The sequence below is a fragment of the Blennius ocellaris genome, assembly GCF_963422515.1.
Source record: "Blennius ocellaris genome assembly, chromosome: 7".
Classification (NCBI taxonomy): Eukaryota; Metazoa; Chordata; class Actinopteri; order Blenniiformes; family Blenniidae; genus Blennius; species Blennius ocellaris.
In genome coordinates, this window is record NC_137656.1 from 2,866,775 (window position 1) to 2,938,863 (window position 72,089).

General features: G+C 43.1%; 1 protein-coding gene across 1 annotated transcript; it reads right to left on the reverse strand.

Moving 5' to 3' along the window:
• Window positions 1-5,720: 5,720 nt before the first annotated feature.
• nsmfb (NMDA receptor synaptonuclear signaling and neuronal migration factor b) lies at window positions 5,721-58,263 on the reverse strand (the record flags this gene model as incomplete). Its single annotated transcript, XM_080499019.1, has 15 exons — window positions 58,155-58,263; window positions 36,692-36,753; window positions 34,512-35,294; window positions 32,985-33,057; window positions 28,310-28,378; window positions 23,954-24,006; window positions 22,745-22,834; window positions 21,552-21,679; window positions 21,388-21,471; window positions 18,372-18,405; window positions 17,926-17,996; window positions 15,899-15,978; window positions 14,447-14,549; window positions 10,430-10,505; window positions 5,721-5,818 (listed from the first exon to the last, which is right to left on the reverse strand). Exons 1-15 carry the CDS (start codon window positions 58,223-58,225, stop codon window positions 5,721-5,723), a joined length of 1,875 nt encoding a protein of 624 aa, XP_080355145.1. The 5' UTR covers window positions 58,226-58,263.
• Between the last annotated feature and the right edge of the window lie 13,826 nt (window positions 58,264-72,089).

Genomic DNA, 72,089 nt, shown 5'->3' on the forward strand with positions numbered 1-72,089 from the left:
ACAGAAGGTTTCGGTCACCAAGGTGAGGACGTTATGGGACTGCAAGAGGTATTGTGGTACCTTCATGACGAAGGGACTCGGAAAGTTTCTGCTTGGGAAGTTTTCAGTTGAATGTTGGGGACTTTTAACATGAAAGGTAGTTGTCATCACCAATATGAGCCAACATGAGGGAACGATGCTTGTTCGGCACTTTGCTTCTGCTAACCTCTGAGTCCAGCTATTTGAATGGCTTTAAGCTACGTGAGATAGGCTAATTTAAAGGAGTCACATTATCTGGCTTTCCAACACTTTCACAAGGTGACTCAATGGTCCAAAAACATTGTATTCAAATTTTATAACCCCAAATGCAGCTTTTCCTTGATTTTCCCTCCATTAGAATATTGGATCATAGGAGCTGCATTCAGAATCTGCTGTGTCCGTGTGAGCTGGACTGGCTCCGCCCACACATGCCCATCTTGGGAAGAGGAGGACGTTCTTCCTCTCGTGGTGCCATGTGTCAGAGCGGAGCTGCATGATTGTGGGAGGAGTCAAAGGGGGAGGAGCAAATGGTTTGATTCCTGATTGGCTGGTTGGACTTTTTTAAAAACTGAAACTAGCCGGGCAGAGAGAGGACAGACTCTCCTCACTTCTGGGGCGTCGTTCCAGGTGTGGAGACGATTCTTACTTTGGAAAACCATTAGAAAGTGAATTTTGCACAATATGACCCCTTTAAAGTAAACTAAATGTAGATGTGCAAAATGCTGCTGTTAAAAATAGTCGCAGTAACTTTTCTCCCCAGTCGGAAGTCCCAAGTTTAACAGATTTTCCACACTCGAAAACCATTAAACAATAATTTGACATGAAAAATAAAACTGCTCACAGCACAGGCTGTCACTCGTTTGGCTTCGGCTCCTCGTTCATGTCAGGCGATGTTTCTGTTCCAGACAGCGACGAACGGTAATCGTCTCATCTAATCGCAGCCTCGGGGAGAATCTGCAGGAATCTGCGGCTGATAACGATCCGTCAGTGCAGTCGGGAAGGTCTCTTGTTTGCTGCCGTGATCACAATGCTAGTTGTAAATCCGTCGAGTTTACAACCAAGTCCAAACTGCAGAAAGTTTCCACCTCTGACTCTGTTTCTGCAGGTTTCTCCCTATTAAATTGAGGTTTTTTTTTCTATTCCAGCATCACATCTGCTTACTCGTGTGAGTTTTGTCTTGTTGTGTCTATATGATTAAAATTGAATTTGAATTGAATGAGCAGGAAGTGGGATCGTCTGTCACGCGCAGGGTTAACGTTCCAGCTCCACCTGCACACAGGATTACTCTCACACGGCATATTGCTACAGAAGAAAGAGGTGAAATCGAAACGAACACGTGGAGGAAAACTTTCTCACTCTCATGAATGTCAGATCCACATTTAGCGAAGAGGGCGCGAGAGACGGCAAACACTCTGAAGCAGTCTCATTAAAAATATTACATATAAATGACAACTGGAATTTCAATTTGGGTAGATTATTTTTCTATTGCAATGGTACTTATTGAAAAGAAAAAAAACCTGTCTGATGGGAAAACTGATTAAATGCCCATTTGTCACATTAATGAAACATGCCTTTGTAGGATGAGCATGTGGAAACATTTGCCAAATCTTGTCTTTTAAATGGGAAACAGCCAATAAAATAAAATAATCTACCCAAACCAAAGATTCGTACATTGAACGTTTCAGAACAATAACATTTAGCCAGATTTTACACAGGGTACAAATAGTGTCTGGATCTTAAATAAACACCTGTCCGGGATGAAATGACCACGTTTAGATAACATATATGGATAGATTCAGCATAATGTAAATTTTCACACCAATGTGTGTCACATAGAGGGGCGACACTATGTTAACGTCAACCCCTCATAAACACAGAGAACAATACAAAGCTGCGTAGGAAGTGTGTCCACTTATGCAGATGATGGAGTAGTAAATGTACAATGTATGTAATGTAAATGTCGTTAATGAAAGTTTGCCGAGTTTCCTGAAGAAGTTGTGTAAATGAGGTTGAATGGCTTTTGAATTGCCCATTAGAGACAAATTGAGCCTTTTGAATTAAAAGTGTCGCATCAAAAATAAAAATGCAGTGGCCATAATAGATTTTTTTACATAATGAGAAACCAATTTCAGTTTTGTTTGTTTTAAGTTTGATTTTGAAATTTGGGATTTTTCAGGTAAAAATCACCTAAACTGAACAGATCACATTGTTTTACCGTATGACAGTATCGTCAGATATCATATACTTGGTTCAGTTTTATGAAAAAAGAAAAAAGAAAAAAAAGAAAGCTAATAAATGAGTCCATTTGTATAAGAAGCTGGCCATGTTTTTGTAACATTGCAAGGAAAATGTACATTATGACCCATTGATCACGATAACAAGTAAACCAGCAGGAAGTCTGCAGTCATCATAACCAGCAAAAGCTTTAAATGGAACAACGGAGCGAAGGAAAAACATGATAAAACACTCTCGTGTAAAGTCTTCAGAGGTAATTCGGGGACTCGGACAGTTCTCCAGAGTTTACAGTTGATGGCACAGTCAGTAAAAACATCGTAGTTTCATACAAGTGATCACATGACACATGCTACTTCGTGGCGTTACCATACGACAGTGTGCATGTTTCACCACAGACATGATTTAAAGTAATAACGTGAAGAGAGAAGATTGCATTCACCAAAGAGAAATGTAAAAAAGAAAGAAAGAAAACTACAGTTTTAGGCTTTTTGTCCGAATTGGATAAAATCTAAGCAGCGTTGGGGAAACAATTAGTAACAGGATTAGCATTAGCTAAAAGATATAGCATTAGCAGTGTTATATGAGTGGTTGCCATTTCGCCATTAGTTTCCAAATAATGAGCCATAAAACTGGTGTTTCTTCTTCTCCGTCTTCTTCTTCTGTGAATGCAGTACAACAATTACTCAAACTCATCAGCAAGAGTCACACAATGGAAACCAGATGAGGAAAGTAGACGGCGTCAATGTCACTGAGGAAAAAAAAAAAAAAAAAAAAATCAAAACTCGCCCGAATGTCCTTCGTCCGTTTAAAAGGGCTTCGGTCCAGAAGCCTGCGGCAGCAGTCATTATTGCCCTCGATAAAAAGCAGTTAAAACCATAAAACAGCACTCTGAAGACAGAGCTCACTAATATTTAATGTCTTACATCGTCTGCCGGCATTAAACAGAGATATTTCAAATGCTTCCAACGTCCCCATTTTTGTTTTTTTTGAGGGGGGTGGCGGGGCGAAGCTCTCTGGATGAATCCCCGCTCTGCGTCCGGCCGGATGCATTAAGACGTACAGCGGCGAGTCCTCCGTCTGGAAATCCTGCGCACTTTTAAAAAGCTACACTTTCTTTTCCCCGGCTCAGTGGAGCGGCACGGATCAGGAGGCAGCAGCTGTGATGACACATGACATGTGACATGACGTCGGGAAGGACAAATACGCGGCGACGGGGACTCGGTCCCTGGGTAGAACGTCGGGAAGCATGTGACGTGAGTCTTTGCGTTGCCATGTAGAAAATAGAAGTCCTTCCCCCCCCTGAATCGTTCCTTTGTCTTTTCACCTTAACGGCTAATCCTCGTGCCGGGTTCCAGTCTCTCTATGTCTCTTTGGGGGACATGAGGTCTGCTGAGAGGACGACAAAGAGGGTGCGTAATGGAGGACACGGCCAACCTCAGCACAAAGCGCGAGATGAAAGCGATGTAAATGTCACTCATCCTGTCGGACTCTGCACTTACTCAGCACTTTCGCCCCCCTTTTTTTTTTTTTTTTTTAAATTTGTTCTCTTGTTAGTTTAAAGTTGGTTGTGAGTGTTCCGCAGCCCTACAGTCTGCTGGGATCAGCCCTTGCTCTTAGAAAAATAAAGTTACCGTTCGACAGATGCGGGTTCGGACGATAGCGGATCCTGGATTTCGTTGTAAAATAGGTTAGAAAACGCCTGTCAGGTAAAATTTTTAAACGGGCACTCGAGGGATTCTTTTAGATTTTGCGTTAAAAAGTGGTTTCAGCTGGAACCGGTACGACTTTAGAAACAGTTCTATGATATTTGCTGAGTTTTCCCACTAATAAATGGAGGGCAAACACATTTCATGGCGGCTGATGATGTCATCCTGGCTAGTCTGACTTCCGTGGGAATACACGATTGATCATCAGTAAATAGAAATAAAAATGCAATCCAGTTGCATTGTGGGAAATGTGGTATCGAGCCCTCGGCGTCTCAAACCTTCGACAAAGTGTAAAACTCACAACATTATTAGGTCCATTTTTCAATCTATCTTACATAAATCAAACATCTTCACAATTCTATCCATTGTTTCCACTAAACACTAATTCTAAGCAAAGGATTCTCGCAAAACGACTATAAATGTGTACGGCGAAGACGATATTTGAAAGACATTGAAGCATTATGAAGTTCACTGTAAACGGCACTGGTTCAGTACATCATCAACGAAAAAGTCAAGTAGCTCACTCTGCTGCTACTTCGAGTGATTCAAGTCAAGCGTCGAGTAAGAACCGAAAGAAATGTGAGTAAATCGCTTCATCAAACTCAGTATACAGTTTGTACGTTTGCTTTTAAAATTCACCTACAGAGCGTCTTCGCCGGCGCGACCGGCTAAGCTAGTGGACGCGCACATGCAACACGAAACACACGCCGGGAACAATAAAGGAAAGGAAACCGGCGGCTCGGGGAAATAAGAGCCGAGCGTCGGCCGGCGGGTTCAAACGACGTCATGAAACGCGCGCGAGAGCGTCGGCGTGTTCGGCTACGGGCGAAAGACGCGCCCTTCACAAGCGGGCGAAGACGACGACGACGACATCCCTGACGATCGCGACGGTTCACTGGAGAGGATGAAGGCCTTCGATTCGGGTCTACAGTATGTCGTAGGACAATTCTCAGTAGAAAAAACAAGAGATTTAACCTGAGTTAATACAACAGTCTGTACGAAATACTATAATACATTTATCTGAAATTTAAAAAAAAAAAAAAAAAAAAAAAGCTGTGTTAAATAGACAACTCTAAATTTTTAATGAGTCTAAGTTAGACGTCTATAATCTTCACATGAAAGCGTTGGGGAGAGAGTTGCTGGAAATCTAATCTCTAATACTCCCGGGTTAAGCACTTGTTTATTTACATATGAGCTCTACTTCCACACCTGAAAAAAAAAAAGGGAACGCTCCCCCCCTTCCTTGTGAGCCTCCATCGTTAAAGGGCAGATGGGTCGGCTAAAGGCAAGGCGGAACAGCGACAGCGGAGTGTTCTCACACGTCACTCCTTCGTCTGACGGCGTGTCCGCGCTCGGAAACCTAACTCCTCGTTAGTTTCTTTGACCCAAGCCGGGCTTCGGCGACGGGCAAGCTCCTCCTCCCGGTTCCCGTCTCGGAGAGATGGGCCGAGTGAAAATGGTCGAGGGAGGAGAAGAAGGGACGCCGCCGGCTGAATTGACGCCCGTCGCTTCAGACGGGTTTAAAAAATACAACCCAAAAAAACTCCAGATCCGACCGCCGCTGTTGACGGCGGTCCGACTCTCCCTGCCAAAGCTGCCGGTCCGGGATCGGGACCAGAGAGAGTGAGAGAGAGAGCGAGAGAGAGAGAGAGTGAGAGAGAGAGAGCGAGAGAGAAAAGAGCAGGACTCCCATCTTCAACCCTCCGAAACGCACAAAAGCAAGCTGAGGCTCGCCGTCGCCGGCTCCACAGACGGGCGACGTCACAACAGGTCGTCGTAGTCCAGCAGCTTGGAGTGCTGGCGGCTTTTCCACAGGCGGAAGAGGCGGAAGTCGAAGTACGTCTCGATCATCTCTTTGCCTGCAGCGGGAAGGAGAGCAGAAAAGAAGTGGCGGTGAGCGAGGGACGACCTCCGACAAACAGGTTGACGGTGGGTTGTGGGTTTCTCGTGTGAGCGACGGCGTGCAGACGCCTCTTGGGTTTGACCTCGTGGTCAAAGCTGCTTTGAGTCGTGCAATTCAGTTCAACGGAGGCAAGTCGATAAACCCGAGAAACACTGAAGGATGCCTGCAAACGTCACTGCTTTATTTAGGTGGATATAAATCATTTCAAGCTGCTGGAGCAGCTCTCCGTCGTCTGCAACACTTTATCCAGATGTGGGGTGCAGGAGGCCGGCCCAGCTGACTGTGGCGACACCCTGGGGGATGCCTTCGGGCAATGTACTCTATGGCAACCAATTAGTCAGGTTTTTGGGCCGTGGGAGGAAAAGCGGGGAGGAAATCCACCCAGAGGAGGAAGTAACTCCACACAGGAAGTTTCCCCGACCCAAACCAGAATCGAACTGGGGACGTTTCGGTTAATTAAGAAAAAGTGCTAACCACCACATATTAAAGATGATTAAGATGCCGCAGCGGCAGCAGATGAACTGTTGATACCAGGAAGGATGGATCCAAGTTTTCATGGTTTCTGCAGCAAATTCTGCAGAAATGAAGACGGATTCTGACTCATTCGTTGTATAGGAGTCACATCGTGCTAAATTCACTTCCTCAAGGTTTACCAGCAGTACTAATCGTCACCACATCTGGAACGACGCCCCAGAAGTGTAGAAAGTGTGTCCTCTCTCTCCCCGGCTTGTTTCAGGTTTTAAAAAGTGTGTTGCTCCAACCAGTCAATCAGAAATCAAACCCTATAGAGTGTCATCGGGGGGTTTAGCCAATCACAATCAAGGGAGGCCCCTCCCTCTTTTGACTCCTCCCACAATCAGGCAGCTCTGCTCTGGCACATGGCGCCACGAGAGGAAGGACTTCCTCCATCTTCTCAAGATGGGCGTGTGTGGGCGGAGCCAGTCCAGCTCACACAGACGCAGCAGATTCTGAATGCAGCTTCTATGATCCAACATTGAAATGGATGGAAAATCGAGGAAAATCTCAAAATTTTGAATATAACTTTGAATAAACTCAAACTAATGGTAAAATCAGATTTTCCGATATGGAGTCTTGTGCATTAAGTCAGATTGATGGAAACAAACCTGGTGACCGTATTGAGTATTGATATTGATGGACCATTGGCATGTGGTGGGATGTGCTGACAGTGCAGTGATTGGGGGGTGGGGGAGGGTGGGGGGGTGGGGGGGGTTGTTACTGAGCTGTGCTGATTGACTTTGTGTCAGAGTGTCATTGCTCAGCGGCTTCTTGTAATGAAGACAAAGGTAAGAGGAAAAAAAGAAACTCTGTGTACTCCGCAGTCTGTGCCGTCGTTGGCTTCGCTGTAACGTGCTGCCATTTTTAATCCAGATGTTTTTAAACCCCCCCGATGAAGGGATGAACTGGCATTTTACCGTTTTGTCTCTCGCATCAGTTTTTTTATTTCACTATACATCTACCTTTTCGCTGGTTGCCTGCCTTTGCATTTCTTTCACGTGTGTGATTTTCTGAGGTCCTCTGTGCTAAATTACACACTCATGCAAATGGATTGAGCTTTTATTTTGAAGGTGATTATGATTACGCTTGTGTGCAGGAAACTGGATGAATGTGGGTTTTATAGACCTGTAATTTGCCACGGGACCATTGACTAACCAGATAAAAAAGACCCAAAAGGATATAAAAGGCATTAAAGGAAAAAAAATGACCTGACGGCTGTCTAAAAGACCGTGCTAAATGTCTTGATCGCGCCCTGGTGAGCTGGGATAATGTATAAAGGAAGCTTTGAAGTCATTTTTCCAGAGCTAATGAGGCCAGATAGATATTCAAGCTTTACCTGACTAAAGATTGTGGGAGGCAGGCGAGAAAGGTGAATATTATGGTTAAATGTTTCATTAAATGATGGAAAAATTGTATTACAAAATATTCGACTGGGCGCAATACAAACGTCAAAGGAGGAATCATCATGTCGTTTTATGCAAATTGTTGGTTTTTAACTTTAAATTATAGAATAAATCTGCTTTTTGGGTCAATGTCATGCTTTGAAACCGATTCTATTATATATTAATAGGCATAAAATTGCATCCCAAAATCACAATGGTGATCTAAACCTTTTTATTATTTTATAACGTAAGGTTCAGATAAGGGACGCACTAAGAGTAATGCCAGTATCTTTTTCTTTTTTTTTACTGATGATTGGAGAAGTAGATGACAGATTGTAGAAAACAGAAGACGATAAATGAGTTGGGCAACAGAAATCATACATGAATGTCATAAACTATCTTGATATACGCAATACAGAAACTAATGGTGTGAACTTTTCTCATTCTTTTAGTGTTATTCACATTGAAGCAGTTCAAGTTCAAACCATAAATTCACTCTATGATGTTAAAAGATTATTACAATATGAGAGGAAAAATATTTTGCCTGTCTTATAAGTTAATATTTAAAATTTTCAGCTCTGGGTCTTGATACATTATTGTTTTTATTACATTATATTTTATAACAATTTGGGTCGTCGTTACATATCGGGCTCTTAACAGGACTCACGCAGCAGCGATGCTACGTTCTGAACACGATTATAGTTTTACTGATACGCTCATTAACAGCGATCTTGGTTCCTTGGGGTTAAACTACGAGCCAGTGAAAAATCGTCTCCTGGAGTTTAGCTGCAGTCAATAAGGTGACATGTGACATTGATGAGTCCTGCAAGCTCCTGAGTGTCGGTTCGTTTTTGCGGGAAATTTTAAACCGACTCGACAGAAACGGACTAAAGAAGCTTGTTTAAAAGAGCAGCAAGCAGAAGGTGCACTGGGACTGCTGGCAGGTCCGGATCAACGCCTTTGACGAGCTTTGTACAGAGTTTATGTTCCTTCGGGGAGTCCAGATTGATCCAGACCGGATCAACGCTTCATAGGAGACTCACTCGAATATGTTTGAAGTGAAGATATTAACGCAGATTTTAAAGAACGTATCAAGATTCACCTGAATCTGACCTGAACTGACTGAAATCTCACATTTCAGGTTTTTGCTTCCATTCAATGCTCTATAGTGCTACTTGAATATTGTTCCAACTTAATGAGTACCATTGTTTAAAAAAAATTATAAATGTGCGTAACCTGCTTACATTTTATTTTGCTGTCGTTTCTCTGTGAGGCAAAAAGTCGCGGAGCATCAAGATCCGAAATTGGCGTCTGTTGCATAAAATGGCTTATATGTTATTCTAACTAAGGTTCCTGTTTAATTTGACGAGTCAGATCATGGTATTTTTTTGTTGTTATTATTTTATGGCATTTGTAACAGCGTATGCCCTCTGGGAGACCCTTATTTTGAAAACCATAAATCACTCACTGTTCAACCTTTTCAAGCTTGAAAAACATCTCACTGATCAATTCTGATCAAATACAATCTGACAGATGACCTAGAAAAGAGAAACGCACACATGTTTTCCCTCCATCATTCGGTTGTCATAAACAATTTTTTTCCTCCTCTTACATCTTCTAATGTTCTGTGGATGTGTTGTTATTGCATGCTGTCTATTCCTTTTTTCCCCCCACTCTGGTCTGGTAGGCTTGCCAATAAATCAATAGTATAGGGAAATGTATGTCAGACTCTATGCAAATCTGTTCTGGCACCAGGAAGCAACTGGGATCCATCTAACTGAAGGTGTAAACTGCTCCATCCGACAAAAAAACAAAACAAAACAAGAAACACCCTTTAAAAATGTTATTTTTTTTCAAAAATGGAGTCCGATATGTTAGGGTGATCTAAGCGAAATGCATTTTTAAGTAAGTTCTGGGCGGGTGCCCCGCCCATCTTAGTATACATGATGAAAATGTCTATATTTTCACAAAACCCAAACAATTACGACAAAAAATTACTACGATCTCAACATGACGGCAATTTTAATGAAACTTTCTGGTGCAAAATACAGTGAAATGTCCAGAAAACTTCTCCTTATAGCTGTTGCATTATGGGTTGTTTTTAAAAGCTCACACTGACCGCATGGCTTTGAGGCTAATGCGAGTTTGCGATCTTTCATAGAAGCATGTGTCTCACACTTCGGCCGCGCAGGCCTTATGTTGGACACCCCTAACGCAACGTGTAAGCTCATTTAGCCTATTCGTTATGCAAATACCACTCTGCTTTGCAAAGCTTGTGATGGAAATACCGGATATTTTGAGGCTTGTGTAACATTTCATGCCGTGTGTGTCAGGGAAACACACGCAGGCGGTAACGACATTTTAATAGAAAGATAATTAGCGTGGCGTCGGTGGAATTTTGGCTGATGAGGCGGACGTGCCCAGTTCACACCTGTGTGTTTTTTCGCTCACGCGCCATAAAGCGCTCCCCTTCGCCGCCTCGCGGCGCGCTGGCATTGATTAATGGCCCGCCATTAGCATTCAGCCGGCGTGCCGTCGGGGGGCCCCCCCCCCCCGATAGCGTCAAATCGATACGGACACGGCGTATACTTAAAGTTTTACGCGTGTTTGTGCACGACGGCTCGTCCGTGACCCGGCGGTGGGAGGAGTGGAGCGTCGGCGCCGCTCACCTTGTGCCGACAGCTCCAGCGGGGACTTGAACTCGACCGATGAGGGTCTCATCAGGCGCTTCAGGGTCTGGATGAGCTGCAGGCGGAGGAGGAGGAGTGGGGGGGGGGGGGTGGAAACAGAGAGGGAAGGGCTTGAATTAGAGGGAACACTTTGTTCCACAGCAGCAGGCGTTGTGAAGTGAAAACAATCGAGACGGCGGCGGCGGCGGCGGCGGAGAGATGTGACAGTAGAGCTGCGGGAACGTGAGAAAAAGGTCAATGTGCCACTTGGACTTCAAGAGCGGAATAAAAATGAAAATCACTCGTGGCGATGGTTTCTGTGCGAGGGTGAAATCGTCCACAGTCACCGCTCCAGCTTTTAAATGGCACAACTCTTTAAATTTACAATAATTCATCCCGTTACTATAAAAGCGGCGGCGTCCGGTAAAATGAAATGTGGCAGCCGGCCAAAAAAAGAAGAAAGATCTTGAGAGGAAGTGCCGCTGTGGGCAACTTGTCGGCACCAGAAACCAGAAACGTCTAATCTGTGTCAGATTCAATATTCACTTCACCGTGAATGTATACCGAAACACTCTCCCGGGAGGTATTCATCACCTGACTCCACCTGCGTCGCAGCAGACGCTCCATACAGGAGCGCCATATGGCCGCTGAAGAGTTGCCAGATCTGAAGGTGACAGTCAGATGAAGCATCAGAGGGGCTTTAACGGGAATAAAAAAAAATGGGTCAAATCGTGGCGCTGCTGTGGGAAACTGTTGGGCTTGGCGCATGGAATTACTGTGGATTTCGACACTATTCTGATCTGTCAATGTGAAAATGATTGAGAAAATAAGGGACACATCAAACTGCATCAAAACAATGAGTCTGTCTGAGAACATTGTCGTGTTTCTACGAGATCTATAGAGGCGCTGTAACGTCACCGGACACCAACGACGCACGAGACACACAGATGATGGGAATTATGGAAATACAAGGAAGAAAAGAATGACTGAATTGAAAAAGTGGGATTTTTGCTTTGGATTCAAACTTGATTTTAAAATTTGCAGAGATTGTGAAGATTTGTTGGAAAAGCCAGAACAAGCTCAGTAGATTCTGATTCAAGATTTGTTTTTTGTTTGTTTGTTTTTTTTATGGTGAAAACGATAATACTGATAATACTTTTCAGATTCGGCTCAGTTAAAAAAAATTTTTTTTTTTTTATTTCAATCACCGGCTTCACTTTATAAAAGTGAATGATTGGACTGAACAATAAAAGAGAAATCCTAATGGCTGCCTCATCTTTATTTATTTATTTATTTATTCATCTATGTATTCACAAACTTATCCAGGAACCTATTTATCATACATACTTGGTTCCTTCTTTTGTATTTGATTTAGTTAATTATAAGTTGGGGGAACAGCAGGGTAAGCTTTTCATTGCACGGTGTAAATGTCTATTTATCTGTATAAATGACAACAAATATTTAGAATCTGTGGTGACACCTCTTCCTGTCCCAGAGCCTGAGAAACCTATATATTTATATTTTGGTCCATTTTGCACTTTCTAAAAGTCGTTTTCGGTATAGAAATGGCATTTGTTGACTTGAAAAAGTAAGTTGTGAAGTAAACTTTAACAAGCTCTAAGGTGTCTTCATTTAAAAGCGTTTGAAGGGGTTCTTCATAAATAGTTGAGCTTTAAACACCTTGTAAACATCACATCTGCGTGTTCCTCCTCACTCAGCCGGTCCTGACCTTTTGACATTTTTAATAATCCGATCGCAGTTGAGTCCATTTGTTTGCAGAACATTCTTCATTATGAAAACCGAACGTGACCTAGAGGCTCCGGCGAGTGCCCGAGAGGGCGAGTGGCGGCCGAGGGGTGGAGTTTGAGGCGCGGTGGAGTGCCGGGACTTCAGGCGGTGGGTCTATTAATAGAGGCTCTCCAGCTGAGCCTGCGGGGGGGGGGGGGGGGGGGATTGTTAAACGCCGCGAACAAGCCTTTTCCTGCTCATCCGTCTGTTTCCACGTGCCGGCCGGGGGAGACGCCAAACGTCGCCGTGCAAAACAATTACCGAGGTGGGAACACATCAAAAGCAGCAAATGGAAAACTCGTATGAATCATTTTCCAATTAACCTCAGAGCTGTTTGTCATTATTCTGAAACAAATAAGAGGAGATTAATTAGGTGACGCTTTCTTCTATAACCTCGATCATTACTGTGCAGATGACGCACTTTAATTTAAGCTTGATGCAACTACAAATGACCAAATAAATGTTTTTTTTTTTTTTTTTAAGTTACCGGTGCATCTATGCATCCATATTCTCAGTAGCTTTAACTAATTTACGGCCTATTTTTCTAAGATCCTGACTCCAGTCCGCGTTTACGCAAAGTGCGGGTGAAAATTTCCGCTATTTCGTTAAAGAAAACTTTCGCGTTTACAAGGCAATGTTTTCAAAGGGACGTATGTTTCCATGGAAACGGCAGCAAAACTATGTAGCTGGCATGCAAGGCCATGAGTGGGCGCTGTTGGTTGTCTTTGTAATGAAACCAAAATGAACCTGTAACCTCAACCGAGCTGTGAGTGGAACAACTATTTGATGAGAATCGTCTGATTTTTTTTAGGATTTATATCGACAGAATTTCAGTAAATTTGGAATAGAATTGTAGAAATTGTGGGTGAAAAGGTCACAAATCTCAATGTTTTGAAGTCATTTGAAGTCTGCCCTTCTGTTTTAACAGATACTGCATACTAGAATAAATATTTTGTTGCAGAAGCTTCCAGATTCCTCCATAAATTAATATACCAGTGATATAGAACAACAAAACCAGCAACATGAGGTTCAGGTGTTTCCTCCTGGTCTCCCTTACCGGTGTTCGGCAGCGCAGCAGATGCAGGCAATAATGCGAGGAGGCACAGAAACATGCCACATACATTAAAAAAAAAAAAAAAAAAAAGCCTTCACGGGCCACCTGCTATTAAATCACTGAGATTTATCCTCCCTTCAAACCATCGGGTGAGGGTACAGGTTGAAGTTTTACGCCGAGATTACGACCGGAGGATGACTAATGCAGCAGCAGCAGCAGCAGCAGCAGCAGCAGCAGCAGCAGCAGCAGCAGCAGCAGCAGCAGCAGCAGAACCAGCTGCAGCAGCAGCAGCAGCAGCAGCAGCAGAACCAGCTGCAGCACTGGGCACGGTATTTACATGGGGGATGAATATTTCAGTGTGTGGGCATGTTTCAAGTGCATATGCTGGACGAGAGTCTGTCTGCACGTACATATGTAAGCGTTTGTGTCAGCCTCTGTGGGGGTGGGTGGAGGACGAGGGGTGGGGGTGGGGGGGTGAGTGCAAACCTGCGAGCGTGTCACTGCGGCGAGAGCAAATGGACGAATCTGTGTGGAGATTAATTGAGTGGGTGTCCGGGAGCCTATTTTCCTGTCATTCAGAAGTGTTGTATACGTGTGTATTGTGTCAACCCCCCCCCCCACCCCTTCACCCCCACCACCCCCACCTTGTCTGTGCTTTGCTTTTGCAGCAGAATAAGAGCTGCAGAGGATGATGGTGAAGTCAGCACTCCTGCCTCTCCTGTCTGTGAGATTTATTTGTTTCTATAAAATTTGGTTTTTCCACGTGCACATGCAGTAGTTTCACCTTTGGAGCCGTTTTTTCCAAATAAATTGCGTTTTCAATGGCCCCCAGCACCGTCATGGTGGAAACAGGCGCTGATCTCCTTTGATCTGGTGGTGCCCCTATCATCCGCTTTGTATGGGAACATTTTTTTCGCACTTTTTGGAGATTTATTCGGGAACGTTTATCTGCTAACGTCCCAAAATGTAATAAATTGGTCCCTTGATGACGACAAATCATCCCTAAAAATTTAGTGCAACTCGGGTAAGTCGCTTTTGTGAAAAGTTGGGAAAATACATGCATACATACCAGTAAATAAACATATAAATACATGCAGATGAAAACGTAACCTTCTCAGCAAAGCTACTTATGAGTATAATGCTCGCAGACTCTAGTAGTACTCCACTGGACCCACCTTTTCTCCATTAGCGCTCCCCAGCACGTAGCAGCCCATGATGTGGATGAGGTTCGGCGCCGGGTTGAGTTTGCTCATCAGCCTGCCGAGCCGCCGCCAGAACCTGGTGACACAGGAGAGGCGAGGGCGATCAAGCACCGGTGAGTGAGAGAGCGAGGAAAAAGGTCATCCTTTGAACAACTCAAATCGCTTTCGTGTCGCCAGCCGACGCTCAGATTTGTGTGTGAATCAGTAAAAAAAATTAAATAAAATGTTGTTGCTTCACAGCTTGAACAGCACAGACTGATTTGTTTGTCACTCTGTCATCCAAACCCACACACGTCAAAGTATTTTCTCATCGCTTGTTTATCCATTAGTTCAAACATCACTCAAAGCGCTGTTAAATCTTAACTGTAACTCTCTCAGAACTTAATTTATTTTAATTTATTGAGTGGAGAGAATTGTTAAGAAACGGGAAATGTATGTGAGCTCAATATTGCCTGCTCTCTGGTAGTTTTAGGAATGATCTCGGTCAATGTGCTGAGATATAAATAAAAGGGTTAATTGTATTTATTATATTTATAAAAATGCACCTCAACACAATAAAATATCCTCCATTAATATTAGTGTTTGTCCTTGTTTTTATACAAGCAACTTTTAGTAGATCAGCTCTAGAAATAACGACCAATAACGGCATTTCAAAAGAAAATACATGGTTGTTGTATTTTTGGTTCAGGAAACAAACAGGGACGAGAGTTGCAATTAAGTGTAAAGCTATATACTCTATGTGCAACACATCGAATTTATATGACGTAATCTATGTTTATTGCACTGTCCCTGATAAATAAAATAAAAAAACATAAAAAAAAAAAAAAAAAGCTTTGGGTTTAAAATGGCAGAATACACAAGGGGGGGAAAGGGAGAAATAAAAGAAAGGAAAAGGAAAAGGAAAAAAGAGACAAAAGAATGGAAAAATACAAGAAATAAATATAAGAGAAAAGTAAAAGGAAAAACCAGGTAAAAAAAAGAAAGAAAAAGAAAAAAATAGATCAAAGTATGGAAAAAGAAAAAAGTTAAAAAAGAATGAAAAAATACAAGAAAAAGATATAAGAAAAAAAGGAAAAACTGGAGAAAAAAAAACAAAAGAAAAAGAAAAAAAGAACGAAAACAATGTTGTCAGCGTGCCAGGCCGAGTTGGCTCTGTTGTTTGTTTTTGAACACACACACACACACACACACACACACACACACACACACACACACACACACACACACACACACACACACACACACACACACACACACACACACACACACACACACACACACACACACACACACAAGCAGCAGGGAACAACACATTGCAAACACTAACGATGGGAGTACGCGGACATTCGTATGGGCAGACGACCAAGTTGGCGTCAGCCGATCCAGTTATCATTCATTCAGAAATGATAATAAACTAAAACTCACTGGCTCATGTCTTCTTCTTTCTCCACCTTCGCAAAAGTTGCCACTTTATTCTTCAGGAGGTACAAATGTCCCGGACCTCCCTGAGGAAACATGAGGGTTAGATTACTAAGCTACAATATTCTAAATGCTGCTGGTTTTGAAGCTCGATTCAGATCATATGAATGGATGATAATGCAGAAAACATGCACACATCTCAAGAACATTTTTTTTTTAACCCTTTATGAGTGAAGTGACTGTCACATGTCTTATTTTCTCATTCAAAAGGATATCAGATACACACACATCACATAGGGCATATTTAGGCATTTTCTCTTGCAAACAGCACAAATGTTCCAAAAATCCATTGCATTATTTTTTACAAAGGGTAAAATATGTTTAACTTTAGTAAATTTTGCACTTTTCAATATATTTCTTTATATATACATGATATGTAAAGATCCTAATTTAGTCTCAGAAGTTATAGCAACCAAGCAACATGCCTCCCCAAAAAAATGAATTCTTTGAAGAGTGTTTGTATTTATTATTGTGCTTCACGTGTCATTGAGGCAGCAGGAGGCGCGATACATTATTCAGCAGCAGTATGAACGAGAGCAGCTGGAAGAGACGATCAACCATCATTATTACCGTCATTATCAAGGTGAGGAGGCAGAAGAAAGACAGACAGCAGCAGATCATTCACTCATCCATACATTTCACCAGTTCTGACACGTTTTTCTGTGTGCAACCTATTAATACCCTAACCCTCAGATTTTCCAGAGGCAGTGAGTTTTATTTTGATATACTGAAGTGGATTTTTCTTGCACTTGATTTGACTTTTTAACTTTTCCTGCCTCCGCACGAAGACAAATGTCTTTATTTCTTCTCCTCCTGTAAAAGTGCTGTATTATAATGTGTTGTATTATATATGTTGTATAAAGAAAAGCCGAATTGAATAAAAAACTATTCCGTATCTGACTCAAAACTACAATATGTTGATAGGTGTGAACATGTTCATATATGAGCATATTATGTCCAGACGGCACTGAAAACTATTTCAGATGTCGCAACAAATGCATTACGCACAAATAAAGATAACAATTCTATTCAAATTTATTCAGAATCTGTACTTATACTTAGGAATGGGCACTACCGAGTACAGATTCAGGTAAAAAAATCAACGATAGCATGTTTCGGTACCGAAACTCAAGAGTAAGGCGATTTTCCCAGCCGCACTTGAACGCAGCGCAGTCAACAGAGCAGCATGGCCGATAGAAAGCGCTTGGCTTTTCAAATCGCGATGCAATATTCGCGACGTGAAGTACGAGGCCAGCGGCGGGAATACTTCTAGTCTGAGGAAGCTCCTGGTGAAGCACTACGCTGAAGAGAGATTGCTTCATGGAGCCCGTCAGTCGAGGTTTCCAGAGGGGAGGGGACGAGGAATAGGAAGAGGTGGAGCTGGGTTTTAATTGGTGCGTTGTTAAGAAAAACACACTGCTGAAATTTGTGGAACAACTGTGGAGTTACACTACAAGCAGTTGGGTGTTGTTTTGATATATTTGTTAAAGTTTATATATTGAGAAATAACTATACAAATAGTTTTTTTTTTTTAATGATTAAACAAATTAGCATTTAGTACCACATAAACAAACAAAAGTACCAAAAATCAGTTCCGTTGAGTACCGGTATCGATTCCCATGTACCGTATCTGTACCATATTGGTTAAAAAAGTTCAAAAATAAAAGGTACCCATCCATTCTTATACGTAATAAAGAATATTTACTTTCAACAAAGTCTTTTTAACTACACAAATATCTTGAGATGAATCCTTTGTGACCTTCTGTGCTTCATTTCCAAAGATTGATCATACAAGCAGCCACACCGTCACAAAGTAATGCAGTGAAGAGAGAGAAAAAAACAAAACACTTTTTCTTGGGAGAAAGAGAATCAACCTCTTTTGTAACTCATAAACTGATGCTTGGTTATTTAACAGACTCACGGTTGAGTTAAAAGAATACGTGACCCCATAATGTCAAAACGTTGTCGCTCACCTGGCAGAAAATGAGCATGTTCCAGATCTTACAGCCCTTCCTGTAGGCCGTCAGCTTCTTCTCGATCTCCTCTGGACGTGAGACGGTCATGGGGGGGAGAGAGAGAGAGCGAGAGAGAGCGAGAGAGAGCGAGAGAGCGAGAGAGAGAGCGAGAGAGAGAGAGAGAGAGAGAGAGAGAGAGAGAGAGAGAGAGAGAGAGAGAGAGAGAGAGAGAGAGAGAGAGAGAGAGAGGTGTCACTTTTCCTATTCTGCCATAATGGTGAGACATATAAATTGGCCGTCCCTGGAGAGACGCACGCGTCACAAAAACAATGAGTCATCCTTCACTCCCGCAAGCTGAAGCTTATTCCACCCTCATCTTTTCCACATTTGCAGGCCACAGAGTCATTTTCACTTCGGCTGATGATCGACACAAAAAAAGAAAACAACACTTTTCTTCAACTCACCCAGGATGTCGTCAAACGTGGCGTGCTCGTGGTCCTGCGAAGGCAGAAATTAGAATCGTTAATGGCTTTAATGAGGCTTCAGGTTAAACTCTCCGACAGGTCGTGACTTCAAAAAGTTTCTGTTGCATGAGATTAAAATGTGAGTTAATGAGGGGAAGTTTATTCTACTGCCGTTGTTCGGGAATCTGACGAGTTCTGACTGCGAGCTCGTTTCCATTTATTGACTCTGTGACCCCCGTTTATGTGACATTTCAAGCGACAGTGTGGTTTTTTTTTTCTTTCCGGAAAAGTTTCTCGTTTGCATAGCAACGTTTTGAAAACAATGTAGTTGACATGTTGTGCCACTAGTGGGTGCTGTTGGTTGTTTTTTGTGATGAAACCACACACGGGTGCAGGGAATAATACACTGTAAACATTAAAAATGGGAGTACATGGACATTCTAATGGACAACCAATTTGCATTTTTCTCCATTTCCACGGAGACAGAGTCAGAGCGTTTTCAAAACAATTGCGTTTATACTGGCTCCTAAGCACCACTGTCGTATAAACGGACACCGAACATCAAATAAAATTCTGTTTTCACTTGAAAATGTCATGAAAATGGGGCTTAAATGTACATTATGAGCTTAATCTAGTAAAGGCTGCTCTTCTCTCACACACTGATGATCACGAAATCATGCCAAACACTAAATCAATTTAGCCGTCATAAAGATGGAATATGGAAATATGTCTCTCAGATTGTGTAAAATAACTCGCGGCCAATGTGACTTACTAAAAAACATATTTTTTTCACGATTGTCTTTTATAAATGTGTTTTAAAATGGCAGAACAAACCAGCAAGCATTTCCTCAGAGGCCTCCCCCATCGCTTTTATTCAAAGACTTTATGTGTCAGTTCAGTTCATCAATTTGTTTTGGTCTTTGTCCTGGTCCCTGCTGCCCAGCGTTATCTGTATGCTCTATGGTTTTGTTTTTTGGTTTTTTTAAACTTGTGAGTCTGAATTTGGTTCGATAGATTTCTCCACCAATATGTCCAACTTCACATCTTTGTTTGGGCTCGATACGCTCAAGGTCGATCGTTCTCGAGTAAAGAATAACATAGAATAAAGAATAATAACTCCTCCTGTTTGTGCACGATATTTCTCTCATGGTGTCCAATTCCACGACAGAAATCCCAATGTAATTCCATAAGAATGCAAATTAGCACAGCTTTACACAGGATCACAGTAAGTCTGACCCAAACCTTGTCTGATACAAACTTCTCAGAGTCAGCTGTCCTCCGTTGTACAATCACAATCGAGTAATTTGCAGAACTAACAGTGGATTCAGGGTCCAAACACCAGTGATTAAACCTTGGCCGTTGCTCACAGTTTCAGTCTTTTCTCCTGAAAGCAAATGACCAACTTCTTGGTTTTTTTTTCCGTCCTTATATGAGAGAAACAAGAGAGGGAGACACTTGAAAGCCCCTCGGCGCCAGGTCGAGATGAGCCCTTATATCACCGAGGCGAGCCGCGGCTTCAAGTGGATGATTGACGGCGCCGTTTCTCGCTCAGAGAAAAAAAATGGAGTCTTAACTGATCCGTTGCTGCGACCGTCAGACCAGAGGAGACGCTGACTCCTCCAAACACCATTGATCTCAAAGCGTCGTTCGTCTCGTCGTACTTGTATATAAAGAAACCAGAGGAGTGGGTGGCCGATGACTGTTTATTGGATTTGTGTGAAATTCGGTTCTGATTTTTTGAAGCACTAACAAGAACGATCCACACATCACCAAATGCCATTGTTGCTTTTATATATATATGCACGGGAAAAAGAAGAAAAAAAATATTGATTACCAGATGCTTGAGAAAGCAGAGAACTCATTTTCAAGCACAGATGGAGCAGAAAAGTCGACACACTAAATTTGTGCTTCGGCTCTCATTCCTGCAGACTTCTGGCCGACTGGGGTTCGATAAACGCCAGAGAGCCAAAGAAGCAATTTCTTCACAACTTCTCAGTCGTCTGAGAGGAAAAGAAACTAAATCAAGGACGACAGGTGCGCGATTCACTTAGACCGTGTATAGAATGCACTAAATCAAAGAACAGAAGAATAGTGATCAACTAAGAATAACATCATCTGCAAACAATCGTATTTAAATGAGGGCTTGTGTGTTCCATGATGATTCGAGCGATTGAACTGAACTGAGCTCTGATACCACGGATTTGATGGAGGTAAATATTGAACATATTGAAGTATTACATTCAAATTGGGAAGAAAAGCACTACGGAGGATAATTCATCCTGAACCGAATAGCAACAGGAGAGATCCAGAAAAGACGAGGCACAACAGAGAAACTATCTCCCAATAAAGTCAACAAATAGAAGTCATGTTGAGCCAGCTGAGGAAATGTCTCTCGCCACATAAGCTCTCTGTTAAAGGCTGAGCTCATCTAAATAAAACAACAAAAACACTGTAAATCACATTGCCTGTCTATTCGAATAAAGTCCCCGAAGGGTTTACTGTGAAATTGCATTTTGATGAAGGCAAACACAGAAAATCAATAGTGTGTTATTTTCTGTGTGTTTTTTATAGATTTTACTGATGAGCTTCCACACCTGTGGATTATGTCGGATTAATCAGCCAAAGTCTTTATTTGATCACGTCGGACAAAGTCTTAACCTGAAGTCACCGCGTAGTGATGCATAGGTTTGGTGTAAAGCATCAAAACAAGTTCTGAAGGAACGAATGTCAATGAAGTTGCAAACAATCGGACCAAAACTCCCTCACGAGACGGGATGTGATGAAATATTGACAGGGTGAATTAAGGCCATGTTAGAGTTGGGGGGTAAAAGTAACAATTCCTCCAAATATTGTCTTTAATTGACATTCATCCATTTATTCATAAAACAGTAAGCTTCTGTAAAAGATCGGGAACCATTACATTAAGTTCATGACATTTTCGACATGTCGTTTCAAAAATGTGCATTTCAATAACATTTTGTCTGATATGCTCTGCCAAGAGGTCCTGGTTACTCACGTAAAGGATGGGAATGATGGAGGGATCATCCCTGCGGATGATGTTGGGAACATATTCAGCTTTCGGGACCTTGGAGGAAATCAGCTGCAGACACAAGAAGGAATCGTAAATTCATATGCAAGTGACTCTTTGTTCTTATAGGATGTAACCTCCAGCCTCCTCACCATGATCTTGGGCGGGATGAAGTCGTCTCCTTCGCAGGCCGCCCTCTCCGTCTCCCTCTCCTCCTCCCAGTCGGCGTCCTCGTCCACCCCTTCGTCCAGCGTCCCTGTGGAGGTCTGAAGATCGCCACCTGGCTCACACACGGGGAACAAAGGCTCAGATGAAAGGGAAATCGCACAAATGAGATTAGCGAGGAGGTGGGCGCTCCATTCTTCTTATTTAAAGCGTTGCACCTGTGCCTTTATTTATGTCCGCTACAGGAAGGGACGGGGGGAGCTCAAACCAGACGACACAAAAAAAACAACAACAACAAGATAAGGGACACACAGGAACGAATACGACACACAAGCAACAGGCAGATGGACCACGGGCTGGAGGATGGGGACGGCTGAGTGGATGGATGAGGACAGTCGGGGACTCGGACCCAGAGGAAGACACGGAGACCTCGGACACACAGTGACGGCCACAATCCACAGGAAGAGGGAGGGTGTGTGTGTGTGTGTGTCAGAGTGCCATCAGTCAAATGTTGCTTTAACGTATCTGCTGCTTTGATGCGTTTGATCATATTATATCGGGAAAATTCAGTTTTTTTTTCAATCTTCGGATTCCTCGACATTCAAAGGGGGCTTGTTTTCTCATAATTCCAATAATGATGTCCTTATATTTTACTTTACAGGTATTGTTTTTCTCCCCCACATTGTTTAAGCAATCATTAAATACTGTGTGGTGCACCACAGGGTTTGTTAAGAGACCCATTTCTGTTATTCTGCTTTGGTTGGTCAAATTATAAATATATATATATATATATAGAGAGAGAGAGAGACACATTAACATAATCATCAGTTAAATTGCGTGGTGGTGTTCCACAGGGTTGGGTATTGGAGCCATTTTTTTTTTTTTATTACTATTAATGCTTCCACTTAGTCTTCTTAAGGTATCTAAATTGTACAAGACGAACAAACTGCCTGAAGTGTGTTTTCTGCAAGAGCCTTCTGGAAGAGAAAAGTTTTAAATTTGTTTTTCCCCTGACTTGCAATTTTTTTTCCAAGTGGCGGATGGATGGAGTTTTGCAGTTTGTTGCAGGAAAATCACATTAAATCACCAGAAGTATTGTATTTCAAACCAAGAAGAAAATTAAGAAATGTGTGTGTGTGTGTGTGTGTGTGTGCGTGCACTTGGGTAATCTAGGACTCACTGTCTCTGGAGTCATGCAGTGACTCCGGCTTGACGGGGGTGGGGTCACTCCACGAGCGGCTGAAGCTCTTGGCTCGGCGTTCGGCAAAGGCTGATGGAGTCGACGGAGGGGAGAAAGTCACTCACACACACTCGCACATTTACACACCCACCCAAGGACAATCAACCCCCCCCCCGGTGGTCGGGGGGCTCGGACTTGTTGACCCAAGCATGTGGTCTGGTTGGCGAAAAAGTCATCACTGTCATTGGACAATCTAGCATTTTTTGGAATACAAGTGGCTCGATGTTTCAAAAATCCATTTAATGCATCTATTTTAATGATTCAAAGTGGAGATACAACTAAATCTCCCCAAACTAACAATCTAGCCAGCCTTTATTCGTATTGTAATGCCACTTAGTTCCTCCAGATGGTGGAGCGAGCACAGAAGAAGCTTCAGATTCTTCTGTGCTCTTGAGCAAATGTGAAAATCAGTGACGCACTACCGCCACCTGCTGCTCAGACGAGGAACAATTTGATTTATTCGTCAACTGTGCAGGTAATTGGATATAATAAAACTCCCTGTCTTTGAAAATTGAGCCAATTTCTGTGAAAACATAAGCAATTTGTCTCTCAGTTGGTGAAATGAGAGAAGTATGAATCTAGTTGAGCAATTTTTGTCGTGTACCGCCTCTTTTCTTGTCGTTACGCAACAATCTTGAGTCAACTTACAACTTCTCCCAGCTTAAATCTCGTTAGATTTTCCTCCATCACCCACTCATTTACCAATCCAGTAATAATTTTTCACAACTATTCACTTGAATTAGGCAAAATTGTGATAAGCAATTGGAAGAATCCTCCAACGCAGACGATATTAAAGACATATTAAAATTAACAAATACACAGAACTTCACTGAGAAAAAAAACAACAAAAAAACAGCAGCACAGACCAACTGGATGTGAATTCGTCTTGTTAGCTAGAAATGGAATCAAAGTAGGGTTTAAATCAACACGCGAAGGTGTCGTACTCATGGGGGGACACGAGAAAAAACCTGATTAAATCACAGCCGCACGTCTTTATTTCACCATCGTGTGAACATGCCGCTCCATGCAAGAAGCAGGAATCCGCCACCGATGAGCCTCAGGTGGGATGTTATGACACCGGAGAGCGTGAGTGCGTGACGACACGTCGACACCAACACACATGCATGCGGATTCGGAGGGAAAACTTACTCTGGACTTTCATTCTGCGGCTGCCCACCATCCGGAGGTGCTTCCGGAAATTTCTGCCGTGCAGAAAGAGGGAGAGGAAGAAAGCAAGGAGGATCAGATTGTTTCATACTTGTTGAGAAACGCGAATGAAAAAAAATCTAATAAAATGTCTTTGATTTTTCATTGAAACAAGCTTCTTCCTGATTTTGACTTTTATAAAAGGCTCGCTGACTCTTTTGCTCTGGTTTCGAAAGTTGGTGTGTGATTTTATCCAGCATCCATATCTCACATCCTTCATCCATCATTGCTATGTTGAAAGAATTGAATTATCAGACCAAGAAGTTTCCTTAATAACAGCTAAGACTTCCTGTTTCCAGTCTCACTCGGATATCACCTTTGTTTATAATTTTTTATTTTTTTTTAATTGCTAGAAATCTTTTGTATCTATAAATGCCACGTAATGTTAATTGACATCAAGCATAAAACATAGTGGCGCAATGCAATTTAATTAGATCCAGTCAGAATTTCGGCCAAACAAGACGTCCAACAGAAAACAAATCACCAAAGAGCAAAATCAATGGAGCACCATTTTGTCAACACAAACACACCAACTGCAACCACTAAAACTCGACTTCACAGATTTATGAAACTATAATACTTGAGTCGAAGCCAAAAAAACAAATGCTTGTTTTCATGGGATCAGTCTTGTGGTTCTCTCCTCTGTTTACGGAATTGACGATTCAGGAAGTTGGAAAACACCAAGCAGATCTCTCTACACCGTTTCCAATTATTAAAACTGAAGCTGCGCTTATTTTTTTTTGTTTTTTGTTGCTGAAGCATCTATTAAGTTGACAGTGGCGGGCCAACACCCCACAGCTCATTATTTTTAATGAACTCCACCTCTGCAGCCTATTATCACCGCCGCTTCCTCTGCAGCTGCTCGTGTCGCTTCGTGACGAAGAGGGACGAAACTGAGCTACGCTGATTCTTTTTAAAATAAAAAAAAAAAACCCAATATATTCTGTTGTAAAGCAAACGAGAGTCACCCGAGTGTCATATTGCTGCAACTTACGGTTGCAAGAGGCGAGAGCTGATGAATGACCTGGAACGGGAACCCAATGTGGCTTAACAACCTTTAAATTACATTTATTGGGGGAAAACTCATGTAAATGTAATTTTCAGTTATTGAATTATCATTAGAATGTTGTATTCGAACAAAAATCATGCGATAGAACCTCAACCATTTGAAAATGTTATAGAAATACATTTACAGTTTCCACATTATACCATTTTTAAGAAAACACATAAGACGAAAAATTAATTCACATTATTCAAGTGAAAAATGCAAAACTTTTGTCGATTTTGGGTTTCTGTTTACACGTCAACGTTGCTTAAAAGGCACTTTTTTTTTAACGGCTCCCTTTAATGCACTCCATCTGTGTAGACGGCGGAAAATACAACTTTTCTGAATTGCTGCTACTGTGCATGTGCACCACGGCCTAGCCTAGCAGCTAGGTGTTCTGCACATGCTCAGTAGATGAACAATAAGAACAAATGGAATAGCAAACATTTCAATCAGATTGAAACTGACCACTTTATAATAAAAATAAATTTTTCACCTTTTCATGACCTTGACCTTTGACGCAATCGCTCTCAAATTTTAATGTCGGCACCTTTGGAAAGGGAAAAATCCTCCCTGAATATTTCATGTAACGTGAGTGAATAGCTTTTGCGAAAAACCAATAAATGCAACATGCAGACAAATTTAGTTTTGGCCCGAGGGCCTCATGTCTACCCCCCCACTTGATCTGAAGTGTCAAAATGCGACGGGAAGCCTCAGACCTCCCTCGCGCTTTGTTTGGGTCTCGGAGCGGTTTGAGGCTGAAACGCCGCCGACACGTCGGTGTTGATTGCAGCGTGGAGTCGCCTGAAATAGAGGCATGACTCAGAGGAGAGGAGGATCCGTCAGTCAGCCGCTCTCATCCCGAGTGAGAACGCTCGCACAGCGAGACCACCGACTCCAACTCCTGTCAACCCCCCCCCCCCCCCCCCCCCCACCCACCCACTCCACCCCACCCCTGACCCCACCTCTCTATCTGCCTCTGACCATTACGCAAACACTTGGTGAACGACCCCCCACCCCCACCACAACTAAAAACAACCCCGTCTCGCTCATTCAAACATGCATAATTCGATTTGTGAAAATCGCCGAGATGTACCTTTCTATTAAAAGTGTCGCCTCCTGAAAGGATGTGACAAGGCTCTGTACCGCCAAAATAAGAGGACAGGTCGGGGAACAAAAATAAGCCTCATTTCAAGGATTTTCACAGATTTCTTTTGCCTGAAACGGACAGAAAATCGAGATGGCCTGACTTTAAAATCTCTCAGTGGCTCAATAGGACCAGATACTGTCTATAGACGTATTTTAACAGAAGGAATCTGAGACTTAGCAATAGCTGTGTCTGTTTGTAAATACATATAATATAGAAATGTAGTACAGTTTTTCTCTTGTGGATGTTAGATGTTTTTTTTTTTTCCCCACAAATCAGGCTCTTGATGTTATCAATTATAGCTCCACTATTTCAAATAACATATTCATACAAAGACTTATGGAAATGACATTAATGTCTTTGTGCTTTAAATTATTCACCCAAATAGCAGCTGTCGGGTTAATTTGTACATTAATTATGATTAATGTGACTTGTCCTTCGTGTTCATTTAAAATAGTTTCTAATAACGATTGAAGTGGATATATGAAAAGAAGGAAATCCAGAAATAGGAACGATTTACCGATCTACCTCTGTTGTTGTAATAAATCTTCCGTTATGTCGTCATGTGCAGATCGATACTCAAAAATAGGCAGAAATGACACAGTTTGAGTGAATATTTTAGAAATATCATGTTTTTTGGTTGCCTTATTTTTGTATTCTGTATGTGGTGAACTTTTTAGTGCATTACACACACACACACACACAAACTCACAAACACACACACACACACACACTGACATGTCTCAGCTCTGCTGCCAGGTATCGATCGGTTCACCGGCTTTGAGTGCAGAGCTACAGCACGGCACTGATAGACCCTGCTTTTACACTTCAGTGTGAGGAACACTGATTAAACCTGCCACCCACAGCCTCGCACACTCACACACACACACACGCACACACACACGCACACACACGCACGCCACAGGATACAGTCGGGAGATTTGTGATCCCTTGTAACAGCAGCAGCTCAGGACAAGAAGTGGCAAGGTCAGGTTCGATTCCCGCGTCAAAAAGTGTGCAGAGTAAGGGAACTTCACAGAAAGGATGGGAACAGTCTGGAGCAAAACTCGTCATACCAGCAGAAAAGCACATTAATCAAGAAGAGGTACAAGATGTGCAAACTAATTCGTCAGGTTTTGGCTAAATGTCATCCTCCAGCGCGGAGACAGACGGACTCCAGCACACACAACACCATCAAAACAGATCTGCCTGCCGATGCAGCGGTACGGCTTCTGTCGTGTTGTCGTGTGCAGACCAATATCAAAAGCAGACTCTTCGGACGGCATTTCGGCGTTGATTCTCATGTTCAAACGTTTTACATTTACACTGTAGTCCAGGGGTGTCAAAGGACCAAAGAATCAAAAGCAGCCCAAAGTTCCATCTCAAGCGATCTGGACCGGTAAGATACGGCCATAAAAATCTTTAAATTCAAACTATAAAGTGTTTCTTTGTTGTTGTGATGGAAATGTCTATGAAAAATTACTATAATCTCAGAATAGTTGGCATGTTGGGCCACAAATTGGCACTGTTGGTGGTTTTTGTAATGAAATCACGCAATAAGGTAATGTAATGTAATGAAATTACGCAGCAAAAAAAACCGGAACATTTTCAAAAAGTTCCACCGCGGGAACCGCTTCAAAAAAGCGTTTTTTGAAGCATTTTTTGAAGCGTTTTCACTTGAAATTGTTGTCGTGTAAAACGGGGCCCTAAGAAGGATCCAAAAAAGAGAGTTTGTTGGACGTTACGTCTTTAAAAACGCTGCTTTCAAAGTGACATGAAGCGAATGGAGAGGCTCAGTTGACTAATGCAGATGGGTCTAATTGCATCAAATTGTATTATAAGTCAATTATTTAAAAAAAAGACATTCCATACAAGCGGCAGCAGTTTGTGATGTTCTGTTGCAGTTATACCATCATCTGGACTATAAACAGAAATCAGGTCAAAGAGAGAGAGAGAAAAAAAAAAAAGCAAAGAGTTGTTGGAATCTGATTAAGAACTGAAGATGTGTGAGAAAAGGTGTTTCTTTGGGGGGGGGGGGGGGGGGGTGGCTGTGACAGAGACGCTGGAGCACCACACAGGACAGGACAGGACAGCCAGGACACCGTACCTCTCCATCAGGGTGGCGGCTTCCTGTTCTCTTTTCCGTCTCTTTCTCTCAGCAATGCCTCGGAAAGCCCTGCCGGGACGTCAAAGCGTTAAGTGGTTTGGTTTTTGTAGGAAGAACGTTGACGTTTTGGCGACGCCTGGCTGAACAGTTCACCGTTATTTCTTTGGGAGGGGGGGGGGGGGAGGGGGGGGGGCGATTCTGCCTGAACCCAATTTGACCCAAAGGGGAAAACAACCTTCGTAATAAGCCAACCTTTACTAGTATTGCACTTTTACCTCATTACTGCAATATAATAAGTCATGAAGTTTCAACTAGTGAACTTTTATCGAGGCTGGTTACATGTGAAAACAAGCTCCGTCCAGCTAACTGAGTCCAATGTTAGCTTTAGCATTAAACAAAGTGCACCTCTAAACAGTAAACCACTAGTTTTCAGGCGAATTAATCCTAAACTGACTTTAGCCTTCCTGAGAGAAACTCTAAAGTTTTTTTTTTCAAAGTAGCATTAGCATTAGCCTGAAAGCACAGTCGCTGTGATTAGCTTGACTTAATGTTAGCTTCCCTGCTTGACAGCAGCGCTGGTAGTTCACCTCAGCTGTTTGGTTTGTAGTTATCACTAGTTAATGAATCCTATGATTTAGTAACACGAGAAAGTCTCCACCTCTGAATCTCGTTCTGCAGGTTTCTTCCTTTTAAAATAGAGATTTTCCTTACCACTGTCACTTTTGCTTGCTCCTGCGGATTTGTTGTTTTTTATCACTGTAAAAGTGCCTTTTTTAGTAGTAGTAGTAGTAGTTTATTCAGTCAACCAAATACACAATGTAACAACAAATAAAGCAACAACAGAAAAAAAACAGAGGAAGACCTAAGGGTTTAGGCTGCAGTTAAACTTATTTCACCTTACCCCGTACATAATATACACAATGCTTCTGCAATTGAAGTAACAAACAAAAATGTGCATTTTCTTAGCCATTCCTGAGAAAGCAAATATAAAATGTCCTCTAAGGGAACAGTTACTTTTAATTTAATCCTTCCTGAGCTGAAAAGTGGCGAGCTTTAACCGCCTTTAAAATGTTTTAACCGTATTACATTTTCTTCTTTTTGAGTTATTGTCTGAGCTGTTCCAAAGACGAACCCCTCATACAGAAATGGATCTACTTTTTTTTTTTATTTGTTCTTTCTTTATTTTTAACAACAACAAAAAAACAGTCCCCCCTCAGGCTATATCGCCTTGAAATGACCGTGTTGTATTTCGCACTATACGAATGAAATCTAATTTGGTTGAAATGAAATTGTATTCAAAAGAGATTTTAGAGCATCTTCCTCCCGCTAACTTTTTGCAACTTTACTATCTTTGATTGAAATTCCCGACTGGAGCCCTTTGGGTCGAGTTGAGTTCGGGCTTTAATAATCAGGGAGGGACGGAGCAACGGTTGACGTCTTTCGGGGGGGGGGTTATTACCATACGGGTTAGTGGGGAGTCGGTTAGTGTTGCTGAGTGGTTAGCTTGGTTAGCACGGAGACAGCTGATCCACGCGTACACACACACACACACACACACACTGGTACCACACTGCAAGATGGGGTCTAACAAATAGAGACACTGAAAGGAAGGGTTCACCATGAAAACAGAGTTTTCGTACAGTAAAAGCCACAAGTGCTGAATGTAAGTAACGACTGCCTGCTACTTATATTCAAAATGCCATTGTCAATCGTTCCGTTTCTCCCGCGCCTGTCTTCACTTCCACTGTTTCATCCTGAGAGCGTGTACGCTGATTGACGTCGGGCGTGTCTTTCCCAGAAGGGCCATTAATGCCTCTGACAGGATGTCAGACATAATGAGAATCATCTGCGACAGCGTATGTCAGGAATGGAGTCGTGTCCTGCGGTCTGGTTGTGACTGACGGACGGCTGACGGGCCGGAGTCACCGTCGTTCTGCGCAGAGCTTATCATCCGAGAAGGCGCTGGTAGCTGTGCCTGTGTGCATCACGTTTGCGTCATCTCTTACTTCCCTTCATTGTCTATTTCCGTTCCCTCTTCCTTGGGAGAAGACTCCTGCCATCGCCACACCTCGTCAGACAAGACCCAACACATTTCTCAACAAATTCAATCAACTCATGAGAGCCGAAATGGAAGAAGAAGAAAAAAAAAAAAACTGCAATGAAAGCTGGACGAAGTTTGGGCAATCGCCCCACTAACTGGCAATTGTCCTCCAACACTATTTCTGAGGTGAGGTATCGGGTTCAATACTCCAAGAATACGTGAAAACCCATCAAATATTACGCGACGTCATGTGTCGGCAATGTCGCTCGCAGCCACGGAAGAAAGCAGCAGCGATGAGATTCTCTAATATTAATGAAAATGAGCTAAGTACTGCCAAAATATCGAGAGGAAGTGAAAGACAGTCCGTACAACGCCAGCAACTTAACTACCGTTTGGACTAGTAGAGGGCTGGTCAGTGCCTCAGTGACTCCAGTAGCGCCAAGTCGTGCTACATGCTAAAGAGCTTTCAAGGCTCACACACCAGCGATGCTACATGCTAAACATGACTAAAGTATGGCCGATACACTCAGTCCCTCGGTCTACAGGCTACAGTACACATAGTACGATGCGTAGATACCGTTGCCGTAGAGGCTGTGCGGAGATGATTTGTGGCAATGCATAGCCTTTGCGTATGAAGTATGAATTAGGCTTCATGGGTTTGATTAATAACCAGTGTCGGCACTCAGTATTTGCAAGTAGCAAAAAAGGTCACTACTTTAAAAAAAAAAGTGGTGCATCTCGAGAAAATACTTCAGTACCGGGTACGTTTCTCAAACTTCAACACTCAGACACTGAGGTCGAGAGATTTGTGGGGAGGTGAGATTGTTAAGGACACAGCAGACTGACTTTGCACAAAGCCACAGGAGGAAAAGGGTTCAAGACACGTTACCGAACTGACAGATCCAAGAAACAAAACCCAAAAAAAAAAAAGTAAGAGCAACGAGGAGGAACAAGTGGGGGCGTTTGAAAGAGTTACTCACGATATTCTACAGTCGTGGTTTGGAAATCCGCCACGCAGAGCGAAGGAGAGAAGACAAAAATGAAAGAGAAGTTAGCAACAGGGTCAGCCAAGTACCCCACACACACACACATACATAGAAACATACGCGTTGATTTATGTTACAGTTTTTACTTTAAGGAGAGAAAAAAACCCCAACGAATCTCAATTTAAAGAATCTGAACCCAAAAGCGTAATGCAAGTTGTAATTACCACATGATCCACATACAATATGTAGTTTATTATATTCACACATGGTTTGATCGATTAGATGTTAGAGGGGAAAGACGCTGATCAGAGACCAGAGACAGATCCACACAACCGTCTGACCCGGGACGGGATACGAGCAGATGGAAAGAAGAGGGGAGGAGGAAGAGGAGACGTATGGAGGAAGAAGAGGGAGCAGAGAGGGAGCGTGGGAGACAAAGATCATGGTGGGTGAGCTTTGTCTGTTTGAGAGTTGTAATTATCGCGTCACGCTGACAGGTGCTGATTAACTGGTCACAAAGGGTGTGTGTGTGTGTGTGTGTGTGTGTGTGTGCGTGTGTGTGTGTGTGTGTGTGTGTGTGTGCGTGTCGATTTGTACACAAGTGCATGGTCTCTCAAGTCGTAAGGGCGAAGAGGTGGCATTCAGGTTAAAAGTGATTTTTTTTGAGATTCAAGGTTAATTATGTGATAAGGAGGATTTACTATGATTCAGTACTCTGAATCATAGTAAATCTATGACGAGATTTCAAACTAGAAACACTCATTCAAATGTTTCATAGAGTCTTACCATAATGCATCATAGTAAACTGAAGTTAGTTTTGTTCGGGTATCATACATACAAAATAATGACCCATAACGTTCTGGACCTTTACTTGCCACACCAGAAAGTACCATCCAGGGATTTGAAACGCATAGCCTTCACATATCATTTGCATATGGAACTTCATTCTATTTATTAAGTATTCAAATCATTCCTCAGTATGGGTAGCTAAAGGTTAGTACTTGTCCTTTAAAATAAATCGGTGCTTCCTTGGTTTTTAATATATCAAACTGTGAGAGTTTTTTGATCATATTGTAACATATTGTACCGTATTATACTAAAATACATCAAATTAAACCACACATTGTGTCACTTTGTATCGTATAGTAATGTGACGTATTTTAACGATTGATAACAAATGCCAACGTATCATAATATTGTAATGTATCATAACATATCTTTACATAATGTATCACATGTTAATGTATTGGAAAATATAAATCCATATGTAAGTAATATCATTTGTTTAACATACCTAATAAAGAAATATCTTGGCTACGGAGAACAGCTGTGTGAAACTTAAGTTTGGTCAACACGGCAGCAAAGGTAGAAGAAATACATGTATTTAAACTCTTAAACCTTATACCCTAACCTGGTGGATTTCTGTTTTAACATCACCGATTTGTGACGATCCAGTGCTTATAATAATTCTAATGTTCATATGTCTTATTAATGACAATATACTGAATCAACAAGGCGATTTTTTTTATGGTATTAAGCCAATATGATGACAGACACTTTCTAAAAACCTAAAGGAGTGTGAGTGTGCTGACGGGAGTGTGATACGTGTAGGTCTTGGATGGAAGAGCTCCGGGTGATCCATACTCACGCCTGCATGGTGGTGGTGGCCGTCTGGAAGCTGAACATATTCTCTTTGGGGAACCAGCTATTAGGATTGTCCTCTGCAAACACAGGGAGAGAAGGATGGCGTGGTGTCAGGCGAGAAAGAAGACGACTCACTCGCAGCCCTTACAATTAGCGGAGGAGGCTGGAGGCTGCAAGAGCGCCGAGTGGAGTCGTCGCCGGGTGCAATGCAGTGGTTTTTCTACATAGAAATTACATTGCGACTAATCTGGGCTTTAAATAGGCAACTTTTGTGGATTTGTGTTTATTTGAACGTCTGGCTTTACGAACCTGCATCTTATAAGATCCTATAGGATCCTACAAGATTCTTGTCACGCCGCATAATGTAATAATGTAATAATGGTGCAATATGTACTAATGGAATACATGTTCAACTCATTATGTAATAACACCGCAATTTGTAATGACCTGCCTCACTTTGTAATCCATTTCTTGAACACATTTTCTAATAAACATTGCCACATTTTGTAATAACTTGTTACATATTGCAGCAAAATATGGGTGTTCCACTTTTTCCATGGGTGTTCCACAAGATTTATGACCAAACTAACCATTTTTGTTACTTTCAGCCAAATAAAATTTAAGTGAGCCCCAAATGACGTCTATCTTTAAAATGAGGCGAACGCAGCTTGTAAAGTTTCATGTGTTGTTGGCAATGAAGACACTCGCACATAATTTGGATGAACTTGGATTTCAGTGTCTCTTCAGTTCAACACATACTCAGGGGAACGTGGGTGATATGGATTCTTAACCTTGGTACTGAGCAACAGCATTTTTTAAATGTGGTCTACATTATTAGATTGCTCCTTCAATTAGGAGAAATATATTTTTTGTTCATCTGCACCATCAACCAACTGAACTGAAACTGATCTGATCCCCGTCATTGATTTCAGTTTGAGACTGGAAAAAAATCAGGAAGATCCTTGAAGTTTCTGGTTTAATTTAACATAGTGTAGCATAACGTAGCGTAACGTAGCGTAACGCAACGCAACGCAACGCAACGCAACGCAACGCAACGTAACGCAACGTAACGCAACGTAGCTCAACGTAACGTAGCTTAACTTAACGTAACGTAACATAACGTAACATAACGTAACATAACGTAACGTAGCATAACGTAGCTTAACGTAGCTTCGCATAGCGTCCCTTCACTTCACTTCACTTAATTTAATTTAATTTAATTTAATTTAATTTAATTTAATTTAATTTAATTTAATTTAATTTAATTTAATTTAATTTAATTTAATTTAATTTAATTTAATAAAAAAAATCTTATCAACATTTTAGTAGATTTTTTTAATAACTTTAATGTTAGGTAAGTAAATAATTATTCAAGTTTTATTTATAAACCAAACCTAATGTGAAAGTCCTCCAATGCAGCTTTTATAATCATGATCAGCATGTGTAAATCTACGCTCCAGTTGGAGCCCCCCCCCGCCCCCCCCCCCCCCCCCCCCCCCCCCACCGTTCGTCCCTCCCGTCCTCTCTTCACCTCGGTCGTCGGTGGAGGCTCGGTCCTCGCTGTACATCCTCTCCAGCTTCTTGCGCGGCTTCCCCCCGTCCCGCGGCGAGGTGTCCAGGTCCAGGGAGCGCTGGCTTTGACAGGGAGCCCGTATGCACGCCACGCAGTCGGGGGTGTAGTCGTCCCGCGACCCCCCTCTCCTCACCCCCCAGTCCCGGATGTTGCTGGCGCTCCCTGAGCTCTGCAGCGGCTGCGACGACGAGGACGACGGCGGCCCGCCGTGATGCGCGCTGGTGTGGTGGTGGTTGCTGCGGTGGTGGCCGCTGCGGTGGTGGCCGCCGCTGCGGGCGGCGGCGGCGGCGGCGGCGGTGGACGGCTGGCTGGTGCAGGACAGGCTGCTGTTGGCCCCGGCGGAGGTCTGAGCCATGGGGTTCTCCCTGGAGCCCTTCAGCACCTCCAGCTCCAGGCTCTCCTCGCTGCTGCGGCCCCCCAGGGTCATGCCCCCCTCTCTGGTGATGGTGTACACCCTGGACGGCTTCAGGCCGTCGTGACCCCTGGCGCCCCGCGGGTCCTCGGCGGACAGGCTGCGTTCACCGGAGAGCCGACGTTTGGAGGGGCCGAGCGACGCCTGGGCCTGGAGGGGCTTGACCTGAGGCTGAGACTGAGAGAGAGGGCCGCGGACGGGCTGGGGGGGCTGGGGGGGCTTCGCTACGGGCAAACAGCGGCTCTGCGCCGGCAGATTGTTGTTGTGCAAGCGGCTGACGTCTGGAGAGTCACAGTCTTGGCCGGGGAAAGTATCAGACAAAAGATGATCTGGAGAGGAAAGGAAGGAGGAGGAGGAGGAGGAGGAGGAGTTCAGGACAGCAACAAGTGGAGGTTGACAGATCAATTATATTGTCTGGGCTTTAAGCAAGTTTTCCAAACGGGCATCGGATAAATGTCTAAAATTGAAATGCAGAAAGACGTTTGTCCCTCATTGGGATTTGTTCTCTGGCAGCGGAGCGGTAAACATTTACAAGCCAGCAAAGCTTTTGGGAGGATGAGGAGAACAGCAAGATGTGCCTGAGTGATGGAAAAGAGCAAGTAGAGGAATGACAGTAGATTTGGATGTACATAAAGTACTCTGGCAAATACAAAAGCCCAGTTATCCTTGAGGGTCGAAGGAGAAACGATCCTCCTTCTCACGGAGTAAGCGGCTGCATCGCCGCAAGCTTGTAAATAAGTGTAAGCTTGTGGGAATCTCTGCGTTGTTTTGTTTTTTTAAATCAAACTGTGTGTGCTGTGGATGAACAAGTGAGAGATATACTCCATTTTCTGCTTGATTCACCAACCTTTACTCTGTACTTTGCTTTGGTGACGTGATTTGATTGCTTGCTTAAATTTTGAGGCAAGATTAATGTTTAAAAAGTATGAAAATCAATAGAAAAGCAATCACTTGAGGATTTGGAAAGAAGTGAGAAGAGTCGATGATTGAAACGTCACTTCTGTTCGTCGCCAGGCCCGAGCGCTTCAAATGTTGTCAGAACCACTGAAATCCAATGGTCAATTCTCATCTATCCCTTAGAATTAAGTTGGTAAGGCTTGAATGGACCTACAGGAACGAGAAGGCGGGCTTCAGTCTGACCTCTGGTGGTCATAGCAGTGATAACAGCAGCTGTGTTGACGGTTGAAGAGTTGAAGCTGAAGCCCCTTGAGATGAAACTAAGGAAATCCATGTAATTGGGATTCAAACCCTGGTGGAGGTGGACGGCGCTCAATCCATCCGTTGGGAGCAAGTTGGGGGTTCAGCGTCTTGCTCGAAGACGCTTTGATACGGGGAGATGGGCAATCGAACCCTCAACATTCCGATTGAGAGTTAAATACTCTACTCGCCCAGAGCCGCCCCAACAAGCCAAGAAGAGAACGACACATATGACTGTAACGATGCAGCGACACTGCTAGCTGTAGTTTCCTACTAAAGCCACTCGGGGAATGTGGAAGTCACTTTACAGCCTAATGTCCATGGGACACCTTTTAAAATTAATTATTAGCATTCAGTCAATGTAGAATATTTAAGAGGTGGTACATTCATCAGCTGCGACTAACAATATATAATCTCTACATATCAACTCCTTAAAACGTTGGATTGTTCACCCACTAATACGGTAACGTGCGCCGGGGTGAGGCTGTAAAGACGTGCGTGGCGCCTCGGCGTCTGCGTACCAGCCTACCTGCTCCGTTGCGGTTCTCTGGGTTGGCGTTGGACAGGTAGTCTCCAAAAGCTCGGGCTGCTCTGTGGAGACACAACGAAGGTTAACGGTTAACCCACGGCCACAACTGTTGCTCTCAAGCGCGGAGAAAGTGACTCATAAAAAGAGGCTTCGCGGGATCTTTCACCACATAAAACAGCCCCGTTTTCCCTGAAAGACCTCTCCACTTCCAGTGGATTACAGCACCGCGGCGGCCCGCAAGGGGAGATTCATGCCGCCTGCAATTTACCCTGTGTGTACAGGTCTGCTCTTAATACAGTGGCAGGAGGACGGGGGAAACAGCTTGGAAGTCACAGCTTGCCTCGCCTGCACAGCTGATCAGTCCCATAGGAGACCGTGACACTGCATGTGCCAGCAAAAGGAGGCAGGGGATGTATGCAGTCACGTACACATGTTATAAATGTACACATACCGGCAGGAGCAGCAGAGGAACTGGCAGTAAGTGTGTTAGTGTGTGAGTGTGCGCAGCATCGAAGTGGCAGCCTGCCTGTAGTATATAAAACAAAGTGTCCTCTCTTACATCGGGTTCCCTTCAGGATAATTCTCCAAGCACTTCTTGTGAAAGCTCTGGATTTTAATCAGCCATTTCTTCACAATTCTGGAACAAAAAAACAAAAAAAAATTCTTTTTTTTTCCCTTCCCTGCTAAAAACACAAGAGACTTAATGGGTTTCTTTGGTCCAAAGCACGTAACACAAATGTGGCCGTATTCATTTGCAGTATGAGTGGAGAGAGAATGGCGTGCCCTGCACTCTGCTGCATTACAGGACACAGATCTGGTCCAGAGTGATGCCTGAAAAACAGCAACAGCAGTTCAATGAAGGCTATTGCGGGTCCTCTTCACAGTGCGGGGTGGGGGTCGGTCAACACTGATGCATCACTCATACTTCATTCAACATGATGTCTTCCATTAAGGCCTTTTCTGCATTAAGGTTAAAGCAACAGTATCCACAGTCGTATGCATTGTAATTAGCAACATGGTTTACAAATTAAACCACCAGGACATCAACAATCTGACAAAATGGCATTATCATTCTATTCAGCGCTTTTGTTCCTTGCACACTTTACTGTATATTTAATGCAGGCGTGTATTTGGCTTCTCCTTTTTTTTAAAGGATTCGCCAAAAATAGTCAGTTTTACACCTGATATGCAGGACATGTTCGTGGGATTCAAAAACCTGGGTTCCCCACATTTTATTTGCATTGTAAAATTATTTTGGGGATCAAACTGTTTAGATAGGTAAACCTTTACTTAACAGGAATTTTAATTGTAAATGAGGACAAATACATTTAAAATATGCCTTGAAATATACATAATATACAAGTCAGTGTTTTTTTTTAGTAGATCATTGGAATGAAACCAGGTTCAAATGAATGACCTATGAGAATAACAAATACATGTATCATATAAAATCAGACTCTAGAATGGGAAAAGGCTGCGTATTACGGAGCTTTTAAGATGAAAACAGGGCTTTTATTTATTCAGTCGCGTTGCCTCTTCAGAAACATGCTCTGCAAATGGAAACATGTTTTGACGCTCAGAAAGACATAAGAATTGTCGAACTGCAGCTTTTTATATGTATTTTTAACTCAAAAGAAACTCAAGTTGCATATTCTAAACATGTCTAAAATACTGTGGCAGCATCTATATTATTCGCATTTTCTTTTCCATAATACGGTGATTAAACCTTGATTTAATGATGATGAGATTCAACAACTGCTCACCATTTATTGAGTAAATATCCAATCTCTACGCTGATGATGTGGTTATTCATATTCAAGTGTGACATCCCATTTTACGATGCGAAATTTCAAGGCAGTGAGCAACTCTGCTTTTTCACCAACAATATCACCACCGATGAACCCATGAAAGACAAACAACAAATGAGAGCAAGAGCAGGACCTGCGTTTCTCAAAACAATGCAGGACAAACAAAACGTCTCCTGCAACTTTAATTGGAGGAGAAAAATATTAATGATAGCCTGCCACGGGTAGCTGACAAACACTGGCCATTGTTCGGTGTGAGTGAGGTCCCCAGATAAGTAAAACCAGCGGTTTGTAGAACAGAAACAGTTTGTATTATTGTGTCAGATACACATCTCTCCTGCTGAAACCTCCCCCACGCACTCACAACACTGCTTCTAAGAGATATAGGCCACACACACACACACACACACACACACACACACACACACACACACACACACACACACACACACACACACACACACACACACACACACACACACACACACACACACACACACACACACACACACACACACACACACCCACATATGCAGACTACGTGTGTGCAAGAGCATGCATGGAAGCAAACAGGCAACACACACACACACACGCACACGCACACGCACACGCACACGCACACGCACACGCACACGCACACGCACACGCACACGCACACGCACACGCACACGCACACGCACACGCACACGCACACGCACACACGCACACGCACGCACGCACACACACACACACACACACACACACACGCACAGCATGTTTTGAGCAAAAGCCTCTTGGGGGTTGCTGTGAAATGGAATTGCTGTGTTGCTGCTGCAGCCTGCATGCCTTCCTGCTACGACACTCTAAGTAATTAAATATGAGGCGGCACGTGCAGCGGTGTCACGCCTCGTGGAAAAAAATCAATAAATACAACAACAACAACAAAAAAAAACAACCTCATCCCTCCCAGCCGGGCTGACGAGTAAAAAGAGGAGGAGGGTACGAAGAAGAAAATGCAATCATCTGTGATCTATCTGCTTGACTCGACGCGCCCCTGTTTAAAAACTGCAAATGCGACGCCGAGGGGAAGGGCGACGTGACAACACGCTCGGCTTACCGGGGCGGGAAAAAAAAACTAAACAAACCCCACCGCAGTGTCACGAGCAATCAGACTCGAGTTGTATCTGTCGACTTATCGTAGCCATCAGCAGCCTCACACTTAGTCGTTTAAGCAGCCGCGTCCCATTAAAAATGCATGAATGGTAATACTTTGTAATTAGCCCTGATTACAAAGTGTTGTATGTGAGCTTAGAGTCGAGTCTGCAGTCAAAACCGTGCTTTGTTTCTACTAATTAAACGCGTGGATCTCGTGAGCAACTGTCACCCGGTTTCCTGGGAGTCGGGAGGCGTTTCAATCGGTCAGCTACGAGGACGGATGACTCGTTTTTACCTGGTTTGTAAATATTACGCACAGACACCGATCAGCCAGGACATTTTAGCTCCTGACAGATGAAGTCATCAAGACTTATGATCTCTTGGGGGGCTTTTCTGTTTGAGGTTGGCTTGTGCTGTGTGTGTGTGTGCGAGTTCTTTTCCGGCGTTAGCCTGCCAAGAGTCAGCTGGAACTGTCTCCAGCGCTCCGTGACTTTAAGTTAGTATAAATATATGTATGGACGGATGGATTTATGTATCATGGCACTTGTTAGAGGTTGGGATACATCGAGGAGCAAGCAAACACTTCCTTGACAAAAATAGACGGGTTTATAGATGGAAGGAGCTTGATGATGAAAGTATCTCCCACTTCCTGTTCCCACTCTGAAACGGTCAGTATTTATCAAAACTGGTCCAACGGCGAGAAAAGAAAAAGAAAATCATGGTTTTCCAGGATCAATTGACGCATAGAAACCCTAATCGAAAACTCTCGGGATTTATAGGATCTGCTGGCGATATCTTGGTCCCAGAACGATCTTCAGAGATCTGGTGGAGTCCATGCGTCGACGGGTCGGGTCTGTTCAGGGAAAACTCCACTGCATTAATGTGAACGCTCACGTTTTTCAGCGCAAACCTTTTGAGACGACGTTCAGTCCTCGTGAGACCAAAAAAAAACACAGAAATATCTTGTGCGTTTCCTCACAGCAAACGGGGGAGAACTCCATGTTCTCCTCGGGCCAAAGTGGCCGTCCAGTAACGCTTTGTTTCTATGTCGGTCTTTACATGCACTCATTTATCCGTAAAACACAAAACATAAGACCCGCGTGTCAGGGAGTTTTAGAACATGAATTATAGAATGCAGTCAGACTCTGACTCTGCTGCACCAGCAGCTTCACTTCGTGCTTTAGGTTTTTTTTTTTTTTTTTTTCCCCTTCTACTCATGTTTTCAGCCATGTGACATGGGGGGGTGGGGGCGACAAGAGAGAGACGTGTTTATGAGCCCAAAATAGAAATATTCAGGATAGAATACGCAGCGGGATGAAGAATGGAGGCGTAGTAGGTAAGGAAGATGATGCAGAACTGAGATATTACGCTGTCAGGAGCTGACCGAATGGCGGACGTAGGGGGACGCATGGTTGTCTGGACATTTGAGGAATGGTGGTGCTTATAGATGCCCGAGGTGGCATTTTACATACAAGCCTCGCAGCTTCGCCGACTTACATGAATAGAGTCTGCCGGACCGAGAGCTTTGGCTTTGTGCTTCTGCGATGGAGAGTGTTTTCTTTGTGTGCACACAAGACGCCCTGCTTGAATGAGGTGTGTACAACGGTCAATAATAGTAGGAGTGAAGAGGAAAGAAGCACCGAGAGATGTTAGAGCCTTGAGCTGTTTTAACAGACCCTTGCATGTAGACCCACTTCCTGCCTCCATCACTGTTCTGTTATGTTCTGTGACTATCCACACTGCAATGGGATGATTTATTATCAGAAATTCAGTAACACTTCCTGGTTTTCACACCTCATAGCAAAATCAACTTTTTTTGGGGGGGGGGAACATTTGCTAGTTCTACCTGTTTTATCCAAATACAACCACAAATACATAAATGTGAAGGTAATTGGCGACTCTAAATTGCCCATCGGTGTGATTGTGAGTGTCCATGTTGGTCTGTTTCTTTACGTAAGCAGGAGCGCATGAGCCATGTCCATGGTTTGAGGAGTCTTTCGTATTAATTGGGATTACAAACACAAGATAGACTGTACACTATATTCGGCCCAAAAAAAATTAACAGGAGCTGAAAGATAGTTCACACAACACCAGAAACTTAATCACCAGAGACATTTGGACCAGCATAGTTACGTCTCGTCTTTTAAACAAAAAGTGGCATCAGTGCATCTCGAAATATTAGCAATCGTATATTAATATTCAGTAACTTGCATGATTTTGCGTCTGTCACTTCTCTCAGCTCCTGTTTTTTCAAGATTACTTGACCTCGTAAACATCCAGCTATTCTCACTTCTTTCAGCGGACTCATCAGGGGAGTCATAACAGGAAAAAGATTTGGTTTTGGCGGCACGCCGCGGTTCCACGACGACAAAATCCCTCCCTCACGAGCTGATTTAATGCCTCTTTGATGCCGATAAGGCGGCAGGATGTCTCGTTAAGTAATCTGATGGCAACAAGTCTATCAGCGGAGCCACTTAATGGTCACGTATCTGATTCAATCTCTCACGTCTATTTCTTTCATTTGATTTGTTTATTTGATTTTGCACAAGCAAAATGTCACCGTGAGGGAAAAAAGGTCACCGAGCAGAATTTCCAGGGACTGGAAGAAGCGGAGAAGAAAACGTGAAAACTGTTCATGATGCTTTTATTATATTTTTTTACATCACTCGTCCTCTCTTGTCGACCTGTGAGCGACGGCGCTGACGGATGACGTCACGTAATACTTGCTGGGTTGCATAAGGAATCTTTTTGTTAATACTGGTATCAGTATCGCTGCATCCTTACTTGTCTTGGTTTCCTTCAACATGTGCAAAAGCCAAAAGTTATCCAATTGATCCATAGTTCTCGCTCAACAAACCCCAAGTCTGGGAAATAATGGAGGCACTTCTGAGTCTGACTTGACTTTCATGCAATTTGTACATTTTTGGACAGAAGCGAATGTAAAATCCCAACTTCTTACTTTGGTCATCTCCTTCCCTGACCTTACATCTGCTTGTATCTTCCTTCCCTCACTGATCTCCTGCATGTTCTCAATGGACGTCTTCCTCTCATCTCATCCGGCAGCTTCATTCTAAGAATCCACTTTCCAAGAACGATAGACCTCGCCGACATTCATGATCAAAACATCGCTGCAGTTGGTCGTACCGGATGTCTATCAGTCACAAGGTTGCAGGTTTGATCTCTCACCTCTCGCCTTGAGCAAGACACTGAACCAGTGGATGACTTGAGGCCCTTTGCATCAACACTGCAGGACTGCTGAATCAACAAAACTGCGCTTTTTCATTTACCAATTTACCATTTCTCTCATTCTTAATCCTGTCCATTTGATTCCGAATGAAAACCTCAACAACCCGTCTATCACAGATCTCAAAGCAGCCCATAGTCGACATGGAAGATACCAAACAAGAGCACTCCAATGTAAATAGGCCAAAAAAAAAAAGGTTATTGCTTCTTGTGTATTGAATTCGGTATTGAGGATCAAGGATTTGCGGTGGTACGTTGCGGTTTTTCCTCACACACCCCGCAGCGGTGGAAAGGGAACTGAAACAGCGGTTAATGCAGAGCTGTGCAGAACTGCCACTCTTGTGGGCTTCTCACTGACAGAAACCCTCATTCATGTTGCATGAACTCATTTGACCTCTTGGTAATAAAAAATTATGCATACTGGGCTGTTTGTTTGTGCGTAATGGAGCTATTGAGGCTGCACAGCGCGCACACAATGCATGACCGTTTGCGTTTTGCATCATTAATGCGGCTCCCCCGCTATCCCTTGTGATTGTATTAAATGGTGCATTGAAACTAAACTTGTGACGCGTCGAGTTTCGCGCATTTCAAAGGGACAAGGACCAGAGCTCACTGCTGCCTTTGTGTAAAATGATTGCCTCAAAAAACCCATTATTCAGCAGGTGAACGTGTGGCTGAAATGCACAGCGAGAACTCGATTATAGGTTTCCTCTGCCGTTTTTTTTTTTTTGTTTGTTTTTTTCGTGGCTGCACTCATGCACAAACATTAATCATTTTCTGGAGCAGTTGACACCGATGGACTGATATTCAATAAAGAGACAATATCAGCCACAGTGCGTCACCGAGAGCAACGCGCCACTATAGACAACGCTGCAGCGATCCTTCTTAAAAAGTGAGGTTTTGTCACCGCGTAGTGAGCAGGAAGACTGGGTGTCGCCGCGGAGGGCAGCTCGACGTGACCGAGGGGCGTTTGCGTAAGTTGCGACCCCGCTGAGCCCTCCGTGTTCCATCCGCTCGCCGGGAGGCGATCGGATGCATAATTAGACGGATCAATGCGAGGACTGCCGGCCATCCTACCGCTCACCTACCAAGCTCCTGTCGTTAAAAGGGTGTCATTATATCCTCGTTATCATAGGAGGCTAAGAGTGCCTTCGAGACTCCTGATTAATGAACCGTGCAGATGAAAAGAGAAATTAGCATCGGCAGGGCTCGAATGTGATTCGGTTTTGAAACGTCGACACCGGTAGCGTTAAACAAGAATCCCGGGGTCCCGCCCTCCAAAAAAATGGGTCGTTAAAAGACATTAAACTGGAATTTTTCGACAAAAGTAGCTGTCGTTTCTTTAAGAGGTCATGATGAGGGCATCAACGAGGAGACGAACCTCAAGCTTTTCCAGAAAGGCTCATGTGGAGGCGGCAGCAGTAGCGTCTCAGCAAAGTTGCGTTTGACCTCGTTTCCATGGAAACGAGGTCAGAGCATTTTCGAAAAAGTGCCGCTTTGTCTCCCAAAAAACACGGCGGACGTTTTTGCGTTTTCGCTTTGAAGTAGGCCTCGCAGGTGGCCGCGTGATTGGTCAATCAACAGAAAAGCAAAGGGAAGGATAAAACAGCGCGGCGGCGAGGATTCATCGCCGCCCGTCAGTTTATCGCAGCACCTCTCGGGCATGTATTCACCGTTATCTCCGTCACCCCGCCCCGCTTGTAAAAAAAAAAAAAAAGGCTGATGGCTTCATTATGAGACACTTGCTTCACTACACTCCACCGACAACAGAGGCCATGAGTCAAGCAATTACCCGCGTGTCCCAAGACGCGGCGGGCAGGTTCATCAGCCGGAGTAAAAAAAAACAAAACCAAAAAAAATAAAAACACAGAATGCAAAGAGCAGCCACCGAGGAGGCAGATCAAACAGCGGCAGCAGGTTCGGCCATAACCAGGCCCTTCCGGTGGTTTGCTGAAGACAGATTTCATTAAAGTGGTAAGAGGTTTATTGCCCGTGTGCGCTAAATGATTATAATGTATTTCTCCAGAGGGCGGGCCAGGTTATGAGTGTTGTGGCTTTCTATAAACTGGCTTTCCGTCCCCGGCCTCGTCAGCAATGCGATTTTTTTTTTTTGCGAGACCTTCCCAAAACGCCTCGGCAGAACGCACACGCGCGGCAGGCAGCACCGCACGACCGCGCGCACGCTACAGGGCCGTTTTGCCAATGCTTCGTTATAGGCTTCCGTTTGACCTTCGCCATATTTAATTAGGCTCTTAGTAAGATGTAACCAGAACCACGCTGGCAATTACAGGTCAGACACCATCGCTGTGGAACAAAGGTAGAGTCTGGCGGCGGCGGGGGGGGGGGGGGGGGCTTCACTGATGCTACCGCTCCTTCTGCCTGTTGAAGGTCAGCAAATGTTAATGATGATTTAATGACCTTTTTCTACGACGCGGACGATGACTGGCATCCATCTCTGACTCAGCTCTGATGTTTTTATCATGCAGAACAGCTCATTACTCGCCCCGGTGAGAATGACAAGACGGCACGTACGTAGAGTGCAAGCTATTCCTCGCGGCAGTAGCAGTGAGGTGATGATGTAATCGGCCTCACAGTGGCAGTAGCAGAGCTGCTGTCTCTCTACGCCGAGGCGAAGTCCCCGCCAAAGAGCACGTTGTTTAAAGAAGAGAAATATGATCCGAGCGTCTTCTTCCCACTAACTTCAGCCACATGAGTCCTGGTAGTTTATCTTCATCTTCTTCATAAGAGCATGAGGCTTTTTTTTTTTTTTTTATTGTCCATGTGAGTGTTAAAGTAGTTTTCTGTAGCAATGAAGAGTGTTAAAGTATGTGTTCCTCCCACTAACTGATGTAAATTCAATTAACATCCAGATTATAGAGCATCTTCGTCACATCAAACATCCAGATTATAGAGTATCTTCCTCCACTAACATCCAGACTATAGAGCATCTTCCTCCCACTAACATCCAGATTATAGAGCATCTTCCTCCCACTAACATCCAGATTATAGAGCATCTTCGTCCACTAACATCCAGATTATAGAGCATGTTCCTCCACTAACATCCAGATTATAGAGCATCTTCCTCCAACTAACATCCAGATTATAGAGCATCTCCGTCCCACAAACATCCAGATTATAGAGCATCTTCCCCAACTAACATTCAGATTATAGAGCATCTTCCCCATCTAACGTCCAGACTATAGAGCATCTTCCTCCAACTAACATCCAGACTATAGAGCATCTTCCTCCAACTAACATCCAGACTATAGAGCATCTTCCCCCCACAAACATCCAGATTATAGAGCATATTCCTCCACTAACATCCAGATTATAGAGCATCTTCCTCCACTAACATCCAGATTATAGAGCATCTTCCTCCACTAACATCCAGATTATAGAGCATCTTCCTCCAACTAACATCTAGACTATAGAGCATCTTCCTCCCACAAACATCCAGATTATAGAGCATCTTCCTCCCACTGATTGGGTAATTCCACCATTAGACTGACTCATACAGAATTGACAGCTCAGATAATGCTTTACTAGCAACACTCCGATCACACAAGTATCAGCACAGGATCATTTGAACAGTACTTGCTGATGTATGGAGGTGAAACACTTAATAGCTGAACTTGAACCTGAACATCCAGCTGCCAAGAAAGTTCCTGTGAAAATTACAGCCGCCTTTTTTTAACCGCGTAATGATGTCAACGGTTTGAGCAATGAGGCGACGCGCTGTCCACACGGTGACTGAGCCTCTGCTTTACTGTCATTCCTCAGCTCTTTCCGTCACAGTGGGACCTTTGGCTGGAAACGGCGACGTCTGCAATCACGCCGCTGCCCCTCATCAGCCGAACCCGTAATTACACGGAGACTCTCTGTCCCCTCTTGCTCTGGACTCGCTCCATCGCGAGCTGCCGCCTCACAGCTGCCAATTCTTAGCAGCCTGCTGTGCACCATGTCTACTCTGTTCCCGGTGCAGCTCGTGTGTACACAGTGTACCGGCCTATTTATCCGGAACACGAGCAAACACTGACACACTTTTATTTTTGCTTCATTGTTCAGCGTGCATACATCACTGTAGCTCTCCTTTTCACACCTTCAGCTGGTTCGGGTGGCGTTCACTTTCCTTTTTCAGATCATATCGAATCGCCTTGAAAACGTCACGCAATTACAACGGCTGCCGGTTAGGGGGCTGCTAACACTGACCAGAGAGGAAGTGAAGAAGAAACACGACTCATTGATTCGTCCGAACCGAAAGCACAAGTCCTGCCGCTTTAGCCCGTGGTGGCTAGGCTAGTTAGCTCGTGATCGATACGTAGTCGTCAGACCAGATGAGTTTTCCTCGCTGCTCCACGTCAACATTTTCTTTCTGCGTCTGCTTCTTCTCATTGTTTCAGTTTAAACGAATCAGTAAGAGTGTAATCGCTCTCTGATTACTTTTTTTTCCAGACATTAAGGTTTCTGGTGAAGACGGATGAACATGGACGATGTTTTTTTTTTTTTAACTTGCTCGGTAGAAAAGAATAAAAGCAACGCACACATATGAACAAACAAAAGGTAATAATGATGTGAAATGAAATAAAAGTCAAGAGAATTTAATGTCGAGAAGCGGCTATCCCCCTGCTCTTCAGATGCGCTCATGGATTCAGGCTCTTGACAAGTTGTTATTGACTCTATATAACCACAGGAAAAGAAATGAATTGAATTGAAGTGTGAAAAACCCAAGAGACTCTTAAGGAAAGTCAGTTCTTCTGCTCCTGCAGTCGAGATGTGAGCTGAGAGCTTTATGTAGTTTGGCCAAACACATAAATCTGGCGGACAATTCAATACCTGCATGTAACTCACGACTTGACCTCCACTGCCGTTAAAGACATATGTTACAATACGACATCCCAGTATGCAACCTGTATAGAGCCCAGGACGCTAAGGAGCGAGGATGGAGAGCTTTAAATTCCTCAGAGTCCACTTGTCAGCTGACCTCTGCTGGAACACTGAAATCTCCCATCAGCAGAAAAAAACGGCCCAGGAGAGGCTGGATTTCATCAGGAAGCTGAAACGAGCTCGCCTCCGTCGTCACACGTCTGTCGGTCAGCTTTCGTAATATAAAATTGCTCCCAAGGTTGAATTTTTGGAAAAAGCTCCGACTCCGTCGGCATGGAAACGGAGGAAAAACGCGACTTTTCGGAAACACTGCTACTGCTACCATAATTGTAGTAACTGGTTCTTCTGCACATGCTCAGTCGAGGGACAACAAGAACAATGTTTTCTTCCAGAGTGTACTGACTTTTATTTTGACAGTCACTGGAATAACAATCCAAAACGTAAATGGAGCAAAAACAGCACATATTCACTTGAAATGTTGTTGTGTTCATTTGAAATAGAAATAGAATAAATAGATCTCTTGCCCAAGACAACAAAGAGTTACGGGCACAGGGTGAAGGGATTTCATAAGTTTAAACCTCTTTATTTGAACAAGTGGTTATATTATTATTATCATCATCATCATCATCATCATTATTATTATTGATGATGGTGATGATGAATGAATGAATGGTTTATTTTGGTTATAGTAACTGCAAAAATAAAAATTTTGTGCATTCATTTTACAGTGCTCCAAAGTCACACTTATTTATTTATTACAATTTCTATAGCCGAAATGGGTCTAGCTTGGCTGAAGTCAAGGCTTGTTTTTGCCTATCCTTCAAAAAAAATTTATATTGAATGTATATTATGCCAATTTCTATATTATGATTATTAATATTATTGTTGTTGTATATAAATTGGCATAATAATAATAATAATAATAATAATAATAATAATAATAATAATAATAATAATAATAATAATCCACAGCTGAAGCTACTGAAATGTTTGCTTTTGATTTACAAAACAGACGGGTTGTATGTCGATCCAGTCCCTCATTGGGATTTCTTGGGCAGTTTCTGAAGCTTGTCAGAACTAATGGTGACTCTGCTTCACGTTAAACCATCTGGGTGCTTAAAAAAAAAAAAAAAAATCAACAGTCCTGTCAACTGCGGCGCTCCCGAGGAGCTGGAGGGACGACGGGAGACAAGCAGTCGTCACCCGACTGGGTGATACGAGAAATATACGAGAAGAAAGAAGTAGCCCGGGGGGGTTTAAACTGTCCACTGGATGTACAATCCGCTTATGGGAAATTCGTAAAACCTACTGAATGCAATGGAATTTACAAACTGATTCCCTTTTTGTTTTTTTCTACCAACATCTCCTGCCATCTGTTTAATGTAACTGTGGTGAAGTCACACTTCAAGGCTGTTTTGTTCCCAGTGGAAGTGCTGCTCCAAACCAACGGTACACAACTTAAATACCGAATTCTCAAGAGAGATCAGTGACCCAAAGCGCACATTGAGTGGCTTCAGGGTGATTGAATTCAGGTGAATTGAAGATTTTAGAGCAACTCTAAAAAAGCGTGAAGTCCTACATTTTTCAGTGTTTCAAACCATAAAGATGAGCTATAATAACTGTTCAAATTAAAAATAAAAAAAACACACACACAAGGCACAACTTTAAAGATAATCCTACTGTTAATGTCAATCTACTCGCGAGAAGAGTGTTAGTATGATTCTGTGCAGTATCGGACTCGATACCCGATACTGGCGTCGGTATCGGTGCATCCCTACTCAAAAAAAGATTTTCACATGAACACATGAAATGTCATTCCACAACTGTAAGCCACTACTTTTTTCCACAAGCTTTGAACGGCGGCTTCATTCAATTTATGGATTTGTACCGGTTGAACAAGCTTCATGGCGCCGATACATCGGTGATGCGTTCAGGCGCATCTCGTAACTCCGAACGATCTTTTTAAATTAGGTGGGCGCAGCTTATATTTAGGTGCGCTCAATAGTCCGGACATTACGGTAAATGGAGCCTAAAGGTTTCATGCTTGCTTCCTGTTCCTAATGTTGATTTCTTTTATTGCTCTACTGAAGGACTGTGTTTATGGAGGAAAAGCACTCACACAAGGGGAAAACATGCAAACGCCACTCAGAAAGGTGTTTCTACATCCTCGTTAAATAAAGTCGAGCATTTATGTGGATTATATGCTTGCGACTGCAATATTCATGTTTTGTTTTCTACGTTTTAATGTTATAAAATGGTATAATTGCATCTCAGCAAGCACACCATTCTTCCAAAAGCTTTTTTTTTATTTTTAAGTCTTGTGTTTTTTTTTCCGTCTCCACACCGATTCTGACAAGTTAGTGTTTCAGAAGTAGCCCAGATGCGTTCTCGCCGACATCCACGCCGCAGCTAATCGGTGAAGCGAAGACGACGAGGTGGCGGCCGCCGGACACTCGGCCTCGGGGTGGAATCACATTTTCCTCAAAGTGGGAACTATTAAAGCCTAAAAAAAAAAACTGTTGTGCAATTCTGCAATTCCTTTCAAGGGCGTACGACTCCCGGCATTGTTGAAATATTAAAGGCGACATTAGCTCCAAAGTGTCGGTAATCTTCCCCATCGAGCAGCTGACGGAGGCAGACGGGCCGCTTTCGGCGCGCCGTTCTCCAAACATCCGTCATAAAAACGGAACGGAGAGGCGGCGCGGCTCCGAAAGGCTTCCGGCTCGTTCCACCACAAACACTCAGACATTAAACACACAATTAAGAGAAACGCTACAAGCGCCGTGAAATTCTGTTTCACACTAATTTACCGTAAAACACTTCCACTGTAGAGTCGAGTGAAATAAATATTTATATCACAATAGCAGGATGTTTCACACCAGTCGTCAAAACTATGATTTTGATTTTACTTTTAAACGCACTCATTTCATATTTTCGCAGATTTCTTTTGATGGTTGATTAAATTGCCCAATTTTGTGATTTTCATAGTGATGTCATAAAAAAATTCCACTTTTTTTTATATTTTAAGTGATTTTTTTTACAGTATTTATTATAGACTATACTGATTTGAAAAAAAAAGAAAGGCTGCCTTATCCAGTATTTTGTGATTTTGTTTTGTGATTGTTTTTAACAGTAGTTTTAGAGATGTTACCAGGTTTGTTTTGTATTAAATGCTTCATTTTGCAGTATAAAAACTGATTTCTTAGAATTGCACAATTCCTGCTGTGATGATTTTACAGTGTACGTTTATTATTATGAATTATTGGGAAATCTTTAGTGTGACAGTTTTATCTAATTTTATTGTAGAATATATCATTAGACATTTTACTGTAATTTCCCACAGAATCACATTTTTAAAGTCAGATTTTCTTAGGTAGTACACTTATACTTTAATTTGATAATGTTTTAAAATCTTTCTAAATTTTTCAAAAATAATACATTTTTAATGCAATTTGTGGTTCAAATTTGTTTACATATTGTGTATAGTATCACAATCGTTAGTTTTCTCGTAGTATGATGAGTCATTGATGGAAAATTCAACAGTTTCAAAATCTTTTGCAGTTTTGGTTCCGTCCCAATACAAATAAAAGTCACAAAAAAGTTATTTGCTCTGTGATTTTCACTACGCTACTCTCAGTAGTGGAGTTATTATTGCAAATTTACCATTAAAACTTTGGCTTAACTTGATAATAAATGTGAAATATGACCCGGTGCAGAAACAGACTGTCGATTTCGGAGCCGTTTTCATGGCGAGCCTCCACTTTTTTAACCTCTCCCTTTCTGCAAAGTCCACTTTTTCAACGATAGAGCACGTGCGCGGTAGCGAAATGCAAATGAGAGCTTCAAATCAGCCAATTTTCAAATGCAGATTAATTTTTGGCAGAATCCTCTTTTTGGCTACTTACTTTTTGAACTTCCTTTCCATTTTCCCGATGAACTCGGCTCTGCCAGTAAGATACCGCACGTGCAGTTAAAAAGCGTCGCGTATTATAATGGAAGTGGAGTAGTGGTTTAATTCCAGGTGAATCCTCGCTGGAGGGCAGCGATCCACCGCTCTGGTCTCCAGCTGCTCACACAGTCACATCACAGATTGTCAGGGATCCAGAGGTATTTATCTGAAAGCTCCAAACTGAATATCTGGTTGAATGTCTACCCCCCCTCACCCCCCCACTGAATCCTGCAAGGTGTTATTTGGTAGACTCTTCGCAGCACACTCGTGTTTGCAAACCCGGGCTGGTGTCTGACTCAGCGTGCCGAGAAAAACAGCTCAGGGATGCGAAGCAAACACAAATATAATCCCGACTTTCTCAGGGACGGGAGCGAAAGGGAGGAGAGGGAAACACAACTCCAATGTGGATCAGCAAATCCGTCACCCGGCGACTAAAAATATATATTTGAATAGTTGTTCTACAGAGATTATTAAAGAATTCTGACCTGACTCACCCAGATTAGATGAGTTATGAGCCAAGCAATTATGAGTTAAATAACATCCAGATTATAGAACATCTTCCTCCTCTAACATCCAGATTAAAGCGCATCTTCCTCCTCTAACATCCAGATTATAGAGCATCTTCCTCCTCTAACATCCAGATTATAGAGCATCTTCTTCCTCTAACATCCAGATTATAGAGTATCTTCCTCCTCTAACATCCAGATTATAGCGCATCTTCCTCCTCTAACATCCAGATTATAGAGCATCTTCCTCCTCTAACATCCAGATTATAGAGCATCTTCCTCCACTAACATCCAGATTATAGAGCATCTCCCTCCTCTAACTTCCAGATTATAGAGCATCTTCCTCCTCTAACATGCAGATTATAGAGCATATTCCTCCTCAAACTTCCAGATTATAGAGCATCTTCCTCCACAAACATCCAGATTATAGAGCATCTTCCTCCACAAACATCCAGATTATAGAGCATCTTCCTCCACCAACATCCAGATTATAGAGCATCTTCCTCCTCTAATATCCAGATTATAGAGCATCTTCCTCCACTAACATCCAGATTATAGAGCATCTTCCTCCTCTAATTTCCAGATAATAGAGCATCTTCCTCCTCTAACATCCAGATAATAGAGCATCTTCCTCCTCTAACATCCAGATTATAGAGCATCTTCCTCCACTAATCTCCATATTATAGAGCATCATCCTCCTCTAACATCCAGATTATAGAGCATCTTCCTCCACTAACATCCAGATTATAGAGCTTCTTCCTCTCACTGACTGATGTAACTTTACCCGAACTATCGCCACACTGAAGTTGACTAACAGCAGTTGCTGCCTCCTCTAAATAGAGCGACTCTCATCACACTACATACGGCTCGTTGTCTCAAGCCTCCAAACTGCAGCACCAATATCACCTCGAGTTAATAATAAAGACGCCGGCAGCAGTTTCCCGCAGTATGCGACTCCTATAGTGGCGTGTACGTGTTGAACCACGATGTCCTGCAAACTTCTGTCCCTCTGTGAGCCAACAACCGAAAACTCTTCACGCTCATGAGTGGAAAAGTGAATAAATGTTGAGTGGGTTAACAAGCCACACTGGCAGAAATTCAAAGTTGTTGCGCTGTTAAAAGCAGTGCCAGGAATCGCTTTTTTGGCAGGTTGTGGAAATCCAAGCGGCACACCTGACGATGAAGCTTGACCCGTCACTTCTTGGCTGGTTCACACAGTAAAACTGCTTGTTTTTTCATTCGCACTGAAAATTTTGAGCCAGAACACCCACAGCGGAGTTTTTTTTATTAAAGATATTTGCTGGTTGATGAAAGTGAGACAATTAATCCCTGCAAACCTTCTACTTATATAGCAAACAATTACATTTTAATTTTAATCAATATTACGTCAAATAACAAGCAGAATGGGGAAATATTTGCCAAAATGTGCAAGATAGCCAGTTGGTGTTGCAGTACAACTTTCCACCACAAGTTGGTGCATTGAGTCTGAACTACAACACAGTCTAGTCTTTTATTTTCAACATGGCCGCAGCAATGACATTTTTACTTGCTGCATATCAACTTACCCTCAAATAAGAAACAAACAAGTTCAACTCAGTTCAAACCAAACGATTCTATGAAGTGTTATTTTTACAGAAATCAGCTAATTAACCATCATTCCTCAACTCTTCCAAAACTCTTGCCATACCAGTTTGCACCACAAGATGGCGTATTGAGTCACTGAAATGACGAGCCAGCTCGCTGGACCCGGTCTGGACTCTAACTATGAAATCTCAATAAGAGCCAATAAACCAAAAAGTCCATGCAAACTACATAATGAACAGAATTCTGCATTAAAGTGATGCAAAATCTATAAATATCAGGAATTTCCCAAGTGATGGAAGAACCAGCCGGTCAGGTACCTCCTAAACAGAGAGGATGAAAAAGTATTTTTTTATCACATTATGGCAATGTTCTTTTTGGTACTGGCATTGCTTTTATAAGCCAAATTTTACTTTAAGGTTATTTGACTGCACACCTTTCTAGTTTGCTCTCAGTCTCTCAGAGCTTGAGGGGGTTTATGTTTAAATGCTGTGGTCCATTTTGGGATATAGGACATTATATTTGTGATCTCATCGTACCTTTTTTTTCCCATCAATGGAGAAAGTTCCTCTTTTTAAACTTCAGTGTTGCCAATTGTCCATCTGGAAACGTCATATCCATCGATTGAAGGTCTTATTTTAATATGCCAAATTCCTATCAAAGAGTTCAACTGCATTCACAGTAAAAGGATGTGCTCTCTCTCCAACCCACCCGATTGCAAGGAGAGACTGATAACAGGGTTTTCTTCAAGAACTTCATCTTGGCCGTGGTCTTGTGTTGAAGCAGGAAGACTTCTAAGACATTCAGGACAAGATAAGTGAGGAATGTGCATCACTCAGCCGCCACGGGATCAACTTCTTCCCATAATGCATCCTTGTGCCGTGTATTCCCCCTGGATAAGTGATCCATCAGGTGTTGTATTGCTGGGTGGAGCTCTGCGTAGTGGACAGACCTGCAGCCTCACACCCAGACGAACTGTGGCGCACTGTGTTTCCCAGCAGCTTTCTATTCGGCCCAGAGAGAACTTCTGCAGCAGTTTGCGAAAACTAGACTTTGTGGAAACACTTGGGGCCCGTCTCTTTTATGACGGCGGAAACACTGCGCATGCACACCATGGCAGTGGTGAATAGTTCTATGGAGAATAACAAAGTGGCATGACTCCCAGACAATATTCTACTTTTATCATCCATATTGGTAGTTTTAGAGGAAAAAGTCAACGCAATAGCATCCAATTCGTCGTCTGTCCATACGAGTCCTCATGTGCTCGCCATTGTTTCATTAAAAAAAACAACAAGTGGCGCCAACTCGTGACCTGTTCTCAGTGTTTCTTCTGCCGTTTCTGTATGAACGGACCTCGTTTCCAGAATTTTGCTGCGAAAACGCGAAACGACCCGTTTTCACTGAGAACGTTGTCGTGTAAACGGGACCTTGGTGACGCGAGACCCCGTCGCGTGACGGTTCAACTTTTTTCCCTTCCTTGGACCACTTTTTTAATGGACGCTCTGACACGAGGAGATGCTTTACACGTTGGTCTCCACTTCCGGGACAAAATGTTCACCTGCCAGGATAAAAGAGGTCGGCGTTGCTCACTGGAGCCGTCGGTGGTCATAATGTTCTGGCCGGTCACTGGAGAGCAGAGGCTGCTATTAAACTCCACTGTGCACACAAAGACACACGGTTGGATTTGTCGTAGAGGCTTCTTAAAAAAAAAAAAAAAAAAAGGTTGAGACAGTTTGGCTGAGATCGAGACTCGAGACGCTGCAGATCCCAGTTCGGGTGGCGAGGATGAGGATGAAGACGATGATGATGATGATGGTGTTGAGTGCCTATTGTTCACAGAGAGCCATTAATCTCCTCGTCAACTGGAGTGCGGCGCATCTTTGGCGGCGCTCCACACGTGCGGCGGAGACTTTTGGCTGCGATCAGCGTGATTTATGGGGAGCGAAGTGTGACCAGGCGAGGCGGAGAGCGACGCCATAAACAGATAAACGGCAAGAAGGAAGACAGAGACGGATAGAGTTGGAAAAGGAGCACCCGAGAGGAAGAGAGTCGTAGATGGCGCGGCGGGCGGCTTTTGTTCCTCTCTGGCCTCTGGGAGTTAGGGAAGTGGGCGACGTGGAGCCAATCTCCGACCGTAAGAAATAGCATTAGTCATCCTGCAGCCTTCGGATCAAGAACACACTGATCTGACACCCGTGACACCCGAGACCTTTCGTCGCATGACTCACACGGTGAAAAGTTAAATGTCATCGGACGCACAAGCACGGCGACTCCAGCTGGAGGTTCATGCATCATTAGAGACCAAAGGTTGCACATGTTATCTACAGTCAGTGGACACACAGTGCAAAGCAGAGCTCACAGCAGGGATGCACCGATACCGATACCGATACCGGTATTGGGTATCAGATCCGACACTGCACAATAGAGTACTCATGCCGATACAATCTGGTGGCTTCAGTGCGACACAAGAGAGCACGATCTACGTCAAGCGGTCCGGAGATTCTTCTTTATCAATGAGAATGGCAAAAGTAAAGTCTTCCTCACACTGTGCAATTTGAACCATTTTTAGTCATCACAGCCTCTCGCACTGACACATTTAAATAATCTGTCTGCAGACTGTACAAACACATGGGCTGACTCCCAGCCGGCGTGGGTTACGCAGTCACGTATTGCGTGATATGCAGTCACGGAATAAAAACACGCACATGAACGGAGCGTCAGGGTTGTAGCATTTATGCATTTGGAAAAGAATCACCAAAATACAGAAGCGGAGGAGAATATCGACAACCTGGAGGCGAATGTTGCAACGGGAAGCAAGTCTGGTTAGCATCTACTAGCATTTTAGGTTAGTATTCCCTGTTGTGGTTTTTCATTTTCCAAGAAAACAAACTCCATGCTACACGCTACATGCTATAGAGTTTTGGTGCTCACACACCAGCAGTGCTACATGCTAAACATGATTAAAGTAGTACTGATAGACTCAGTATGATGTGACGTTGCCGCTGTCGAGGTGGTTTGCTGCACCATATAGCTTTCGCATATCATCTTTGTATGAAGTCTCATTTGGGCTTGATGGCAGTTAACAAGTACTCGTATCAGTAGTACATAGTGAGTATCGGTGCATCCCAGGTTCTCTGCATTCCAAGGTGTATTATATGTGCAAAGAAATGTGTTCAAATGAATCAAAACATAATTTTTTTTTTTTAGTGGCACTTCATCTTCAACTAATGGTTCCTGAAACGGGAACCCCAGAGTATTCCCGGTCAATTAATTAGCATTTTATTCCCTCTGTTTATTCACTTACTGAATTACAAACAAAAAAGAAAGCAGGCCTGGCGCAACTTTAAAATTCCCCTCACAGTTTAACAAAGTCCCAGGTGGCCTCTTCACAAGGGTTGTTTTGGTCTGACTGACAGTCTGAATACATCGATAATGAAAAATGATTGCTGCGTGGTGGTGCAGTGGTTTGCGCTCTCGTCGCACGGCGGGAGGTGGGGAGGTTCGCATGTTCTCCCTGTGCGTGCATGAGATTTCTCATACAGACCACTAACATGCTTTTGGAGTTATCATGAGTCTCTGATGTAATATTCACAAATAAACAGCAAAATCAGACTATCAAATGAAGATATTTGGCTTTTAATCAAAGTATTTCTGTGATAATAATAACTTATTCTTAAGAAGAAGGAAATATTTTATTTTTATTGCACTTTCCATGCTGATGGTTTGTCTTTTGATCTTTTATGACAAAAATTTGCATATTGTGACCCGCTTTTTCAAGAAGATTAGAACAATGTGCAAATCATGTTTTGATCCTCCTGTAAATTTGTCAAATCAAATCTTTGTTGCATGAATAAACAGTTGAACCATAGAAGAAGATTAAGGTTCCACAGAATGACCTTTGTACAAACCACTTGCCAAGAGTGAATATATTATAGTGGGCTGACAGTTAGTGAACACATATGGGAGTTGATATGATTAATTAAAGTTTGACTCAAGCTTTACAACTATCAAACATGTCTGACTTTCCCAATAATGTTATTCAAAATCGAGATTTAGCCTGAAAACACACAACACATCGATACTAATATCCATAATGTGAGAACCACCCTGAGATATTTTAACCCTCCAAAGTAGTTTATAAGCCATGGGAACATAAAAATGTGGGCTCAAGATATTAGTGCAGTCCAATCCAGTTGTGCATAATAAATTCAGGGTTTTTTTAAGGGTTTGCGGTTGTTTCTCGGTAGTGTCAGTGGCTCTGAAGTCATTCCCCACGCGGCTCCGGTGCGCGCACCGCGGCGCACCGGCCACCGCGCCACCTTCCGCCCGCCAGCTGCGCCCTCCGTCCCCGGGACACTCACCGAACTTTTGCGGCCACGGAAGATATCGCGTCACTCCTCAGATTCTTCCTTTTGGACACCGCAGTTCCCATGCTGGAGTGGAAACGACCCACGGGAGAAAGCGCGGACCATTCCACAGAGTGATCGGCGGAGCGGAGCGGAGCGGGGAGAGAGGAAACGGCGCGGGGGGGGGGGAAGCGCTTGGAAATCATCCGCAGCCGGCGACTCTGCGCTTTGGGCAGCTCATATCCGCACGGGTGTTGGAGGGCTTGAATGATCCGGGAAGAGGTGCCGGCTCAGCTCGGCTCGGTGTGCAGCGGTGCAGCAGCTGGAAGAGGAGGAGGAGGAGGAGGAGGTGGAGATGGAGATGATGGAGGAGGAGAAGTGATGCGCGCTGCGCTGCGCGGAGTGCGCTCTGCTCTGCTCTGCGCTGCTCTGCGCTCCTCATCCGACTGAAGAGACGCAGGAAGGAAGCCTGACCATAAAAGGGAGAGCAGCACGACCCGCACAGGTGACAGCGGGAGGAGAGAAAACACCCAGCCTCCTCCTCCTCCTCCTCCTCCTCATCATCATCGTTATATCTGGGGGAAAAACACACAAGCTTTTTCAACCACATCATGGTCGATTTTGCCCCATTTTAAAAGTTAATGGGTCATAAGTTTGTTTTTTCCTTCATGTATTTACTTTACAATAACATATATGTTCCTACTGGGCTTATATGTTGAATTATGTCTATTTATTAAAATGTCTATCACCTAATGCAACACTAATTTCCGTTATATCTTGAATAGACTTTAATCCATGCTAGTCTGTGATGAAGGATAATTACACCTCTGCTCCCAAATAGTTCAGTTTGAGGCTTATTATTATTGTTGTTGTTGTTTACTCAAATTCAAAGTTAATTATGTCTATAAAATCTTAATGTTAAAAGTGCAATAAGGAAATGTTTGATCGTTTTAGACTCCATGCTATCATGAAGATTAAAAAAAGATAATCCAAAAAATAAAACCTTGATCAACATAATCCATCATCTTAAATGCATAAAACTTGTATTTGTCATATTTTTATGGAAATGAATGTAACATAAGATCAGCGTTGCATTATTTAATACAGGACATCACCAATTATTTTAAAAGGTACCAGATCAATACATGCACTCATATCTTTGTTTGATTTCATGTTCTCACTTCAAGGTGTTTCACCGTTCCGTATCAAGTTCAGACTCATTAAACAGGCCTCAGGAAATGTGTGAGCGAATCTAGAACCAAAGGTCAATCGAGGGGTCGTCTGGTTCTCACCCTGTATGTTGGAGACCTCGTTTCCACGACAACAAGTGCAAAAGCTTCGCTACAGCTGTTTTCATTCCATGTTTATTCGGCAACCGCTTTGAATACGATGTCTGCTTACACAGAAAAACTGAAAATGATGAAGTTCGCATGTTGGGCCAGGAGTCGGTGCTGTTGTTTGTTGTTGTAATGAAACCACACAGACATGCAGCAGAGAAGAATACGCAATAAACATTTCGCAATAGGAGAACACAGACATTCTAGTGGACGGACGACCAAGTTGGATTGTTATTACGGCGACTGTTGACTAAAAAACAAACAAACTTGTTGATATTGTCCATCGAACTGCACATGTGCACTATGTTGTGATGCGCAGTAGCTGCAGTTGAGAAAAGCGAAATTTTCAGCAACATTGTGCTGTAAACAGACGCCCAAAACAAAACAGAGGTTTCCCATTTTCACATGGTAGACGTTAACGTGTCATTAGAGTTGATCTGCGGGTTTCCCAGAACCGCAACACAAACTATGAATAAAACGTGTGGCAAACAGAAGCAGCTCATTTCACTTTCATTTACTCCCCCATAAAGATGCGCATTGGCGAGAAAACATAGGAGGCCTGTTTTTTTTTTTGTTGTTTTCCCCCCTCTGGAGAAACTAAATCAATTCCCCATCAATAGTCAATCAGTTTGAATGGAAGGGAAACGCAGCTCATTGCCTGATTCTGGTTATGGGAGCTGCTGCAGTGGACGGTGTAGGAGACGTTACGTACGAAGCATCTGACAGCCTGTCGGAATGGTGACTAGCCATCCGACATCATCGCCATCCGAGTCCACGATCCCTGACTTCAATATGAAAAAACAAACAAACAAAAAAACACAACTCTGATTGGTTACTTCGGATTCTCGAAGTGCCTCATAACCGAAGAAGAAGAAGGAAGAAGAAGAAGAAGGAAGAAGAAGAAGAAGAAGAAGGAAGAAGAAGAAGAAGAAGAAGAAGAAGAAGAAGAAGAAGAAGAAAGGAAGGAAGGAAGGAAGGAAGGAGAAGAAGAAGAAGAAGAAGAAGAAGAAGAAGGAAGAAGAAGAAAGGAAGGAAGGAAGGAAGGAGAAGAAGAAGAAGAAGAAGAAGGAAGAAGAAGAAGGAAGGAGAAGAAGAAGAAGAAGAAGAAGAAGAAGAAAGAAGAAAGAAGAAAGAAGAAAGAAGAAGGAAGAAGAAGAAGAAGAAGAAGCTGCGAGGTGGTGGAGAGATTTGAGAGTGAGAGTGAGAGTGAGAGTGAGAGTGAGAGAGAGAGAGAGAGAGAGAGAGAGAGAGAGAGAGAGAGAGAGAGAGAGAGAGAGAGAGAGAGAGAGAGAGAGAGAGAGAGAGAGAGAGAGAGAGAGAGAGAGAGAGAGAGAGAGAGAGAGAGAGAGAGAGAGAGAGAGAGAGAGAGAGAGAGAGAGAGAGAGAGGTTGAGCGTGCAGAGGAAGAATCTGAGCGCAGAAATTATTTTTGAGCGCAATCTCAAGTTTTTCTTTGCGCAATTTAAATATTTCCTCAAAATGCTATTAGTGTGCTTGCACATTTCCTTTTTTTGTGCTCAAATTTTCCCTTCGCTCGCTCAGAATTTTGGCACAAATATAACCCCCATAGACTGGCGGTGTGAAAAAGCCACCGTGTGACCACGTCGCTCCTGCGGGGTCACATCCCGCCCGCCCGCCCGCTCGCTCTGCACACAATGGCAGGGTCAGTCAGGGCGCCGTGACATGAGTGGAAAAAGAATTTTAAAAAAAAGAAAGAAAAGAAGCTGAACGCAATAAAATGTCTCCAAGTTGTATTATGAGTGATTGCATTCAAATCGATTCTCTCTGCGACATTAAATATGGCATGTGGATTTCCGGCGCTGGCTGATTGCATGAATATGATGCAAAATTACAATAACAATTTAGTTTAATCACTGAAAATCAGGCGGTTAAAAAACTTCTGACTCCTGGCTCCGTCCACACGGAAAGCACTTCCCTTGAAAAACAATCCTGGCAATTTACTCTATTTTAGAGGATTTTTCTTTTTACTGGATTGTTTTATTTTATATTTATTTTTTATTTTTATATTTACATATTCTATTTTTTGTGCTCTTTTTTTTGCTCTTGTTTAGATATTCACATATGTTTACATATTTTAATTCCTTAGTTTTATACGTTCTGCACCTTTTACCTTGAGCTGTTGTAAGTTTGTGTTTCCCCCTGGGGAGGAATAAAGCTCTCTACTCTACTCTACTCTACTCTACTCTACTCTACTCTACTCTACTCTACTCGACTCTAAAATGAAAGAAAATGGAACGAGTCCACCGAAAACTCAAATTCTTTAAAAAAACTTTTTTAATGAATGACGATTGATTATTTTAAGTCTCATCAGGTCAAAAGGAAAACACTGACTGCTTGGCATCATTCGCATGTGAACGGACTCCGAGAAGGCAACAGAAGTTTTCCGTTGTCGCTTGAAATGATTGCTGCGTAAACTGGCTCTCGGCGCCTAAACGTGAGTTTCGTTGGTGAAGATGAACTGAGAGTCGGTGTGAATTTCGAGTGCACTCGGCGCTCTGCCTTCGCCTTCCATCAGCTGGGATCGGCTGCCCGAAGCAGGAGAAGACGGATGTTCTGAACCGCCGAGGCTGCCGAGGACTCAGTTGAACAGTTTCCTCGCTGCGCTGAAGAAAACAATGTGATCAACCGCTTAGAAGTATCGGCGCTGACAGTGGAAAATGAAGACGCCAGAACTGTGATTCCTCCGGGATTGAGAGCTGCAACCTGTGACCTGCACATCGTGGCTCCCTGAAGCTCTGCGAAAACTACCAATCAAATCTTTTTGTTTGTTAAAACGCAGCGGGTTCTAAGGTCCTCTCCACGCGAGCCTAAGTTATTAAAAACATTCCCATCCACACAGGAAACATCTGGATCCACGTGACAAACTACTTAAAATGGCGTCTATGATCGTCCTGATGGCACAGATATTCTGGCTGTTTTGCAGCAGAATTTTTTTTGCAGCCAAATTTTTTTTTGCAGCTGAATTTTTTTTGCAGCCAAATTTTTTTTTGCAGCTGAATTTTTTTTGCAGACGCAATTTTTTTTTGGCGGAAGAATTTTTTTTGCTGCCGAAATTTTTTTTTGCGGCTGAATTTTTTTTGCAGTTGAATTTATTTTACAGAGGAATTTTTTTGCAGAGGAATTTTTAGACACTGAATATTTGCAGCTTTTCAAATTCAAAGTCTGATTTCGATGGTAAAAAAAATTCAGAGTTAGAAATTCCAATTCAGAATCTGATGGCACAGTTTTACTTCCATAGGCGTCCTACATATGCCCGGCGCCCAAAACAGAGAAGACATGCAGAAACCGAACAAATCCAACATCTGGCCTTATCAAACCAAATAGCATCAGTGGCGCTTGGCACTCCATGCAGTCCGCCATTGTCGTCGCGTGGTAATCAGGTCGAGAGGTGCGGCGATGACATCACTGCTTTCAGATACTATCAGTCTTGCCGGGATGTTTTTTTTTTTTTTAAACTTCTCCATACTAGGAACCCGCTTTGAAAGAAATTCCATTTCCAGGCCGTTTTGGTGTGGACTGGGCATGAGTTCTACTAATTTCAAGCTCCGTCCATCCGTCATCGACACGTCTGACTGGACTCGGTGCGGGACATTGCTGCCGACGGGCTCACCAACACCAGGGGACAGACGACCACACGAACCCCCACACTTACACCTCCGGGCAAATTTACGTCGAGAAACGACCTTCGACGGCGTCTCTGTGAATAACGCCGACTGAAGGACGCCTGAAGTGACCACTTATACATGTGGCCGGGTGAGAGGAGCCGTCTCGCACCTGTTTTGGGGTGTGAAAACTGAAATATGAGTGTTTTCCTTCCTAATGAGGCCACGGCGGGAACATCCCAGGAGGAGGGGTCACTACACAGAGACACCCCCCCCCCCCCCTGTAACCTCACCCCTCCCTATCCATCACTAACCCCCCCCCCCCTGCTGCGGCACGTGAGGCACACTAACAAATCGACCGTATGAATATTTGAGGAGGCATTAATTAATTTATTTACCTACTCACGCGGTGACGGATCTGAGCAACAATCGCACACACTGAGACGTTTGTGGATCTATGAGCCTGTGTGTGTGTGTGCGTGTGCGTGTGCGTGTGCGTGTGCGTGTGCGTGTGCGTGTGCGTGTCATCCCGGCTGGTCGGTAGAACCACAAACAAAACAGCCTGTCGTGTAAAAAAGCTTCCATCAAAAAGGTGGAATGAAAAAAAAAAAAAAAAAACCTCCCCCAATATGCACATATATGCTGCATATATGCGCATATATGACAATATATGCACATATATGACAATATATATGCTGCATATATGCACATATATGCTGCATCTATGCATATATATGCCACATATAGGCAAAATTGAGGTGCATCTATGTGAATATACAGGCCACATAGGTCTCCTGTACTGCTTCTTTATTTCCACATATATATAGCCCATATCTCACTTTAGCAACTGTCATACATTATCAAGGCGATAACTAAGAACGGACTAAAAAAAAATTATGCAAGAAGAACTTATGTATGTGCGAACACGTGAAATTGGTATCACAGGTAATTGGCATGTTATGTAATTTAACTATGGCAATTAAGTGAGAGGAGACCCACATGGAAAGAACCTATATAAACATATATGTTTTAATATAGGTTTTGATATAGGTTTTGAATATATGTGACATATATAAAATTGGCCATTTCCCTATGTTTGATGTGCATATATGTGCATATATGTACATATATGCGTATATATGTGCATATATGTGCATATATGTACACATATGTACATATATGCACATGTATGTACATATTATTGTGTATAAATCACACATTCCATATTTTATGTACATATATGTGCACATATGTACATACATGCGTATATATGTACATATGTGTGCATATATGCACATATATGTGCGTATATGCACATACATGTGCATTTATGCACATATATGCGCATATATGTGCGTATATACGCATATATGTACATATATGCACATACATGTACATAAAATATAGGAAAACGGCCAATTTTATATATGTCACATATATTCAAAACCTATATCAAAACCTATATTAAAACCTATATGTTTATATAGGTTCTTTCCATGTGGGGAAGCTGATATAAGGTCCAATATATTCACCTGAAATCACCATTCCAACAATTGCACGGAACTCATTTACCTCCAGAGATGATTGAGCTCAAATATTTGTACATTTTACAGACAGATTTTTCTTGAAACACAAGCGCCAATTATCAACGGCAATTATTTTACTAATTAAAGTATTTTACGTTTAATTGGAAAGTAATTCTTGTTTGGGCCCTGAGGGTTTCAGACAGGCGCTCGGCGGTAAGTGTCTGTGGGGCTTAATGCGAATCAATGTGTGTGAATGGAATGTGTGATTTATACACATTGCTGTATAGAAAATGGAGGATGCAAAATGTGCAGCCGTAAGGAGTTTCAGTCGCAGAGTCACCTGCTGAATGCGTGCAAACCGGAGAGTAAAGTTTGGTGTTTGTGGATTCTTAATTTGCAATCGAACTACAAATAATAGAATTTCTCTGAATGAGGAGGTGCTGATGAAGTGTAACTCCGCTGCTTGTTATTTAAAGCTAATTCACCAGCAGAGTACAGCAAAATAATGATTACAATCTCAACATCAAGTCAATTTTAATGATAGTTTTGGGTGCAAAATACAGTGAAATGTCCAATAAACTCGTATAGTTGTTTAACACCTCTACTTCAAACTGATATTAATGCTGCTCACCTTTTGCTCCTGCCAAGGAAGGCTGGTTTGTTCACGTTCGGATTTCTAATGCTATTTAACAAAATTAAAGGTATTGTTGTCAAACGTCATGTCTGCAGGAAATAAATGTCTATTACCTTCCTCCACCAACATCCAGATTATAGAGCATCTTCCTCCACCAACATCCAGATTATAGAGCATCTTCCTCCTCTAACATCCAGATTATAGAGCATCTTCCTCCTCTAACATTCAGATTATAGAGCATCTTCCTCCTCTAACGTCCAGATTATAGAGCATCTTCCTCCTTTAACATCCAGACTACAGAGCATCTTCCTCCTTTAACATCCAGATTATAGAGCATCTTCCTCCTTTAACATCCAGATTACAGAGCATCTTCCTCCTCTAACATCCAGATTACAGAGCATCCTCCTCCTCTAACATCTGGATTATAGAATACAGAGCAGTCACTCACTTAATCTGGAGCTGGGTCTCTTCTCTTCTCACCAGGCTGCTTCTCTTTGAGTTGAATTAATAATAAAATAAGGATTTGCTTTGCATCCGTCAGCCAGAGGGGCGACGAGGAATATGTTCAGCGCTCGTGCGACGCCAACATCAGGACGCTCTGGTTCATGTTACTTCCCTGGGATCAGGTTCTTCTTTTAGATATGCGAGCGATTTAATTTCCCACCCATTAGAGGATTAGTGTCCCGCTCTAATCCGGCAGATGTCTTCTTTGAGTCGGACACAGCGACGAGAACAAGTTGTACTTTTGCTTGTCATTTTCAACAGGTAAGACGTTTTTTTTTCTCTCCCTCTCTCTCTCTCTCTCTCTCGCTACTTGTTACATCAGAATTACAGCAAAACTCCTCTGACAGCCTTTTTCTTATCAGCCACGAGCAGCAGGGGGGAAGTTTCTCTGTCCTGGCCAGTGATGTGTGCGTGTGTGTGTGTGTGTGTGTGTGTGTGTGTGTGTGTGTGTGTGTGTGTGTGTGTGTGTGTGTGTGTGTGTGTGTGTGTGTGTGTGTGTGTGTGTGTGTGTGTGTGTGTGTGTGTGTGTGTGTGTGTGTGTGTGTGTGTGTGTGTGTGTGTGTGTGTGTGTGTGTGTGTGTGTGTGTGTGTGTGTGCATACCTGATACGTCTCTTCATTACAAGCACCCGGCACTCGGTGGGAGCCTGCTGACAGCAATTCAAGTAACGTCAGATCATTTCCTCGCTGCCAAACCCAGGCAGATGAAAGAGCACCTGTTATGTTGACATTCATCTCTCAGAATGTCCCTGAAAGCCTTTTCTTTGCTTGAGATTTTTTTATTTATTTATTTTTTAATAAATTCACTCAAAACTAAAAGAAAAACAAGAAATACAGAAGATCGATGTTAGTCGAGATGCCCAGAGGGTGAGAGCAAGACACCACTTGTCCCCAGCACTGAGCACCAGCACTCTACACCCGGGGTGTCAAACAAGCGGCCCGGGGGCCAGAGCCGGCCCGCCAGACGATCTAACCCGGCCCGCCATGTGATTTTTGAAGTGTGAAGTATTAAAAATGAAAACTGACAAGAGGCTGATCAAAAAACACTCAATTGGCAAAAATAACATTCAAAACACGCCCTTGGTCAGAATTTGACTCCCGACATGAATGCGTCTGTGGAGGTCACATAACGCGACGCCTTTCACAATAAAACAATGAGTCCAACTTATGTGAAGTGATACTTTAGACATGTAAACTCAAAACAATTTCCAGATGATGACGAATTGTTTTAATCCTGAATACGATATCCAGATACAGCTGACTGAGGGGTTTTTAATATAATATTAATATCTGATTTCTTTTAATACGTAAATTTCAGAATAAACTGGCAAATTCTTGCAGTTACAAAAGGATCAAAAGAAGGAAAGACTTTGCATTTGTCCGTATCTGCAGTTTAACATGTTCTGTTTGACTTGTTGGGCCCTCCAGAGGTCAGATTAGGGTGGATGCGGCCCCGCAACTCTCCACCCACGACTGCATCCCCCATTCTCCCAAGCAACACCATCATCAAGTTTGCAGACGACACCACGGTGGTGGGGCTCATCTCAGGCGGAGGTGAAGCTGCTTACAGGGTGTGGAGGTGGAGAGTCTGTCAGGCTGGTGCACCACCACACCTCCACCCAGAAACTGATTGGCTATATGGTATTGTCGTCTGTGTGCATGCATGTGTAGTTTTAATACAAAAACCAACCAACAGCACCCACTAGTGGCCCAACATAATAACTACATACTTGTCAGCATTTGTCCGAGTAAACGGACGTCATTTTCAAAGGATTTTTCAAAAGCCTTAACCTTCACATGAAGGGAACAGAAATTAAAAAGTCCTCGGAAAGATAATAATGTCCTCTCAAAACACAACAAAAAAAGTGAAAAGAAACCCACCAATAGAACAAGTGAAAAGATTTCTTGAAATACGACGTGACTTAGCATGTCGACAACTTAAATTTCGCAGGGGAAACTCCTTTGAAGGTGCATTTTACTGGTATTTTCAAGCTCGGTGTCTTACAAGACACTCACATTCTTATACAACTAACGCTTAAGCTTCAAAAATGTATGAAATGTAAAGTAAACCTCGTTTGCTCTTTTGACTTACGATATCTATGTGTTGCCTTAAAACAAGTCCCTCTATCTTGCTGAATGGTTCATGTATTTAAAATCGATTGACATTTTGACAAAAAAAAGAAGACACACAAACTTGGTAAGATTTAGATTTTCCGTCGTGTGCATTACTTTAGCATATTGTTGCTTTTTAAGCATCGTCACGACCTCGCCATCCAGCAGGAAGACTGCAGCCATCGACTGCCTCAGGAGAGTCCACAACATCCTCGGGGGACTTCTCACAGCCCCGGACTTCACCTCTTCCAATTTCTGCCATCGGGCCGGCGTTTCAGGGCAAGAAAGACAAAAACAAACAGACTGTTTCTTCCCAAGAGCTGTTGTTGCCCTCAAACACCAAACAAACCCTGAACTGCTGCTTTTATCCCCTCTTTTCTGTAAATACTCCTTGAGGACTGTATAGTTTTTTTTTTTTTTTTTTATATCTGCACTATTCTATTTATTTTTGCAGTTTTATAGATCTCTGTTGTCTTCAAGCCATTTTGGGCTAATTAGCGTGTCCTATGAGAGCTGATTTTTTTAATGTTTAATTTTGTTGTGCTTCAAGGACAATGACAATAAAATTATTCTGATTCTGATTACAGCATTTAAAAAAATTTTTTTTTTAAGTTTGTCTTGCAAGAATGGATGATAAGAAGCCTGCATTAGACATTACTGTGAGGGAGAGTAATCCTAAGAGGGAGAGTAATCCAGCCACGGCGATGGAGCCTGAGCTCAGCCGAGGCTGGAGGTGCCAGACAGACGGGACGCTAATCAGCCCGACGGGTTCCGTACGACGCAGCCGCAGCACCTCAGGTGGAACATTTGCGCGACGCAGCATAAAGCGAGAGGCCGCGCTACTTTTCATTTTCAAAAAGACTCCTCACTGCTGGGATCGCTGCACCCGAGGTCTGAGCCGACCGCACGGAGGGTTGATTCTAGATACGCTCAAATTAGACACTTCAATAAAGTCCTTCTGGTCGCATCTTCTGTGTTCTCATGGGTATTTAAGAAAACGAAACATTTTGTCCAGATACTTTTACGAAACCAAAACCGAAGTTCTGGGTCCACGAAAGACGGCGACAAACCAGAAGAAGAAGAAAGAAGAAGAAAGAAGAAAACGATTCAAGTGAAAAAGGAAAACATTCACTGTGTTTTGGGAGTCGGTTTACACAATAACGGTGCCCGGGGCCGCTGAAAATGCAACGACTGCTGTGCGTGCTCACGACAATAACAACAATGGCGGCCTCCACCGTCGAACAGCGAAATGCTTAAAGCGTATTGTTCTCTCGTGTGATTTGTATTGTATTCAACGTTTCCGTCGTTTCCATGTAAACAGACATCGTTTTCAAAATGTTGCAGTGCAAACGCAAAACTTTTCTGAAATGATGACGCAAAAGCGACGCACTTCACTTGAAATGTCGTATAAACATCGTTTGGCTGTCTTTAAATTTTAAACAAGGAACCAACTTCACTACTTTGCTAATTATTTTGCACTTGCCAAGATTTAAGATCTTATTTTTAGACATAATAAGTGATATTTTGACTAATTTTTAAAGTAATTTACATAGTTTTAGTTGCAAACGACATAAAAAAATTCTTATTTCAAGATTTCTTATCAAGTAAAATTTTATTACTGTATGGACGGACACTCTCACCAGTTTTATGAAATTTTCTCCTCAAATTTAGTGTTTATGTTTTATATTTGGTTTAAAGCTTTTTTCAGTGTTTTAGTCAAAGTTGTTTTTGGAAAAATTATTATTAAAGAAAAAAAAATCGGAAAACTATGAGGGCTTTGGATGGTTTGTTTATTATCCAAACCCGATGTCTTACACTTTACACTAAAATCATTGTGTCCTGATATCAACTTTCTGCATCTGTGCACCATCAAATCAGACCACAGTGAGACGATAAACCACTTCACCGCCACATAATCCAAAGAAAATGATGGGACCTTTTCCTCTTTCATCCCTTTTCATCTGCAGTCTAAACTCCCAGAGAGGCCATAACGGCGCAGATTAACCCAGGCAGAACAACAATATACATACAAATGGGAGTGTGTGCATCACGGGGGAGCGAGCAATAACATGCCTGTGCTGTGTAATCATGAACCTCCACCCCGCGTGACAAGACAAGTTTATAGCTGTGATATATATGTATATATGCTGCTGCAGGCTGTGGAGGGGAGTGCAGGGCCGTAAAGAGCCGGCCTCGCAGGACGGTAATGGACGGGGCTGGTGGACGTGTAGGCTGCGTGCAATAAGAGCAAGTGGAGCAAAATCAGTCAAGCATTGTGTCTGAAATTATAAGTTATAAAAAAAAAAAAAAAAACAACCTACAAACTTCCTCCAATCAGCCATAGTACTGTGACCGATGAGCGGTGAATAACATGGATTATCTCCTCATTGCACCTGTTTGTGGAGCGTTTTACATTTTGTCCCCGACGTTGATGTTTAAAAGCAGAATATTCGCCAGGTGGGAGAGTTTTGAGTGGAATAACAAGGGCTAAATCTGCAACTCCTCAGTCATTATAGGACCCCCCATTTGCACAACGTTTTCAATTGAAAACAGAAAACCTTCACTGCGGAAGCCTTTCAGGATGCAGGGGTTTAATTTACGCCCACTGCTGAATAAATTCACAAAGTGTTGCTGCATCGCAGAGTTTTCTACTCGTGAAGCTGAGCTGCGCTTGAAATACCTGAACCTGCTGTGACCTTCTATTAGTATTCATAGTGTTTGATAGGCAACCTGCCCGATTCCCCAAATGTCTCAAATGTGTGTCTTTTAATAGTCTACTACCGTTCCAATAAAGTGTACCGACTGACCCGGTGTCCCGGTGTAGCGCCGTCTGCTGCCTCGCATCCCCCGTTAGGCTGGGTCTGGGAAACGCCTGGGGGGAGGGGGGGGGGTGAGAGCGCGGCGATACTCTGGGGAGACAAAGTGTCTGTCGGCGTGATATCGTGTCGGCTGGACAGGGATTCAGAACGAGAGCAACACGACGGTAACGCGTCAGATAGCGGCGGCGTGAAGGATGAAAAAAAAAAAAACAAAGCGCTTTTTGCGGTGAGGATGAGCGAAGGTGACGGGGGTAAATGACCCCGAGGAATCCGGCGCCTCCCACAGAAAGCAGCTTCACGCTGAGGTACAAACACACCCTGCGTCGTTTCAATTGAGGCAGCTGCGGATTAATCACACAGGCCTTGAGGCGACGAGTGTAAGTAGATCGTTTGGTTCCACGTTTACACTCGTCACTACGCATATGTGGGCTGCGGAGATGCACCGATGCCAGTACTGGGCATCGGGTCCGATACCACGCTGAGCGCTCGTACTCGGTAAAGGCTCCCCGATACAATCCGGTGAATAATACTTGACATTGTGCGTCAACAAAATTCGCCTGCAGGAACGAGGACGAGCCACGTCCGTGGTTTGGAGAGTCTATAATGGTAAATGGATTTCACTTAAATAGCACTTTTCCTCCACGTCACCAGTTCCCAAAGCGCTTTACACTGTTAGCCACATTCACACCGTGCAAGGCACTCAGTCCATCCACTGGGGGCAGCGTGGGGTTAAGTGAGTGTCGAGTAGCGGAGAGTCGAACCCGGCGGTCGCGGGTTCTTTCCATCTTACCATCCACAACTTTAACGTCAAGTTCCGCGACAGAACCGCGCCTTTAGTCTCCAGAGGAGCTATAGAATCGAACCGGGGGTTTTCCCTCTGTGAGATCAGAGTTCTAACCGCATCAACGCTGTGAACCTCAACAGTAGAAAAAGAGAAACTCAGTTTCAATTTCAGCTAAATACCACAGTCATGAATTTTCATGCCAAGAGTTTCATTTATTCAAAAGGATTCACCTTGTGTGCTTTATTCCCAGAATAATAATTTCAAGTTTTGTTAAAAAAAGAAAAAAAAAAAGTACTTTAAACAATGACTTGTTTTCTTTCCCCGAATACACTCACTTAATCATTAAACGGCGGTCTGCGCCCCCCATTGAAATTCACCGCGCTGTGGGATCTTGTGCGATTTGGCTCGACATGGAAATCCTCCGGTCACATGTGAGATTTGCACAAAGAGTATTTCCTCAAGGCCAGACTATTTATCTTGCGTGAGCAGAAGAGAAATGTGTCAGTGGATCATGCGGAAGCGTCGCGTCTCCCCCGCCGCCTTCGTCTCCAGTTTGATCCGCCTGCAAGGCTTTTTTTTTTTACATTTGGGCCGCTCGTGATTCCGACCTTGCT